General features: G+C 38.3%; 2 protein-coding genes across 3 annotated transcripts in view; both read right to left on the minus strand.

The window, feature by feature from the left end:
- Positions 1-23,899: 23,899 nt before the first annotated feature.
- On the minus strand, positions 23,900-45,056 carry LOC112957925 (ADP-ribosylation factor-like protein 8B). The gene is made up of 7 exons (XM_026051697.1): positions 44,831-45,056; positions 40,610-40,690; positions 30,703-30,776; positions 29,194-29,287; positions 26,841-26,908; positions 25,416-25,486; positions 23,900-24,210 (listed from the first exon to the last, which is right to left on the minus strand). Exons 1-7 carry the CDS (start codon positions 45,017-45,019, stop codon positions 24,161-24,163), a joined length of 627 nt encoding a protein of 208 aa, XP_025907482.1. The 5' UTR covers positions 45,020-45,056; the 3' UTR covers positions 23,900-24,160.
- Positions 45,057-55,977: 10,921 nt separating this feature from the next.
- The window catches only part of SPAM1 (sperm adhesion molecule 1), an 18,345-nt gene continuing 2,233 nt past the window's right edge, over positions 55,978-72,089 (minus strand). The window contains exons 1-4 of one of the 2 annotated variants that reach the window (XM_026051681.1): positions 69,796-69,824; positions 60,660-61,828; positions 58,800-58,889; positions 55,978-56,909 (exon numbers count right to left, since the gene is read on the minus strand). In XM_026051681.1, the coding sequence (XP_025907466.1) occupies positions 56,253-56,909; positions 58,800-58,889; positions 60,660-61,625 (1,713 nt within the window). In that variant the 5' untranslated portion in view covers positions 61,626-61,828; positions 69,796-69,824 and the 3' untranslated portion in view covers positions 55,978-56,252. Of the gene's footprint in view, positions 56,910-58,799; positions 58,890-60,659; positions 61,829-69,795; positions 69,825-72,089 lie in introns of those variants that run through there. The other variant, XM_026051679.1, reaches the window with a different exon arrangement.

A 72,089-nucleotide genomic window follows, 5' to 3' on the forward strand; every position in this document is an offset into this window, starting at 1 on the left:
TTACCAATATAAAGTACAGTAAGACATATATAAAAGTACCTCTCATGTCCAAATGTATTCCTGGTGGCTAGATGAAGGTTAAAATTACCTTTGGCTAATTGCCTCAATTTAATACTGTTAGCAGATGCATTTACAGTTTTAAAATCCTTTTTATGATGTCTAAGTAATTGCATCAATTTGGCAACCATCTACTTAATTTTAAACAACTTTAACAGAATGTCTAGAGTTGAAAACAATCCTTGTCAATGCTACATAAATTGGCTTATTTTATCTGCTTTTTTTTTGGTGAAAGGGGGCAATTTGTACAATTACTCTGCATTGAAAACAGCTTTTGTCACTGCTAAATTGAGTCACTTGAACTGTTATTTACATGTACTATAAAATTTTATTTACTGTCAGAAGACTTTTCTTTCAATTGAATTACACTATGAACCTAAGATTTTGTTTAGAGGGAAATGGTTAATTTATTTGCCTTTTATTATGCACTCCTAGTCAGCATCAAAGAGATTAGAAACACATTTTTGGAATAAAATTAATCTCCATCCACTCTTAGTCAGGTAAAAATCATTGCCACTGCTCATTTCCAGTAGTGAAAGAACATTTTGTGAAAGTGGAAGAGTCAACAATTGAGTTTTTACCATCTTCTACCTCAAAGCCTAGCACTTTGTAGTCATATGCAAAAGACTGTTTTTGACAGGTTTTTGTCATTGACAGAACTGTCAAGGTAGTTGCAGATTTAATAATTAATCCCAGACAAGATGTAAAATATCCACTTCTCTTTAGTGACTACATCCTATCCAGTAAAAAAGACACCCTCAACAGTACTGACAATGGTTGTGTCATCAACATCTTACACGTACACAGATGTAAATGGTTGTCAAAAGACCCAGCTTGACAGTTTGGTAAACTAAAAATATTATTTGGACAGAAAGATCCATGATAGAGGATGCTTTTTTCCTCTGTTCTACCTCTCAAACTGCTTCACCCTCATAGATCAGTGGAGAATTTGGCCTGCAAGACCAATTTGTCCTTTGACCTCTTACAAGGTTCATGGGCAGAAGGGATCAGCCTGTGCAGTCAAGGGTTGCTGTACATCTGTGCCTGTCCAAATTAAGAATGGACATCTGTCTGATGAGAAGTTACTTTCTCTGAAATCAGGGCTACAGTCTCAAAGTGAGAGTTCTTAATTAAGATATGAATTGCAGGACTTACCTGATGTGTTTTAAAACCAACTAGCCCTTCCACAGCAATACAAAATGATCCCACTTGGTTCAATGAACAAGTGTGGATTTGTTTTGGATTTTAACATTCTTGCTCTCATTATCATGTGGACTTTTTTGCTAGCTCTGAAAGATGATTGGAAAAAAAAAAAAGTTGATTGTGTCATGGTTTAGTGGGTGCATATAGTGACCTTTCTAGATCCCATTCAATCTGATTTTCTCTGAAAATTCTTCAGTTTATTCTACCTCCATGCTCTGTAACCTATTCTATCTCTTACATTTTTCAGTCCTATGATTGTTCTACCACCTTTACCTTCAATGCAGTATGAATTCATTAAATATATACTGCTCTGCTGTTTCTGCTGCAGTTGTCAATTTATTGTTTTTCCTAGCCTGGATATTTCTGGCAGATTCACATGCTGTTTCATTGATTTTCTGATCACACACACATTCTTTTCACTCATATTATAGGTGCAGCTTGTGGAGGATATTGTCAAGGTTCTTTGCCCTAATCTTCTAGAGACTGCTGTCTCAGGGTTTTGCTGCAAATTAAATACAGATCTCTGTTTGTTTTCTTTGATGTTGTGGTATGAATGATTCTCTTGTGCTAATGGCAAAACTGTCAGAGGCAGAAGAATCTGCTGTGTTTACTCAACAACAGTGGTAGTAAATTGATATTATTCTGGACAGTTTTACATTTCTTTAATGCCATTAGCTGTTTTGCTACCAGAATCCCCAATGTTGTTCATCTTGCTTCCAAGGATTTCTTTGACCTTCTTTGACTTTTGCAACTGTGGTAGCAGAATAGCCAGATATCATTTGTTCCTTCCAACTTAACTACATCTTTTGCCTATGTGTCTACCCTATCCTTACTGAATAGGCATTCTGAGACAAGTATATTTAATTTTTACAAAATATTAACCTACTCTGAACATTTAGGCATTTTCCAGTGAAACAGAATTAATGAAATAGCTTACCATGCCAAATAGTTTCAGTGGTCAGTGTTACATAACTCAGTGGGAGAATATAAAGAGGGTTTTTTTTTTTAATATATGTGTATTACCGGTATAGACTTTATCTGGTGTAAAAACAGATTAGGGGAAAAAAAAGCATATATTAGTCTGAATCTTTAAAATGTTTTACATGTCTAGATCCTTTCTACTTTGGTGAAAATCTGAAGTGTACTTTGGAAGCCTTCTTAAACATCTTGAGTCTGCTGTTGTACACAGAATATCAGGTAAACCATCTGCGCTACTGAAATGCAGGATATTCACAATAAGTACTGAAGAAGTGTATTCAAGAATATTAAATATATTATTATTTGAATATCAATATCCAATAATATACATGTTGGTAGTGAATATTGATATTCAAGAGTATCAAATATACCCAAGAAGTAGTCGTCTCAGTCAGACCTCCCTGTTTCATATGATAATAAAAGACCATCCTTTTTAAAAGGGAATTGGACTGGAATTCTTCCTAGAGGTAGGCTAAACCAACTATCACAATTTACCAGGCATAGTCATGTAGTCAAAGTAATTTTTCTTTTACTGTTTAGATCCCTTTCAACCAGAAAAGCTAAGAAGTTGAAAAAATTCCCTTATTTTTTCCATAATTTTTTCTTCACCAAATGCAGGGCCTCTGAGGAAAATACTAAAAATATTTCTGCACATGCATGAATATTTCTGGCTTAAATTATAAGTACTTTGGAGACATTATCTAGGAAATAAGTCCTGCTACCTTCGTGACTGGGGCTTATTCAAGTGAGAAAGCTCATATTCCTCCTTCACATGAACATTAGAGCCTCTGAAACTCCAGTAGTCACCCTGATTCTAGCCACCAGCTCCTTTCTATCATGCCCTATGTTCCTAAAAACCCTCTCTTACCCATAGCCCTCTACTCATGCTAATAACCTATGTTTATGTTTGTCTTATCTGGATGCAGGCAGGGCAAAATACTGAAAAAGCCTTGGTAGCACCTGGTAACAATCCTGATCTGTTTAGAGATATCGAACAAACATCCCTTTCCATCCCCCTGATACTTCTGAAACATTTACACCATTGATGCTAGGTATGGTGGACTGATACTAGACAGATGGGCAAGATCCAGACATCATCTGTCATCATCCTGGCTATAGCATAGATTAAAGGTGCTATAAAAATAGTATGTGATCATAAAAGACTGAATCGTGACATATCTAAATCACTGGTAATGTACAGACACCCTTGACCATTAAGTACCTTGAAGAGCTATGCTTCATAGTTAACACTACTAGAATATAACTTCTTTGTTGTGTATGATTACCACAGAACCACAGAATGGTTGAGGATGGAAGGGATATCTAGAGATCATCTACTCCAGTCCTCTGCTCCAGGATTTACATCTAGAGCACATGGCACAGGGTGGCATCCAGGTAAGTTTAGAAGATCTCCAGAGAAGGATATTACATTTAATTTACATGAAACTATTTTTGTGTGTGTGTATGTGTGTGTGTGTGTGTGAGAGAGAGAGAGAGAGAGAGAGAGAGATGCTGTGTTTATTTCACAGAATCACAGAATGATGATTTTTGATGCCTTTGGAAATTACCTAGTCTAACCTCCCTGTGCAAGCAAGGCCATGTAAAGCACATTGCATAGGATCACATCCAGGTAGGTTTTGAATAGCTCCAAAGAAGGTGACTCCATTAACTCTCTGGGCTACCTATCTCAGTATTGTGTCATTCTCACAGTCAAGAAGTTTTTCTTCAAATTCAAGTGGAAATTTAGGCAGAATTTCCTGTACTTCAGTTTGTGGACTTTGCCTTTTAGGCTGTCACTGAGCACCACTGAAAAGCGTCCAGTCCCATCCTTTTGACACCCTCCATTAAGGTACTGATGCACATTGGTAAGATCCCCTCTCAATCTTCAGTTCTTAGGCTGAACAGGCCCAACTCTCTCATCCTCTCCTTATAGGACAGATGTCCCAGTTCCCTGGTCATCTTTGTATACCTGGACTGTCTCCAATAGCTCCATGTCCTTCTCGTACTTGGGAGCCCAGAACCGGACCCAGCACCCAATATGCGACCTCATCAAGGCTGAGTAGAGGGGAAACTTTCCTTCACTTTCCAGGTCACTTTTCTTGACCTGCTGGCAATACTCTGCCTAACACACCCCAGGATGTCATTGGCCTTCTTGGCCACAAAGGCCCATTACTGGCTCATTGTTGACTAGCCCACCAGGACACCCAGCTCTTTCTCTGCACAGCTGCTCTCCAGAGAGTGAACCTCCAGCCTGTACTGGTTCATGAGGTTATTCCTACCTAGGTTCCTTTGATGAACTTCATAAGGATCATCTGTCTATCTCTGCAAGCTGTCCAAGCCCATTTGAAAGGCAGCACAGCCCTCTACGGTATCAGCCACTCCTTCCAGTTTTGTATCATCAGCAAACTTGCTGAGGATGTGCTCTGCACCTTCATCCAGGTCATTGATGAAAAAATTGAAGAGGATCAGAAGCAATACAGATCCATAGGGGAAATCACTTGCTACAGGATTCCAATTAGACTCTGCACCACTGATGACAATCCCTTGAGCTCCGCCATTTTTCAGTCAGCCTCACTTTCCGCTCATCATCTCATACTAAACAGATATCTTGGATCCCCTCACTTCTAGGGCCATATCACATTGGATTCATCCAAGTAGGTCTCCCAAGAGGCCAAAGTTTGCCCTCCTGAAGTCTAGGTTTGCAATCCTATTTGATCTCATGATCTCTGTAACCAAGACTGACCCAACTTCCACATTTCCAACCAATCCTTCTTTATTTGTTAGTACCAGGCCCAGCACCTCACCTCTCCTCATTTTCTCCTCCACCACTTGTGTCCAAAAGTTATCATCAATGCACATAGCCATCCATGACAGCATTCCTGTCATGTGAACTATCCCACCATGTCTCTGTAATTGCAATGAGATCATGGCCTTGCGACCACACACAGATCTCCAATTTCTCTTGTTTATTTCTCATGCTACATGCATGGGTGTACAGGCATTTCAGGGAGGTAACTGTGCCCACAGGTTTCCCAGGAGGGATGAAGAGGACCCTCCGGAAATACATCTTGTACTCTTCCCCAGTTCCAGGCACCTGCTAGAGGCATTCTAAAGATCATATTTAAAGATCTTTAAATCTTTAGTGAAATGGTGTTTTTATTTTTGCAGCAGGTGCATCAACATAGTTTGTGATAATTAAACACGGAGCCCCTGTTGAGCTTATAAGGCATTCAAAAAAGGCAGATATCTGAGAGATGTGAAACTAAAGTCTTTGATTACTGAATGGCTTCTGTGAGAACATTTTCTTTTGTAGCATCTATAGTTGAAAACCACTTTAGTCAAGCAGGTGATTGAAGGATGTCCCAGACATTTGAGAAAGGGACTGCAATGTCCAAGTAAAGAGCAAAGAAGCTACAGGAATAGAAGTCCTCTCTTTGTCCTTGTCATAGCCTCCTTAAATGGTAAATGCTTTTACATCTGCATGAATAGATTTTAATTAAATGTATTCATAAATAGCATACTGAGATGACACATCTTGTTGTAAATACAATCTGTCAGGAAACAGCATCTGGAAAAGATGCTGCTCTGTCAGCTAAAGCAGACAGAGAAAACCTCATCCCAGTCCCATGTGAAGATGAGAAGAGTGCAACCATTGATGACTGAAGGCGACCCATGCAGTTCCTTAACTTTTCAAGATAACCTGAAGGACCAAATCTCCAATTTTAAAGCCAGGATACCTGTAGTAGATGAGATTAAACAAACTGTTTTTCATGTTAAAAACCTCTATCAGCCCATCTATTAACCCATGTTAAATGCATCTATAGCAACCATGAGCTTAGGTAGAAAGCTTATCTTCCTTTCATCATTTTTAAAGATGTCTTTGTGGCAATAAAAAGAATGATGCAGTTATTAGTCAACAGTGAAATAATGTGGACATCTGGTGTAGACTTACTTGCATTTTAATATCTAGGGCACCTGTTAAGAACAGGATCATTCTGAATAATAAATTTCAGCAAACGGAGGGATGGTACACAAGAAGCACTGGCTGTGTGCCAGAACCATCTGACTGACTGCCACGCTCTGCACACATGACCACCTGCAATATATGGTGAGGATATTTTTAAGCATGGCAAAAAGCATCTCTTTTTTAAAATATTCTATCATTTTCCTATCATTCTAACTTGTAGTTATTGGGAGAAGGGGGATTGATTGTTTGTTTTTGTCTGGGTGCTTTAAATCATCTCAAAAAAATAATACCAATCACTGCAGATTATTCACTGATGAGCACAAATATTTCACTGAGATTTTCTCCCAGTTTGCATACCTAACCAACTCAGTTTACTTATTTGCAGGTTGTAGGTGTTTGCCTTGCTACTTGTTATGATCTCAGTGCATATGATCATAGTAACACTCGGAGCCTGAGACCTCTGTTATCTGCTGTCCTGTAATAATAGCTCTCACTATGGCTGCATGGATAGAGGAGAAAGGGAAGAAAAGCCTAAATCTGAGCATAGCAGAGATCTATCGGTGCTCTGTAGAATGCACCATGTCATGAATAGTTGCACAAGCGTTATGGAGATTTAAAAAAAAAACTACTGCAGCATTTTGTAGGTGCACTTAATTAGCAAGAAATGACACCGCCAGCAGGTACATTTTTCAGAAGAGAGTTATTTATTTACTAAGCACATTCAGTGTTTTTTGTAATACTAAAGCTGAGGGAAAGCAGTCTGGACTCAGCATTTTATTCTTCCATTCATTAAGACCAAGGCAGGCACTTTCTGAAGCATGACTACCTTTCTTCCCCACACCGTGAGTTTCACACAGAATCCCAGAACGGTTGAGATTGGGAGGGACCTCTAGAGATCATCTAGTCCAACCCCCCTGCTCCAGCAGGGACACCCAGAGCATGTGGCACAGGGTGGAATCCAGGCGGGTTTTGAAGATCTCCAGAGAAGGAGACTCCACAGCCTCCCTGGGCAGCCTGTTCCAGGGCTCTGTCACCCTCACAGGAAAGAAGTTCCTCCTCACCTGGAGATGGAACTGCCTGTGTTTCAACTTGTACACATTTCCCCTTGTCCTGTCACTGGCCACCACTGAGAAGAGTTTGGCCCCTCTCCTCCATACATTCACCCTTTCAGGTATCTACATATATTGATCAGATTTCCAGTTTATAACAGCTCTTTCACTTCGTGTTAAATTAAAAAGTTCCTATCCTAAACCTTTTTGAACTTTTCTGAAGTAAACAGCTTCTTTGAATATCTTTCCTAACAACAATAAAAAACCAAACATTTTTGAAAACTTGAATACATTAAACATTGAAGTCTTGAAAATATTACGGTATCTTTTTGAAAGTATACATAGAATACAACTTCCTTGGGCCCATAATATTACTTCCTGGATTGTACATTTGTAATAGCAGGTCCTACATGTCTGAATAAGATATGTAACATTTTAATATACTCCATTGAAGATAAGCAACAAACAACTTCAAATTAAAAAAAAATATCTTGAATTAATATTTCAGAAAAGTCTTCTTGTTAATTGAAAATGTACAAGAAAAAGGAGAAGAAAAATATGACTCCTCTTTTTTATTAAAATCTAGTAATCCATTAAAAAAACACATATCATCTCCCATATTACTATGGTTTTTGAGCTTGTCTATATTACACTTTAAATCAATTTTAGCATGGAAAAATTATTAATTCATTATAGAATATTAGTACCTGTGAGGAATGAAAATCTCTTTGTAGGCACTGAAAGCCTAATTTTAAAGAGACTAAAGCATAAATGTAAATGAGTTAGTTAGGCTATTTAGATGAATTAAGTTGTGTACTTATTTAATTCTTTGTGTTGTTAGAACATTGGTGTGTCTCAGATCAGTTTAATCTCAAAAAACTATGCATACATAAGAAGTATTGTTCCTTTTGACTGTTTAGGAAACTGATAAAAAAATAATAAGCACTCTTGAGACATGAACTTAAAAAACTGCCTGCTTGTAAATGGTTACAGGAGGGTAACTAATCCTTTATTACTCTTCTTAGGATGCTGTAGGATTGGTTTTGTTTGTCTGTTTGATTGTTTTTCACCTTTGCCATTCATCTATTTCAGAGGTTACTTTTATTATTTTATTTTATTTTATTTTATTTTATTTTATTTTATTTTATTTTATTTTATTTTATTTTATTTTATTTTATTTTATTTTTTTTAATATATCCTACCACAGCAGAAGATCTCCAGGTTTAGCAGAGGATGCAGTCTGCTTAACCTGTAGATGTACAGCTTCTCTAGAAATGATTCTTTAGTGCAGCAGAGTTTGACTTGGTTTGTTAGAAGCTCTGCTGCAAAGGGAATTCAAAGGAAAGTCAATTTCATCAAGCGAACAGTTACTTTTGTACTGCCACTGCCATTAAACAGAAAAAAAAATGTTGTGACTAACAGGCATGAGCGCAGATGGATAATCAGCCACTGCTAAAACATAAACTAGCAAAATAAAACTTCTTGAATAGACCCTGAGTTTAAAAGGAATTTGCTTGCTTTTCACAGAAAAGTAGGTATATTTTGACTTCAGAAATAACATGTCTGTTTAGAAGTCTGCCAGGTGACAAAAACTTACTAGAGAGATTGATTTCCTTGTTGGGTTGATGACTTCAGGACTGCTTGACTAATGGCTTAGTGACTATTTGATTAATATAATAAGACTGGAGAACCTCATTTATCCTCACTGTTCTTTGAAGATATTAGGTTATGACAGAACTGAGATGTTTAATGCATACCTTTTCATAATGAGATTTGTCCTCTCTTGCATCAATAACTTGGTGCAATTGAGTTCCCATAGGCAGAAGGGAAGATAATTTCTCAGTTTTAGGATTTAAAAATGCTATGTCTGTTGGTACTTCACTGCTCGTTCATTCAGACCAATGATTTTTCTTGCAGTATAATGTCAGTCATGGCCAAGAGATGTCTGTAATTGTTCTGGGAGCTCACAAAGAGAAGGAGGTCTACCTTCCAGATATGACCTATGACCACCTCCATAAGAAGGCCTGAGCAGGTTGGAGACTGTCCTCAATCATTACCAAATAAGGGAATTGATGAAAGGAAGTCTGTACTTCATCACCATTTGAGTCTTTAATGGTGCTTAGTAATGGAAGTTTTGTTTTTTGAAGTTCAGAAACAGATACTTTATCTGGCTCTTCCTTCCTTGCTATCAGATCGAAAGACAGTGGAATTGTCCCAGATTTAGCAAAAATAACGATAGTACAAATGGCATTTGCTGAGTTGGAGCTTAGGTTATTGGAAACAAAGGAAGAATCAACTCTTATCTGCTAAACTTAACTATTTTATAAAATATCCTGCCATGATATTATATAAAAAAAATAGAATTAACTCTAAATAACAATTAAATGGGAGAGACTCATGAAAAAGGAAGCATGAGAATACTTCAATAAAAGTGAGAATTTTGGTAATATTTCTGTCGTTGTTAGACTAGAGGCTTTTATAGCCAGATCACTGGATATACCCAACAGAGCTTTTTTATCTTCCAGTTAATTAGCTGTAGAAAACAGGAAGCATATTTTTTAATAACTATGAAAGAATAACTGAAAATGTATCCCAGATGGAAGCTTCTCAAATTCTCTGATGTCTCTTAGTTATTGGCAACTTGTCCATTTTCAATTTTAGAACAATTTCACATCTTCCGACCCACAGTAAAGAATTGATTTCATTTTGACACAGATTATTAAAGATGTTGCGGGTGAAATTCTGGCATTATTGAAGTCAGTAGGCACTTTTCCATTTATTTATATAGAGTTAGGACCTGACTGTCTATAATGCCTGGAGCTTTACAGTAAAAGTATAAATGTTCATTACTCACACCAGAGATAAATCTGCTACCTTATTCAAAACTATTTTTTGGACAATGTTTTACCTTTTGATATAAAGTTCACTGTAACAAAAGGAAAGTACAGGATTTTAATGGTTCCTCACAACAATGCACCTTTATTTAAGGTGGAACTTATCTTGCAAGTTTTTACTGAACTTCACAAAATTACAATGATAGTTATATCATTAACATGACAAATTAAAATAATTTAAGTTTCGTTAAATAAGAAAAGTATGGGAGATTCTAAACCTTCAGACTATGGCTTATAATAAGTATTGTTAAGGGTAATTTGATCACAGTATTACTGACTCTTCTTGAGAATCTGAGTAAGTAAGTGGATTGTAAGATACTGAAAAAATATTAGAATTTAAAAGTATTAAAATTATTCACCTACATGCATATCATTCTTCCCTTTTTGAGGTTTAATATTCTTCACAGTTCTATGGAAACACCCATATAGGGAATATGCACATTTGGAACATGTACTTACTGCTATCTTAAAAAGTGAAAATGACATAGTTATCATTATCCTAATAAAATATTTTTTATTTTTATCTGAGAGAAACTAAAGGAAATGAAAAAGTCTCAGCTTGTAGGAGAGACTGCCAACACGAGACAGGTGAAAATCACTTGACTAAAGCAACAGAAGAGGACACTTTTAGGACAGGTGAATTCCATCTCCTTTGGTTTTTTAAATAAAAGAAAATGTTTCCTAGCAAAGACTTGTAGAGGAAGACACTGAGGACAGGTTTCCATGTTTAGATAACTTTCATTACCATATAGATAAATTAGCTTTTTTATATATAAAATGATTTTACTTATATCATGCTAATTTCTGTCAGCGTGACTCCGGGTCCCTATTATGCTAGCAAGTACATGTGCAAATAACAGAGTGTTAGTATTATCTTAGATATAGGGCTAAATATGTGTTTGAAATGATTGCCAAGACTCATCAATCAGTACTGGAATTCCTGTTCATTCCAGTTATCATCTTACATATATTTCCAGGCTAGATTGACCATTGTGTGTCTCAGAAGAGGCTACTGCACATGAACAGATAAATCACCCTTGTCACTCCATCTGTGCAGGCAAACAGTTGTTGCTGCACCATATGCTCAAAGGATCTGACTGGACATTACTGTGCGTGTAATATAGTCATCATGTGCACACATAGTAACGGAGACCTCTGCAGAATATTGTGCCCATGACCTCTAAAATCCTTACATAGTTCTGACAGCTATCTACAGAGTTTACAGCTGTCAAAGGGTAGCCAAGGGAAAAAACAGATGAGATGCTAGTAAAAAAAAAAATGAATTCTTGTCCAACTTGTTTCCAATTAAAAGATAACTTGAATATTCCTGTATTAATAATCTGCAAAACAACAGTAGAGAATATACTCAACACCTATTTTCTGTTTATTAAAAATATAATGGAAGCATTCTAAATAAATGATTAACTGCTTTCTTTGAAACAGCATGAGCAAAGACAGTATTGATCCAACCCAAACCCACAGGCTTTTTCCTTCTACTATGCCTGAAGCACCAGCAGAACCCACCTGGCTCCAGCTCTATGTCTGTCTCACAATAAATTACAACCTACACCAAATTTCTGTGTGTTACTATCAATCTGCAAACCAAGCTAGCTCTTCTGAAAGTTCTTCCTTTTCATTTTTTTTGGGGGAGGCATTGTCTAATCATAGCTAATGTTGCAAGAAGGCACAACTTGCATTTTATCAATTATTTTAGCATTTGCTAAAAGCTATTGTTATATTATCTGTAAAAACTAACCTTTCTAACCTAACTAATACTTTCAAGGAATTAAGAGGAACTAACAAAGTTCTTTATTTTCACTAATTTATCCAGTTCAGTTAAAGTAGGAATGTACTTTCCATAGAACACAAAGAGTTCATATTTTTCCATTTCTCATAAATTTTAAACACAGGACTATGGGGTGCTGATTCCATTCTTCTCATCAAAGAGGAAGCGTACCAGAAAACCTGCTGGTCTATCCAATAACTGCTGAGTGACAGTGGATACAGCATATACTCTAATAAATTGTCAAGCAGGATCCAGTAAAATGTGCAGAAGTAGCCCCAAGCCTTATTGGAGACTTATGTTGTTTTAAATAGATTTATCTTTCAGTATCTGAAATTTAGCTCAGGGTATTTCATAAGCACAAAAGCAATGGCAAATCTCACTATTAATCTCAGGGGAGAATGATGAAGGTACATCAGCTGGCGGCAAATAGAACAAGTGAATGATTCTGTATAACCTATTTATCTTTCTGCCACTCAGCCCTTCCAGATTGCAAATATATAGCCACAGTATTTGTCCTTAATGCTGACTACTACTATCAAAAGCAAGATGAAGTTTGCTTTATATTGCTAATGAATCTTAGCAGCTAAGTGTATATCTAAATATCTTCCTGTATTTTTCACCTGCTCAGAGGAGCACAGGGCATGTATTACGTCACTTACTAGTTTTAGAATAGTGTCTTTATGAGGAAAGTTTCTTTAGATTAGGTTTTGCTCTACATTTTTTGAAACATTCAGCTTCTGACAGAGAGCTGAAAATAATTTTAACAAGCAAGAAACTGACAGTATGTTGACTTACAAAGCAAATTTCATTTCATTATGACTGGAAAAATAATCTATTGAATTTCTTTGATCCTCTGTCTGTAAAGATAGCCCCAGTTAGTGCAAATCAATGGTAAAATATATTGTTGGTATATAATCTTGTTACTCCAAAGCTATCTACTTCAGCAATATCTAGACCAGCAGTTTAATAAATACAGAATGACACAAATCTCTCTAATTGCCAATGAAAATAAGTTTCTCTAACTGACAAAAAAAAGCAGTTGTGCTTAGCTACATCAGCCTAATGCTATACACATATTAAGGGAGCATCATATGTTGAAAAGGATGGAATCAAGTACATAATTTCCATGGGTCTGCCAAATAACAGTCCAAAAAATATAAAGACTATCTTATGCCATTGCTGAAACTTTCAACGCCAGATGCATCTGAGTATAAAAAGCACTGGTAATGTGCATGTGTACATGTTTTGGTTTCATATTCTGCAGCCAGACTCTGGAGTTCTCTTCTCTTGAAACAGGCCTGCCGAGGACCCTGGTGTTTCTCCATACAGGTTATTAATGTTTCTGTTTTTAAGACTAAAACCGTGTGGGTTTGGGGAATTCAACAATAAGACCTATATATCTGCAGACAGATAGCATTTTTCTCACCCACACAAGTTTTAACAGAGGTCTTTGCCTAGAGTCAGTACAACAGTCTATGGAAGGTTCTGGAGGTCTTTGTTGTAGACCATGGCAAAGTTTGCTTATACTAATTTTCATATTCCCAGAGCTTTTGTGAATATGGACAAACCAATATAAGCTTACGCACTGCTGGATTTAATGAGCCTTCTTCAACATCCAGTAGGGTGATTGCCAAGATTGGAGTTTATGTGCATTCCTCCCACCCAGCTATAGGTGACAGAGCTTGCCTACACACTGTCAGCCTAAGGAGGACAAATCTTGCCCTCAGACTTTCACACCAATAATTTTCAGTCATCCAGTGCGGCTAATACTAAAACATGTCTATCACTCTTAACCCCCTTGGAGCAGGGTGTTGTGGAGTCAAGCACTTGTTAAGTTTCCCAGCTTCCTACTTCAAGGTTGTAATATGTGCAGGGAAGGAATGCCTTGACATTTGAAAGTGACTTTAAAAACAGCTTTAGCTCATGGCAGGCTAAGGTGAAAGCTAGTAAAAGTATAATTTGTTAACTACAAAATAGATAAAGACAACTGCAAAATATTAAATGTTCCAAATGTTGAGAAATGAAAAGAAATGAGCCTGTATCTGTAATAACTATCCTATACTTGCATAAGCACTTGGCAAGTTAATGAGTTCCAATGTTTTCACCATAAAAACCCTTCACACTCAGCCATGAAATGCTCAGACTTCAGACTAAAACCCATTAGTATATTTTATCTAATATTCAAATCAAATATAATTCAACTATCACATTATACATATAATCACTTATACACATGTATTTTTATGTACATATATATTAATACTGAGTCCACAGGTTTATACTGGGAACAGACAGCACAGTAACTCATCACTTTGGAGCAATAATGCACTTGGGGTGAGCTGTTCCCAAACCATCTCTTGGACGGACAGAGGGGCAATTGTCAATTCTTCTCTCTTTTGCTCCCTTCCATTAATTTTCTCAAACAGACCATGCGCCACATTGTTATCTTCGGAGACTGCCATGGTCCATCTCATTTCCTCAAGTAGGTTGCTTGTTACCTGGCATACTTGGGAAGCAGCTCATACCTCCATTCCCAGAAAGAAGGAAGAAAAAAGTTCTACTCTCCTGATAAGTGCAGAAAGTTTCTTGTGACATATTCATCATCTCACACTATTCAAAAATGCTAATATCTTGCACTCTAAAAAAAAAGTCAGAGACCCTATTCTAAAGAGCTTGAATATTATTTCAGAGGCAACAGAATGAGAATGATGGGGAAGGACACTGAGAGGGAAGATGGAGGTACAGAAAGGTAATCGTATAATTTCTCAGCAGAGCTTTGTGTGCAGTACAGTGGAACAGAAATGACAGTTTTGATGTATGCTTTGCTCAAACAGATGTCTTCATTTTTTTGTAAATGTCACAGTAGAATTGAGCCTTACGGAGGATCTAAACCCATTGTCCTATTTTCATTAAAAACAAGAGGAATTTTTCACTGATCTCCATGGACCTGGGCTGAAGCCTCAACAAACTGGCTGTGACTCACAGTTTCTGTCAGATTTAGATCTACTGGTCAGAGGTTATTAGAGAAAGCAGGAGTGCAAACAGCACACCCATGACTCAGTTACTTCGCAGTTGGGTATATTAACTTAAATCACCATCCATTTCTGTTGAATTTGATATAGAGTTTATGATCTGCAGTGATGGAGATCCAGAGCTGTTGCCCACAGTACCACCTCTGCTGTGAGGAGAAAAGCTCTGGCAGAGAGGTGGAGTGATGAGCTGGGGGAAGGACTCGCTCAGCAGCAACAGCACAACAGCAATCAAGAAAATCTTCAATGAGGATCATGGATCAGAGGCTGGAAAGATGTAAACCCAGGCATCGTAATGTCAGTGGAGGCCTTTGCACACAGCAGTGGCATCAGAGGAAGGGCAGGCAGCAGTAGGTGAGGCAAACAAATGAGAACTATTAGGGAACAGCATAAAAAAAAAAAAAAGGAAGCAAGCAATGAAGGAAAATGAAGGAAAAGGAAACAGTCACTTAAATCTTCCCCTCCTTTGTGTATCATATTCATTTTCATGGTTGCTATGCTTGTGAGGAGATGTTTTTCCCCAAGGGGTAATCTATCAGCTTTCATTAGTCCCTGGATGGGTAAATCTCAACCAGCATAGATGACCTCTGATTCCCCTCCCCAAAAGGTGCCATTCCCTCACTTGAGGCTTTGCACAGCATGTTTCTCTGTTTACATTACCTGATAGACGAGACTGGCTGCACTTTACACAAAAGAAAGCATTTGAGCCCCAGATAGTGTAGATCTGACTCCATCAACTTCACTGTAGTTTCCTTGATCAATGCTCAGAATGAGGCATTGCATTTTACCGCATTAGAAATAATAGCAAAGATTTTACTGACCCCATTAAAATTCTTCTCTTAAAGACCCAAAGTACAACAATTAAATGTAATTAGAACTATTCAACATAAATATTAATACATTTTGTTGCATCAGTGTGAAATTATATCTTGCTGAACCCTAATCTTTCATCTCTTGTTTTAAAGACGTTGATTTATTAGTGTGTTGATTTATTAGTGTAGCATCAGTAAATGCAGAAGGTCTGATGCTTATACTTCTTACATCTAATTTCTGAGTCTAGTTTCTCAAAATACTGCATGGTTATTTTGATAGTTATGAGAGATTTAATTAGAAAGCAGTTTTCCAAAAGTTCAGGCACTGCAGTATTATTTTGATAGCTTTTCCCTTTTTTATAGTAAGTTCGGCAGAGATTGAACTACAGCTTTGAACATTGTTTTGATACGAGCAAGGCAGTGTGACAGATTTGACTTTAATATCAAGGAAAACCAATTAATACATATCAATAAGAAAATCCTTAGAAAAACAAAACTCCTCTGAAGGATAATCTCTCCCCCTTAATGAAATCTTCCTTGGTCCCCAAATCCTTTAGTTTTCCATTTTCAAAGAGACATACAAATCCATTTTTAAAATATATCGTGATGTTCATATAAACATAAAGGCAAAAAGAGACTTCACAGTCATATTAATGTCAATATTTTGACTTCAAACAAATATTCAGGAGCCAGTTTTAAAACAAAAAATACAAACGTATATAGGATTAATAAATATATCTCTTTAGCAGTATCTTTAAAATATAGTGTATTGAATATACTTTCACCACTCCTATAAACCATTTTTTTTTTTCCAGAAAGAATGGTTGATTCGACACATGATTCTATTCAGTCTTTGCTGAATGTTTGCTTTCTTGGAACATCAAGGATACAATTCCATGTGCATATATAAGCAATTCAGATCTGATTTTTTGTGTAATTGATGCAAATGAAGCATGTAATAATGCCTTGTCAAGTGTATGAAAAATGACTTTAGGACTTTCCAGCTATAGGAGAAAGAAGAATGAAGAGGAATTGAGAAGGTAAAGAATAGGTTAAGAACATATTACTTAGTTCATTCTTCCAGTGCACAGAAATGCTTATGCTTTGTTTATATCCAAGCCTGAATAAGTATACTCACCTTAACATTTTGCAGTAAGGTAGTTTTGCTTCTTAGATTATACAACAAATAGACCTAGTATATTAGAGGCTACATGGATGATATCAATGTGCCATGTGCATTTTCTGATTATTGTAGGCAAATGTCAGTCACTTCCAGGTAAGAGCCACATATTTGAATTATCACCATATAAAGTTAAAAGAATCTCCAAGTATGGATATTTTATGCTATATATGTTTAAAATATAAAATATACATTTATGTAATGCATCTACAAAAGTGGCAGCTCAGAGTACAAACCCCTGTCAAACCCCAGGGTTGAAACTCACAATTAATAAAATTTCAGAAATTCAGTACAGGCTAGAACAAACACTGAAAAATATCTGTGTAAAAGGAAGACTATATGGAGTCAAAGAAGTGGGAGCTGACATAATAAAACTGTTAAAAAGTTCACTGCCAGTATAATGTTTTTAATATCTGACTTCCTCACAAGCAAAACTAACAAAATTAGATTCTTGGGTTCTTGGCACCAAAATATATCATGCATTAATATATAAAGCTTTCTATGATTCTGAATTGAAGATGCATCGGGTCATTTCTTCTTTAACCAGAAAGATGTTTTTCTGCATACAGAAGAATCACTTTACCCTACTAAAAACTCTTCATCCCCAAGATTTATGGGCTCCTATGTGAGTAAGAAGATGAAGAAGAGTAGACACACAATATTTTTCCATCACACTTCATCACATATGTCAAGAACGAAATGCAGCCCAACAGCTTCTTGAGAGTCTTTTAAAAACTGAAGTGCTACTGTCTTAAGGAGAAGCAGAAAGTAGCTGAAGGAAGGTATAAGAAGCCATGTCCTGCAGTCCTGACTGCATTGAGGACGACTCAAGCCTCTTTTTCAGACTCAAGGACAGCTCTCCATAGCTCACAAGGGTGGAAATCCTTGCTTAGAGATCCCTTCCTCTCTCAGAAGGTCTTAGTTTGTTATTAAAATTATAATGGGCAATTTGATTTGATTATTGGTAACAAAATTCTTGGTCCTATAGAGCTATACTGCTCAGTATGTCTAAAACAAGTGACATGCTGCAAACTTGCATTTCTTGTCCTTTAACTGGTTGATAATCTTTAAATATCAGCAGTGCTTGTGCCTGCTTTTACATTGAAGGATAGATTAGGGAAATGTATTGACTTGTTTTCCACTTTAGTGAAAACACTTTCCATGCAATCTATAGATAACAATGAAAAAAGAGGCAATGCTGCTTAACAAACCCACTTACTTTAAGTGCACTTCACTGCAAATATCTTATTCATCAGAAAAAAAAAAAAAAAAAAGAATATTGCCTACATAGATATCTCATAGTGCTTCAATTTTGAAACTGGAAGGCAAATGAGCTACCTTCCTTGGGGACCATTTTGTAAAATTATGTGCACCAGGCGCAATCTGGCCCATTCACTGTCAAAAAAACAAAAGCGTTTTCTAAGTGTATGTCTGCAAGCCCTAGGGATAAGTTGTCTCTGGCAGCAAAGATTAGGTGTTCAGACATGACAGAGAAATCACCTCTGTAGGGCTTCAATTCCAGTTCAGCACTGGCTAGACAGCACAGCACAACACATGAAAAGCAAAATTATCCAGAGCAGTAGTTCTCAGACTAGAGTCTTAGATACCCAAAGAAATCTTTGAAGGTCCTGTCCACACTATGGTGTTCTTGGAGAGCCATTGGGAAAATCTTACACACTCAGCCACTCAGGAGAAATACTGTATTTTGTCACAAATAACTGGACACTCAGTTCAACTCAGGGCCAGACCTTTCCTCACTTTACTCCTTTTTCCCCTCCCAGGTGAAGTCCAAAGACCCATAGAGAGCCAGAGTGAGCTGCATGTCATTTGGTCCTTTGCCTTTTCAAGGCAACAGGCCTGGGGTCATTCTTACCAAATCCTGGGCCAAGACTGCCCAACTGACCCCAATCCTCTTAGCTGTGATATGACTACAATTGCATCAGCTTTCTTTCCTTTCCTACCAGCCAGACAGGGCCTGCTCAACAGCCACAGCTGGAAAGGCAGGAGAGCAGTTTTTGACAGAGCCAGTATTCTGGCCACTATCACACAGCTGAAGGAAAGGCTGAGAAATGGAGCTTGGAGTACAGTACATTCTGCAGAGTACACAAACCTTGCCATTGCCTGATGAGGCCTGATGAGGCTTAACCTCGTAATCAATCTACCTTCCCACACCACAATCCCCCTGCTTTCCCTCAGTTCGAAGTTGCTCATATGCTAGATATTGGCAAAAGTGATCATGATCATGAAAAACCCCTATAGAAGTGTCCCATTCCCAATCCAAGATGACATCAGAAACAAAAGTCAGAACAGTTGAAGGATCAAAGGATAATATTATGCCCCCTTTAGAGGAAGACTGTGTGGACTATGTCTATTCTACCTAGAATGTTAAGTTCAGAGAGGATGGGAATAAGAACTATGCAATCTGTGAAAAACAAGAAAACAAACAAATCATGGGAAAAGAATCTCAGATCTTCCCAGACCTATCTTGAACATCGTTATCTCTGAACCTGTCTCTCCCATGATCCCAGTCATGTGAAAGATACTAGTTCTGAATTGCTCTTGAACAAAGGTTAAATCAAGTATAAACAAGTGACTCATGCCTAAGCTGTAGGAAAAGATGGCTGTCTTGATAGGGGGCCACCCTAGAAAGGCAGGAATGCCCTCCTTCAGTAGATCTTAGCACTGAAAGCAATGCTCAATGGCCAGTAAGCCACAAGTAATTTGGAAAGTCTTCTGTTGAACACTTCAGACAGCAGAACACCTATTTTAGTCATCTGTATCTCATCGAGTCTTTGCATCTTTCCTGAGGGAGCTGAGTGTGGCGCCTCATTCCCATTTCAGTAGGTTCTGCAGTGGGAGAAAAACATTAGTTTTCTCTGTCCCTTGTCTCGGTGGCTTTTAGATGATTGCAAATTTTGAGGACCGGGGATATTGTTTTCTGTCACTTTTCTGTGATGGCCCATCTATGCCTCTAGTCTGGTTTGAGGATAGCTTGACTTGGAGTAATGGTCGCAGTTAGTCTTTCACTAGGTATAAAATGCAACATTTCATCATGTCACATGTGATGACAAATGAAACTATCCTTTCCCACAAATAAGGAGGATGAAATCATCTGTCTTCTCATCGTTTGCCTTTAGTTCCCTCTGTTGCTAAACTGCTGCTATTAAACTATGTTGACTTTGGACCAGGTTTACTGACAGATCTAAAGGAAGATGGCACCAATGCCCTAGGTCTCAGACCTCCAAAAAGTTGATGGAGAGATATTATGAATCCTGTCAACTCCTAAAGTCTTCGAAGGAAAAAATATAAATGTCTTTGAAGGCATTTAAGTAGAAAACAGGAAAAGGGCCAGTAGAGAGTGGTCTTGAAAGCATAATCAAGTAATTTAACAGCCCAGAAATCAGCCTCTAGTCCATACTCCACTTCCCATACACCTTTTTAAGCTAGGGTTTGAGCCAGGCTGTGTTTATTACTTAGGGCTTGCATGATCACTGTATGTGCATGGCACAGACTGGAGTGCGTCACAGTAATAGCAGAAGGGCCTTGCTGAAGATGCCAGCCAAGGGCACAAGCTTTTACATATTTCTCATTATTTCAGACATTTTTTTTTCTGTGGGTCTGCTCAAGCGTCTCATGACAGCTTTATATGTACATCCCACCCAGAAGCACAGAGCAAAGGCATTCAGTTTAGTACGCTCAGGATGCTGAAGTACCACTGTTTTACAAAATGGCTTATTCAGGAACATATTATGTATGTGTCACTGCTCTCTGCACTGAATGTGGGAGGTCTTATAGTGCAACTGATAAAAACCTGATTTGTGTTTGTTTTCTTTTTTTGTATCATTGAACTAAAATTATAAGCTTGGAATTGCTTTATAAAATACACAATGCAAACAGAAAAAAAAATATATGGGGAAAAATACATAACTAACAGGAAAAGTGATCAATAAAAAGTGCTGAACATAGAAGAAATCTGTGGCTCCTGGAGGCACCACTTGTGCCTACACCAAAGGTTATCAGTAACTCCCCAATTATCCATACCTCAAGCCCACTCTTTTCCTAACTTGTTGCGCAGGTCTAGGTCTCATCACAGAATCACAGAATCACAGAATCACAGAATCACAGAATCACAGAATGGTTGAGGTTGGAAAAAACCTCTAGAGATCATCTAGTCCCACCCCCTGCTCCAGCAGAGACACCCAGAACACAGGGCACAGGGCGGCATCCAGGTGGGTTTGGAAGACCTCCAGAGAAGGAGATTCCACAACCTCCCCAGGCAGCCTGTTCCAGGGCTCTGTCACCCTCACAGGAAAGAATTTCTTCCTCACATGGAGATGGAACTTCCTGTGTTTCAACTTATATCCATTGCCCCTTGTCCTGTCACTGGCCACCAATGAGAGGAGCTTGGCCCCTTCCTCCCTACATTCACCCTTCATGTATTTATACATATTAATCAGATCCCCTCTCAGCCTTCTCTTCTCCAGAGAAAACAGGCCCAACTCACTCAGTCTCTCCTCGTACAAGAGATGTTCCAGTCCCTTAATCATCTTTGCCCTCCGCTGGACCCTCTCTAGAAGCTCCATGTCCCTCTTATACTGGGGAACCTAGTATTGGGGCACACAGTACTCCAGACTCATCTCAGCACTGAGTCAGGGCATCACTCTCTTGCACCTCTGGGGAACAGGAGAGCCCAGTGTGCCAGGGCCTCACAGCAGAGCCAAGGCTTCCCAGCACCTCATGCTGCTCTGGCGCTCTGGCGGCTTTTCAGGTGTGCTAAGAAGCAGATATGGGTGACCAGGCCGGTCACTCTGCACATGTTCACATCTGCCCTTCCGCTGAAAGACACCCAAGATGGGACCCCTACAAGGCTTAACATCACATATTGCTGACTGAGCAAGGGCAAGCTCCCTGCACCGATGATCTTTGCAGGAGAAACTTTATGACCAAGACACTTCGAGACAATTCTGCCTTGAGCAGCCTAAACTTTTCTAACACTCCTATGTCCATGCACAGTCTCAGAAAAAGTATGTCAGAGCTGACAGCTGCAATTCGTCTTTCTAGAACTGCTACCGAGTGTGACAGCAAACACCCATCTTCAGCTAAGCCCATTTTGAAGGATGGCTCGGAGGCAAGCTGCTGAAAAGCAGGCTGTTTCAAATGGCGACAGTGAGGCCAGTATCTGGGCTGAGTTGCCTGTGGTTCTGATACAAGGTCACAAAGTAGGAAAGATGGAAAGAATCAAGCATATGCTTAATAATGGGACACTTTTAATACTATTCCTATCTCTTACTCATAGATTCAACCAACCTAGAACATAACCTGTTCCCTCCAGAAATTGTCCTTAGTTTGTGTACTCAGTGACCTGTACCACACACACCAAGTTACTTTTTTTGTCCTCTCTTAAGGAAATACTGCCTTGAGAAACAAAAAAAGGGGAGGGTAAAAGCCAGTGCCAGCTTTCTCACCAGGGCTATCTTGCCAAACTGTGGCTCCAAGGAGAGTGAGCTTACTCCATACCCCAGGGCAAAGGGGTAGGAGTGGGTCACGCAAGGAGTGATGCAGAGGACTTGATATGAAGAGTCCATGCCAGAGACATGAGCTTGAGTGTCATGCTAGTAGGTAGAAAGGATGAGGCATTACAGTCAAAAACCAGAGCTGCAGGCAGGACACCTATCATTTCAGTCCTCTAATGTCGGTTTTCAGCATGCAGAATGACACTGGATGGATGATGTCTCAAAATGTGGAGGATCATTTCCTGTAGCACAGATCAGCACACATTTATTTACTTACTGAGCGCTCAGCGTGTAACACAAAGTCACACATTTAACTACTAGAAAAAAATAAGCCCCTCTGATCTTACTGGCTTCTGCATACAGTATTGCAAACACGAACAAAGAAGTGCTATCCCTTATGAGGTTTCTAAGTAGCATTCCTGTGACACGCAAGACAGATTTCATCACAGTGTTTTAAGCAGCTTATTACAGCAACCAGCAACCAAAGCCTCCTCAAGTAGAAGACTTGTCAAAAATACTACCTTTATTGTTTATATACTAAAGTATTGCACAAGTTAGTTATAACTTTTTATAATCATGTCACCATCAGCTCATCTACCACATCTTTAGATTAGAATCCATTATTTTCCCTCTTCTCTGGCTACATAAACAAAGATTTGGCCACTTGTCATCTATTCTGCTTGTCCATCTAGTATTGACGTTACCTTTCCATCTTCCACAGAATCTTCAAAACTCCGAGATCCCATCAGAATGCTTCCAAGTGAAGCACTCATAAGCAGATGATCTCTAAGAAGTTATTAGTTTATAAAAATTCAAGAAGTGAATTTCACCTTTAGCCTCTTTCAAAGGGGCTAATCCTACTTCAGAGCCCAGTTATATGAGGCTGCATACTAGGAAATTCTGTAAAATTCAGGAATGAAAGGAATAGTTCAGAAGCACTGTGAAAGCTACTTCAAGCCCAAAAAGTGCTTAAAAAATTTATGAACTTTTGGAGTAACCGTGTCAGCTGGTCCAGACAGACAAGATGCATCTGATCTCATCCACTCTCTTTGTGCATCTCCATCTCCAGTAAATACAAAAAAAAATCATAGACTCAACTCACAGACTACCAGCATTGGGGAAGATTGCCTAGGAATTGTTAGATTTGCCCACTCCCAAATACATAAATGTATCTATTTATCATTTATATTTGTGACTAAAAACTAGATAACTGCAGATTCATGACTTCTGAAATCATTTCAATGAGTATTCAAAAGTGTTCTGATCAACAACACTGTGTGAAATAAGAAGTTCTGAATTATGCTTTTAATTAATTATTGATGCTTAAATACAGATGTTCACAGGTAAAATGTTTTATATTAATAAGATACCAATCAAAAAGTCATTTTGGTTTCCATTGTGCAGTTTATTCAAATTAGAAAAAAAGTTACCAAGTATTCCACAATTCACATGCAAAAACTCAAACATTACAGCCCAAAAAGTATTGATTTTTTTTTAGTTTTCAATTAAGGCCTTCAGGCAATTCAACTAGGCAAACAAATATCTTGATTAAAAAAAAATAGACCATAATTCACTTGAGTTTATTTCTGTTAACAAATTTGATCTAAGTGAGTCCTGGTAGTACGCAGTTGCATTCCTTATCTTTTCAGTAGTGTATAGCTGATAGGAGTCAAAGTGATAGCAAATATTTCTTCAACAGTGCCTTGATTTGGAGTGCTGAATAAGCCATTGTAATGTTATGTCTGCCAAGACAAAAAAAAAAAAATGAAAAACTGAAAATTTGCAAAGTTTAAGGAGACAACAGAACATTAGTAGGTCAATAGAAATAAAAACAAAACCAGAAATCACTGTTTTTCATTCATAGACTTAAAAATTAATTGCTTAAGACACTGTTTTGTTGTTGTTTTTCTTCGGTTTTAAATTATATGCATTTTTTTTCTTAAAATATGACAACTGACATCATTTAGGTAGAATGCAGGAGCCTGGGGACTCTAAAAAACACGTGATATCTAATTAAAAGTTAACAGCCAAAACTGTTATCTCTTCTGATACAACCTAATGCATTGGGCTAAAAACTAGAGCAGTTTACAAACTGCTTCATGAGCAGATTTTAGGTTTTTGCCTCAAGGTAGCAGCATACATCAGTGATTTAGGAAAGATGTCTGGGCGCAGAAAGAATTTCAGTCCTCAAATCTAAATTTCTGCCATGTATCTGTCCTAAGCTCAAGAGAGCACTCTGGAAACTTCCTACCAGACCAGCTTAGACATGGAGATTTCAGTCAAAAGGACCTAAAGTGGAGTTAATAATCACACACTAATCTTCCTCAGACAGTCCCTTAGGACACAGAAACCTGGCAGCTTTATACCTATATCTCCTAATGAGTCCAGTTCACTTGCAGTTGGCACTGAAAAATGACTGTCTCATATGACTGCATTGACATCAATCAAAAACTTAGATGAAAATTCAGAGCTCCCATCCTTCTCCTAAAAGCCTAGTTACATCACTAGTAACCAGTCCCTCAGTTTGAGAAATGTCACCATACAGTCACATGAATGTTAGGCCTACTTACAAGGTAAAAATATGTATGGAGATGTATTAAATATAACCTAAAATTGGAAGGCTGTCATATCTAGTTAACAGTTCTTGAAAGGAAACACAGTTTTTGTGATGGATTCATTAACTTCGCTTATTAAACAATACTTTTCCAAAGACAACTGTCAAATTAATTCCATAACTTCTTGCAAAATTAAATCACCCTATGAATGGCGTGTCTGTATACATTCTAGTCCTTCTAAATTACATAACTGTATATAAAACAAAAGATTGAATGTAATACTTGCATAAAATCTTTAACATAAAACTGAGATTTTGTCTTACATACAGGAGTTAGATATTGAATTTTCAGAGCACACACTAATGATGGTGTAAAAAGAAACAGCACCTTACCTATGTTATCCTTCTCTTTACAGGAAATAGAATAGCAACAGATTTCTCTGTCTTGAATAGCTGAAAGATTTCTACAAAAAAGAAAATTACATTAGGCAGTGTCCGAGCTTTACAAAAGATGATCACAGAAATTTCTGTTAAATTACATCTTCTCTAATTTTTATTCAGTGAGTTCAATTCTATTCTCTGATACTCAGTTTAAAAAGAATACACTATTACATATAACAAAAACATTTTTTGAATTAAAAAGATGTAAAGGCTATAGAGTGATTTCAAAAAATATCAAATTTCTATATTACAGTGTCACTAAGTAAGAAAGAAAAAAAGCAAGAATCCATGAGCTGAATGTTACCACCGTAACATTTTGTGGTGGTAACTCGGTTATGCGATTGACTTAGCATCCATCTTTTATCCTTTTGTATTAGTATTCAAAATTTTAGGTGTGCTAACTAACTGACTAAAAAGCAACAATATTCAGATGAGTACAGCATTAATCTTTCAGGAAGTTCATTATACCATATTATACCATGTACATAGCTTAAAGGTATCAGATCAGATTCCTACTGAAAGGGCACTTCTACCTACAGGAAGAAACCACATCTTAATTAACTTTTGTTTCTTTCTGTGAATTCATCTGTCGCCTCTAAGTTTCTGAATATTGAACTGTGTTTTTCATTTATCTTCCTACAAGTCATCTCAATGTGCAGAAAGCAGATTTCATTCCTGGTGAAGATGGAGAATAGATGTACTGAAAAGGGAAGTGTCTGAAGATCACACAGAAGATACTTAAATAAAAAACGGAACAAAACGGCCCCTCAAGTACCAGTTTAGCTACTTAGCCACAGAACTGTCTTTTACTATCAGAACTTTTTCACTTCATTCCTTACTGATTAAAATTATGCCATTTGGGGCACATAAATGTATTCTCCAAAAGTACTACTACAGTAGCCATTTTTGCATAAATGCATATTTCCCTTACTAAAAGTCCTCAGGTTAGTTTCAGTAATCTCTAAGAATTTTCTTCGGATACATGCCAAAAATACTTGCATTGCTTAAATTCACAGACAGTAGTTCCAAATGCTTCTGTTCTAATGCCATTTGAGCATTAAACTGCCACTACAGTGTACTCTGAGAAGTGTAAGTGAAGCTATTACTCTCAATACCAGTTGCATCTTCAGTGATGGGAAAACAGGATATCTGAAACAACCTTATACAGCTGAAACAATAATCAAGAGCAGTTCATTTTATTGCAGTCAGTTTTCAGCCTAGGGTGCTATTTCAACTGCCAGCGGAGCTCAGAGCATAATATCTGAGAATGTAAAATGGAATCTGTTATTGCTGGCTATTGACACAGACTACCGATGACTTTCTCTTATTCATTGAATTTCGGAGTGCCTCAGCTTTTTCCCCAAGTTAGCTACTTACAATTTCTCAATTAGTTGTTTTTCATCCAGCGCACCTGGTAGGTCTCTTTTATTTCCAAGGACTAACACCTAAAAGAAAGAATCCTATTCATCAAAAATCCAGGAGTGATAAAAATTAATTTTTGTCTTTAGCCATTTGCTGACTTTCTTTTGGATTGTAAAGCCAAATAATTAAAATACAGTAGTTGACACTTTCAAAAAAAAGCAGTGACTGTGTGAACAGACTACAAATCTTCCCACCCAGTCTATATCAGATGCTGGGTATCCACACTCTGAAAACTGGATCCATCCAGTTACCCGACATGCATTAGTATTTTAGCTTGGATGGCAAGTGCACTTTGGAAATCAATCTCACAGCTATCCTCACTTACTCTGTTTTGGACCACATTATGGAATGGAGTTGATTGATAAAGCGGATTACTTTTGTATGAAAATAAACCTGAAGGGGAACACGCACCAGAGCACTCAGATCACCACTGAACACTCAGTCTGAACAACCAAGTTAAAGCTCATCCAAAACAGGCCCTCCAGAGTATGGAAGTGCTTCATTTTACACCTGCTTCTCTTTGAAGTCCCCCTCTTATCTTGCCCACCCACTTCTCCATGCAGACACAGCTCACTGGAAGGTGCCCAAACCATAAACCACCAGCACCAGCCACAGACTGATTCCGCTGCTCCCCCTTACTGCACCCAGAGAAGAAAGGCTCCCATTACATACCAAGTCTGAGAAATAAGAAAAGTCTGTTGAACAAAGGCTGGGACTAAAACTTCTTAAATGTACTCAAAGCCTCAAGTGTTAATAAAGGTGAGATGAATGAGTCGGATATAATCTAAGTACAACCTACGGAAGGTTTTTCTAATTACCACTGCATTATTGTTTTCCATATGGGTCAAAGTCAAGACTATTTCATATTTCCCATAGATCTGGCACACATTAAAACTCATTGCTTTTCCTCTCAGCTTAATAACAGTACCTTAAAATCCTTAATGACGAAGTCTAAGTACAATAAATTAAAGGAAGTTCAATATCGGCTACTACCAATGAAATAACAATAAATAAAAAAATACATTACTGAGCCCTGGAAATAACCATACTTGTCAAGCCGGGCAATTGGGAAGTCATATTATAAAGTATAAAGGGAAAGGAGCTTAGTTAGGTACTTCTGAAGATATTAGAGACTCATATTCCACAAAGAGACAGAAAGAATTAAAACAGGATGTGAGAGTAAAAATATAGGGGACAGAAAGAAGTAAAACAGGATGTGAGAGTAGAAGCATACAGAACAGAAAGACAGTGTCATCCTCCAGCCACGGCCTGAATGTTGGCTTCTGCAGGATTTGTTCAATAACATACACTTACTATATGAAACTACAATAACAGAAAACCTTACCAAAAAAAAAAAAAAGGGGGAACCCCTGGAAAAAAATCCTCTTCAAGAAAGGATATATTTTTTTAACTTTATTCTCATTTTGACTTGATATTAGCTATCCGTCTGCTCTTCTTTAGTTGACTTCAAGCATTCTGATTGGCCAAAGTTCCAAATATTTGCTTACAAAAATCAGGGTCAAGCAAGAACTATAAATTTTTGAGTATCTTTCCTGACTGCACATGTACCATTTCAGCCCTTCTTTTATCAAACATGTGAACCCTTGTTTGCTGATATCAGCATCAAAGACCAATGATGCTAACCAGACTGATTCATACTAGGTCTAAGCCAGCAGATTATAACTAATCAAACAATATTTGATTAATTTTGAAAACAAGAAATTTTGAAAATGAGATTTCCATGTCCCTAGTTCCTCAACAGAATTTTAGAAAGGACACTGTTCTTTGACAAAATGAAGATCCTACCTTAAAATAGATTTTTCCCCCACATAATTTTAGCCTGAAAAATTAAAAAGTGAAGAAAAAGTTGTGAGACAGAAGATTTGAAGTTCCTTCATGTCCTCTGGAAGTAGAGGAGACTGCTTGATGTGAGTGACTGCCAACCTACAGAATGCAAACCCCACATGCCTTAAGACACTGCTGCAAATGTATCTGGGTTACTGGTTCAAGCTCAGATGACAAGAGGACTGACTGGAAGTAATAACTATCCTATAATGTTACATGTGAAAATGAATTTGTTCCAAATATTCTAACCCTTAAACTGGAAAATGTACAAACACACTGCAACACTGATAAGATGCTGAGTGTTGTAAAAAAAATCACAACCATTTTTGTAAAAAGAGAGTTCAATATTTCAAGGTTTAAGCTAGGATTTTTAGAAGAGGCCTGGAGAAGCAATTCATCAGGATTTAAGGTTCAGAATTTATATTCCTGTATTTACAATTAAAAAAAAAATCAAAATACTTACTGGAATTCCATGCAATTGTGGCTTGTCTATCAAATTGTGTAGCTCATTCTTTGAAGCTTCTACTTTTTCTATGTCTGCTGCATCTACCATGTAACTACAATGAGAAAATAGTTATTATGGTTTTGTCCATTACTTATAGAAAGCTGCATTAAAATATCTGAGATGTGACAAACGTGTTCTCATTTGCAACAGCAGCACTGAAATACCTAAGAATGAAAAATCAAGTATGGGTGGTGGAAAAAGATTTCTTGGCGCATGCAGCTGCTTGCAACAGGTATAAACCTGGGTTTGATGGATGTGTAAGAGGTTCTGTTTATACCACGTTGAGACTTTCTAATGAGTGGTTAATTCTTTGCCAGATCATAGAATCATAGAATCATAGAATCACAGAATGCCGAAGGTTGGAAGGGACCTCATAGGTCATCGAGTCCAACCCCCCTGCTCACGCAGGGTCACCTAGAGCACGTGGCACAGGGCTGCATCCAAGCGGGTTTTAAAGATCTCCAAAGAAGGAGACTCCACAACCTCTTTGGGCAGCCTGTTCCAGTGCTTTGTCACCCTCACAGTGAAGAAATGCTTCCTTAAGTTCCTGTGGAACTTCCGATGCTTCAGTTTGAAGCCATTTCCTCTAGTCCAATCCCTGCCCACCACTGAAAAGAGGCCGCCCCCCTCCTCCTCACTGCCTCCCTTGAGGTATTTATACACGCTGATCAGGTCCCCCCTCAGCCTCCTCTTCTCCAGGCTGAACAGGCCCAGCTCTCTCAGCCTTTGTTCATATGGTAGATGTTCCAGGCCCCTGATCATCCTGGTAGCCCTGCGCTGGACTCTCTCCAGCAGCTCCACATCACTCTTGTACTGGGGAGCCCAGATCTAAGCATACTATTAAAACTTTTCCTAGGAACAATCTTGCCTATTGAAAATTGATATTTTCATTACTACAATGTAACAGTATTAAGGTTAACAGCAAATGGAAGGAAGCCTGGATGCTACTAAACACACCTGTATCTGGTGATGTGAATGAACAAGTTATTTCAAGTGTAGGAAATTATTTTCTGCCAACTCGATAATGTAACAGGTCTCCTTTAGTCTTCATCCAAACTCCAATAAAGTCAAAATAAGTCATTCTAAGAGGTCAATCTCACATCAATAAAGCGTGCAAAAACCTTCTCCTCACTTACTATGCCTACTGATAAGTGTCTTTATGATTGAATAACTAGCTGGTTAAGTCACTGATTATCCCGCTGCTACCATTTATGTATTTTTTTTCTTGAATTCAGTCTTTTGCTTCTACAGACTCCTCAGTTTCTGGAAAGAATGCTGCCACGTTGTATGTCTCCTCTTTTTTTCCTTTTGTTATCGTCAAGTTAAGCTAAACAACTCACCATAAGAGAAAAGGTGCATGACTAAGAAAAGGACAAATGATGAAGGTGGACAGGGATAAACATACATCAATATTAATAATATATATTTTAAAATTCATTTTGCATGTAGATACACAGGAGAACTTACACAACTGCGTTGACTCCTCTGCAATAACGCTCCCACATGCTGCGAAACCTTGGCTGCCCTCCAATGTCCCAAACCTGCAAGAGGTAAAAACAAAAACAATTGTCATTCCTGACACATTTTAAGTTACTTTGAACTATGTAGTATTGACAGAGACACCTACATTACAACAGAAGTCTTATATATAACATGTCAGGTTTATTTACCCTATCTAAATTTAGGCATTTTATAAAGTGACACGTTTTATAAAGTCTTTGAAGACTACTCTCCTCAGCTCCTCCCAGTCAATGGAACGAGAGCCTCATTCACCAGCCATGTCAGCCCTGTGACTTTAACAGCTCCACGTGTCCATTAAGAGAGGTCTAACTTTTTGTACTGACTGCAAAGAAATGACTAGGGAGACCAGACTAACCTAGACACCAAAGTAAAGTCTACGAATATTCAATCTGATAGCCACCAACAGCATCACTGAATGAAAATAGTTATTAAGATGCTTTTTAATGAACCTAGGCGAAGTTGAGATACGAATGTACCAGGCCTTCAGTGGGATAAAAAAAAAAAAAAAACTAAGTAAAAGTCAGAAGTTGTTTAAAGAACAGAATCCAATGAAAGGATGATATCGTCTAGTGGCTCCAACACCTTAACACCTGCTCTCCCATTTGTTCATCAAATATGCTTATGGATTAGTTGATCATAACCAGAGAGGAAACAGTAGTGCAGGGCAGGCCTGAAGTGATTAATCTGTGAATCTTATGGGAAGGGAACTCAAATTCTGCTTGTAATTTTATAAAGCTCCAATCCATGAAAATCCTTATGCATGCTCTTAGTGTTTGGCAATCCCACTGAAGCCTTTTAACAGGGGTGCTGAATACACTGAATCACTGAAGTGCTAATACATTATTTTTCGCTCTGCAGAGGTTACTTATTCTCCCTTTGCCCTCAAAAATTCAATATTCTGCATAAATGTCAATCAACATTACAGTTTGTGAAGCCAGTGTGAACCAAAGCTGTCTCCAACACTGAAATACCAAATAAGGATATAAGCCCTGCAAACAAGGGTAGAGCTCTTGAAGGTATTTCCAAACAGCAATTAAGTTACCAGTTACATACCTATTAAAATAGTGATGAATACCCAAAACAAAAGAAACATATTTGTTATCATGTCAAGGACAAGGAATAATAATTATTTCTTGTTCCAAGCAGATTCTGCTATCAAATATGCTTTATATATCAAAATTAGAATGCAGAATTAATAAATGCACACATTATAATTTGTGCATTATAGCACAAACTGGAATTGGAAGTAACATACAGACGAGCAAAAGTTTATGTCTTCCAAATTCCCTTAAAAGTTGTTTTCATATTTATACTTTCTAAAGTCCAATGCATTAATGCTGCTGTGGCAATGAAGACTTGTACAATAAAGACAGACATAACAGATTCTTTGGATTAAGTCTTTTTCAGCTAATGTGGACTATTTTTTTTTATTCCACATTCAATATATCATATTTATATATCAATTTCTCTATCATTTTCAGCATCTTCGGTTCATAATTTAGAATGAAATATTTCCCAATTTACCATTAAGATTATTCACTGATTGATATCTTACTGTTCCTTCTGACATAAAATTAATACACCACATAAATGCAAACTGCATTTGATCCTCTTTATATTATTAAGAGTTATGCACATTGAAGTTAGGTTAGAGTTATTCAGAGTGAACTTCGGAACACAAACTGGATATCAATTATTATTATTATTTGACATTGGAGGGACTGTTTCAAGCCTTAATAAAATAAACCATTTATTTTTAAAGCTCGAAAGAGATGAGTACACAGTACGATACTATAGCTAGATGACAAACCTCACACCAAGGCTAATTATTCCAGTAACTCAGTAACTCATCAGGACCTTGATATTATCACTAACCATCTGCTGCACATCTGTGCCTAGGCAAAAGGGAACCAACTTATTTTCTTGGGAGATGAGAATAAAAATAAAGAAGGGGAAAGAGGGCAGGGATAACTAGTATTAAGATTAGAATTCTGGAGAACTGTTATTCCTGGTAGACAGAAATATCCACAAGATTTGGCTTGGACTAACCACTCAATAAATGTGATAGAGAAATATTGGTTTTGTGCTTTTTTGATGATATACTGTATCTAAACTATATTAGAGCGCATTGCACAGAATACGTATTATTCTCATTATTCTCAAGAGTCACCTTGAAACAACAGAAAGATAAGTCATTTCCAGTCAGTTTCCCTCATAATGCTCACAGCTATTCTGTAAAGGATGGCATGGAAGACACAAAATAGACCAAGTGTTCTTAATAGCACTTGGAACCCAGTTAACCCAGCATGTTCAGTTTTAGTTATCTGGCATGGGGATCATGACATAAAAGACCTTTCCTCCCTTCCTTATCAAACTGATTATAGAACTAACATTTCTAGTTCTTTTTATCATATTGAATAGATTTGGGAGTAATATTTTCACAATACTCTATAGGTAATATTACCCCAAGCTGACCAGCCAATCTAAAGAACCAGAAAATGCCCACAGAGTGACCACATCATATAGAGAAGAAAGCTCTAGTTTCTTTACTGTCCCCGAGGAGACTAAAGTCTCAAAGAGATTTTTTTAGGCTAAATCTCAAAGGCATCATCTTATTCATATTGCATTCAAATGCTTATTTCTGCTTAGGAAAATCCCTACCATGCATAACCATGCATGAGGTCTACATTGTCATACAGTAATTCAATCTTTTAATTTATAAACTAGATTAATTGCTACAGTTTGGAATAACCGTTTAGCACAGCACTATCTGTTCAATCAAACTCTTCTAAGACAGGAAACTCTGAATACGCCTCCTTTCAGTTCCCATTCGTCATGTGGCTCCAAGGTTCCATCCTAAGACTGCAGCTATCAGCTATTTTTAAGAAGCAAATCTTTTTCTTTTGTACAAAGACATGTATCATGACAGCTTATCAAAATTGCAATTGAGGGAATATGTTCCAAAGTTTTTGCAAGTCTTCAGTTACAAGAGGGCTTATTAATACCCAAAGCTGTAATTCCTTTAGTCAGCATATATTGTGTGAGGGCTTGACACTTCATGAGCAAGGTGTAGAAGGGAAAAGTAGCATTTTCTAGATGTCAGTTTTGAATGTCTTTTTTTCAAACATTATGGGTAAGATTTATCTTGGTGATTGAGAGGCATTTGTATCTAGATGTCAGTGCGTGGGTCCAAGTATCTAAGATCCCAGTATAGTCAGTGAAGTCTGGACAGCCATTCAATTCAGTTGACTAGATGGAGATGTCTTCTTTAGGATGACAGAATTATGCCCAAGGCTCTGTTGACAGTACTGACTAGATCCCCATTGTTAAGGGAGCTTAAACTTCATGCCAACATAGAGCTATTTATACCCTGGCATCTTAATCTGTGAGCTGAATCTGACATTGCACATATTGAACTCAGAAATGTATCTTTCTGATTGGAAGTATAAAATAAAATATCAGTCATAAAACCTTAAATCCTGAACAAGCAAGTAAAGAAACCCTAAACATAGGAAAATATTCTGTCAAAACAGTAATTGTTTTAACAATCTAAAGGTAGCACCAGAAACACCTGACATCACTTTGAACTAAGACAACACATGTTCTGAAAAACAACTAAAGAGCCAGTGCACAGACAGTAAACATGCTCATAGTATTCAAAGCCAACTCAAATGGATGAAGTCAGGCAGTGACTTTAAAGTATGAGATTCATCTCTCACAATAGGTATCTAATCTAAGTAACCAAGGTCTCTCTATGGTCACTGAAGAGCTCTGTGGCCACCTCCAGCAAGGAATGATTAAATTCACCTTGCACAGCAGGTGAATCATCCTTGCAAAGCACCCACTCGGCTTCAAAGAGTGTAATTTAGACAATCAGCTCAGGTTAGATTCCTCTTTTCTACCTTAGGTAGGAGAGACAAGCCTTGAACAGTCATTTATTACAGAGTGGAATCTTCTCTGAGTAATGGTCCTTCCTTGTCTAGTAAATGAGAAACTTGAAAAGTCTCTCCAAATATGAAAAATGTTCGGTCCCTTCAGAATCTTTGTGGCCCTTTGCCAGATTTGCTTCAGTAAGTCCCCATCTTTCTTTAATTGGGGAGCCCAGCAACAGGGACAGTATTCCAGAAATAGTCCGGAGAGGTGATTGTTACCCTCAAATTGCTGGTGATGCTCTTCTAATGAAGCCCAGGACACCCCTGACCTCCTTTAGCTAAGGATCATACTGGTTGTCCATGATCACCTTTACAACCACCGTGTCCTTGTGTCCTTTTCAGCAAAGCTTCTTTCCAGCCAGTCAGCCCCCAGTCTGTACTCATGAAACGAGCAGTTCCACCCCAGCGCCAGGACTTTGCATTTCCATTTCTCCATGAGGTTCCTGTTGGCTCATTTCTCCAGAATGTCCGTGTCATTCGGAATAGCTGCACAACCATGCTCCTATCAACTCCTTCAGCTCACTCATGTGCTCAGCACAGCCTGGCCTAACAGGGCCAGTGGTTATAGCTCCAGGCCTCCAGTGGTTACAGCTGCATCCACAGCTCAAACTCTACAGTTTAAGCCCCCAACAACACTGCTCCCTCCAGGCTGCAGTATCTGAGGGGAGAGTGAAACTGCCTACAAGTGTCAGAGCATAACCGAAAAACAGAGCAAGGTAAAGGAAGCTGATCCATCACCTGTATGCACTCCTCTCTTGTCTTGGTCTATTTCTTTTTTACATTTGAAACTATTCCAGGGCTATCATTCCAAGAATCAAGGACTGACTCACTGGAGCTTCACAATCTTTTAAAATAAGTTATCTATATTTGTCTTCTGAGGCTCTAGAAAATGCTTAAAAATGTGTTAAAAAACTTTTCAGGTATAATTTAGCAGTAATTAAAACTAGGGAACCTCACAGAAGCAAAACTGTAATTAGCATAGAGCTAATCCAAAAATAGAGCAACTAAATCAAAATGAAATCACCATGCAAAAACAAAATGTACAGGAATTAAAACTTCAAAATAATTCCATCATAGAATAAAACAGTAATTTGTGAAGAAAAAAAAAAGTGTTAGCCATCAGTTTGGTTATGAATTCCATCAAAGCAGCTCCAATAGTTCCATAGATCCAAAAGAGATCCATAAATTGGAATATATTAAACATTTTGATGCTGGAAATCATCTTATTACTTAATATCTCAGCCACAGCCTCAAAATCTATAAAGGTTTCTGCTTAGATTTCAAATGATGTATGTCTTCTTTGCTTCCTTTTTCTTTGGAAATATTAGGTGTGGGGATTTATAAAATACGTTGACAAGGCAAAATCTGACAATTCATTGCTAAAGCTGACAGGTTTACTTTTCTGATCATGCTCAACTTTGAATAATGATAATATGAAACAGGCATTTTACTACAAGTCACACAGGCCAGCTTAGATCAGTGTTTATCTCTCAATTTAATTCACAAAAATCCTCTCATACACAGGCATGCCAGTGCCTAGACTATTATACTATAGTATTAGAGGCTAAGTATGACAAGAATGTGCTAGCAAAACGCAAAGCTTGGAGGAAAGATTATGAGTTCCTTAGTTTTTGCATTCTTCTGCATCCGAAGATTCCATTAAAACTGAGGTCATTAAACCAGATGGTGGATGATGCACTAGTCTGATACTTTTTCTTAGTGGCCTTTTCTCTTTTTCTTCCCTCATGGCAAAAGAGATAAAATATTAACGTCACCTATTTGTTGGTGTTGTGACTTTGTCTCCCTAAGGTGATCAGTCTTGGTCTTCAGGAATGTCACGTTTTCCCTTGGTGGCTTTTTGACCCAGCTGGTATCTCAGCCTTGCTCTTACAGCAAGCTTAATTCCTTCTGTTTGGCAGTGTCCTCTGAGACTTCTCAAAAAGGTCAGATGTAAGACATATCTGCTCATCAAATCATTCATGACATATCTGAAGGACTTCATAGGTTTAGTAAAACAGTGTTTTAGCCAGGAATTTTAATAATAGTTGATATTTGGATATCATAAGACTTGCATGTTTGAGAAAGGTAACCTGCTTTGTTGGAATTAAAGTACTACAGAAAATTTCACTCTGAATCCTAGCTCTTTGAAAACTTCCAGCAAGAGGAAACTCCCTGAGCATTCTCCAGTCTTCAACTTATCAACAAATAATGACATCCTTCTTACGGTGAAATAATTTAGAAATCTTTACTTAACTGTTATCTATAAAATTTTAACAGCTGACCTAGATACAGTTACAGTGACTTACCAGGGTTTCATCTTGACAGGAATTTAAGCATGCATTTACATACACAAGAACTGTATTGTCCTAAACTTACCAAAACTGCATACTGTTCTAGCAAATAACTGGTTGGGATAAATTATTTCCTTGGGCAGTTTAGTCTTCAATTATCAATCCAATTAGCTCTTAGAATCTAGTTAACATATTACTGTATCTTAATATTAGCATCTAATTCCTATCAATTGTATTTTAAAACTTTTCATGCACCCTGACTTTTCAGATAAAAATGTTAAAACACGGCATATACCAGATCAGAATCATACAATATCATACAGCATACAACAGAAACTCACATACTTCCTCCCTTCGGCAAATCCTCTCCTTAAAATATCTAGGTAAAAAACTCCAGTATAAACTTACGAGTCATTTTCCTCAGCTACTTGAACTAATCCCTTTCAAAAATTGCAGCTACTTAAGTCTCTCCAGGTTGTCCTGAAATTAGTAGTTTTATGTGTGCGATACTCTGCTTTCCCCCATGGTGGTGGTGCCATCAGCCATACACCTGTTTGGGAAGCACACTACTTGGGTAATCCAGCCGGGAAGAAGCTTCTTTTCCTTATTTTTTGCTTGTTTGTTTGAACAGAGGCTAATGAGGAATAAAACTAATACATAACATAGACAAGGCACAGCTGTTTGCCATAAGGTATACCTTAGTGCTATATGGCATAAATATTGCCTACTGCAAGCAACAGCAATGTTGCTCTATAAGGAAATTTCATCTTCCCAACCTTACCTTTCACATAGTATATGCACTACCACAAGCAAATCCATCCACAGAGAAAAGAACCAACAGAGATGAGAGAGAGCCAGGATGATGCTCTATGCAGTGTAAAGCCAAGTGACAGAAGGAGCAAGACAGCAACCAGAAGTTAAATTTCATAATTGATGAAACTGTACGTGGGTTTTCACCACTTCTAAAGACGGCATTCACTAGAATCAGGGCGGAAAGCACCATGAAATAACAGCATCTATTTACAATAAAAAGCTGCGTAATTGTTACTCAGCAGAGTGTGCATCTTCTGCAGTATTTCTTCTGTCTTTGTGAAGAGCAGTTCAGTTACCATTTACTCTTCTGATTCTCGAGTCCCCTCCAAAAGCTGAGCAGTAATTTGGTTTACCTTCCATTGGATGACTTTAAGGCTGACATGGTGTACACTTCATGATTTTTCTGATCTTTTCTACTGCCCTAAGAGCAGTGGAAAGTGTGAGAAAGTGGGTTTGTGCTATCCCACAGTATATGGACCTGGCTGCAAGAATTAGTTTTGACAGGTTTTTAATTGCAGTTACCATATATTTTCCCAGATAAAGTGCAACTGATGCAGTTCTGCTTACACTGACACTCAAGTTCCTCAGTGTTTCCAGAGAGCTGCCAATTGCATAAAGTGATGCTAGGCTTAACTAGTTATTCCAGCTAGATATCCTCCAGGTATACTCCAAACTTTAAATGGGTTTCATTACCTTTCATACATGGTGCTATTAGTTCCTAAATATCTGCTTCACACTTAGCAGCAAGACATGACACTCACTGCCAACAGTGAATTCCAGGGGAAAAAAAACAAGTGCTGAAAAAAAATGATCTTTGGGAATAAACTGTACAACAGAGAGCCACAGAGCCACTGCACACTCCCACTTGCAGGTGTTAATGGTTCAAGCAGCTCCTGCTCCATCCCTGAATATACAAATGATTAAAAAAGTGTTTACAGGTGATTTTACCCTGCCATTCCCCATGTTTTAAGATGTTCAATATTTTTTTCTTGGCTTTCTACAATGAAGTTATATTTAATGGGAAATTAAAACCAGACCAAAGCATGAGTAGTGTTAGAGTTTTTATTTCAGTCTAATTTGGTGTGAGGGGGTGGGAAGTTAAGAGGAAGGAGGATTTGGGATAAAGAGAGGAAACAATTAAATAAAATGAGTTTTCATTTGGAGTGATTTAAAAGACTGCCTGTAAAAATTAAGTTGTGTCTTTTCTAAAAAAGTCTTTCAAATGTTATGTTTCAAATCTTATCGATTAAAAATCTTTAAGATGTTATTGACTAGGCCTGCTAATACACAAGTTATTGTAGAGGAAAATAACGATTATTCTATAAACTTACAGCACTGAAATAGGTACAGTTGAAATGACCAGCTGAAGGCCCTATTGCTATGCAAAATTCTGAAATAACAAACCAAGATACTCAACCACAGGAATAATAAAAAGTTATGCAATCACAGTATCTACATGGTCATTTTAAGTTTTGGCTGATTTTAGTTCAGCTTTAACATATGTCAAGCAAGAGAAGCCATTTATTCCTTTTTTCACCTCTCTACATGCCACTGTTAAGAGGGACTGAATAAATAAAAAAGGTTTACATTCATATTAGAGGTTATTCCAAAAAAATCCTTCAGGATCCCACCAGTCCAGAGAGAAAAATAATATTTTGAGAACTGAAAAAGGAAGGAAAGAGAAGGAAAAGAAAGACTCAGGAAAAAAAAAAAAAAAAGTGGTAAAAGTAAAACCTGTATTCACTTAATTTTTGATAAAAATTAGGAATCTGATATAATTTAATTGCCTAGCCTGCCTTCATAATCAAGCAAGAGACAGCAACAGTCCTAAAGAAGCAGTAATGCTTATTTTGAACTCCTATGGCATGAATCACAACCAAACTGTCAACATCTATATTTTCCTATAGGCCTAAGAGATGATGCCCCAACAATTAACTTGAATTACATGTTCTGTTTTGGGAGAGCTAGATTTTATGTGAGCTAAACCTCACCTTCTACTGAGATGCCTGAGTGAAGAGAGAAGTCACTTCATATTTCATTTGCAGTTGTGAGAAAGAGAGTAAAAGAGTGAGGCAACTGAGCTCCACTAATACACCAGAATTTATGACCTCTCTAATTGACTCCAAAGGAGTATAGCAAGGCTGTGTGGCACATTTATCATTAAAACAGACTAATACAAGCCAAAATACAAGCTTTAAAAAGTTACAGTTTTTTTATAGTATGAATTCATGAAGTTTGTTCATCAGTTTCTTTACTTGAAAAACAAACCACGAATTCATCTACATCGCCCTCACCACTGCTTCAGTAAACTGGGGAGGGGTCACTTTTCAGTACAATTTATGCATCTGTGAGCACTCTGTCCTGCATTACGTTATCCTTCACTGTGAAAAAATGTACCCCACCTTTCATACACCAAGAGGATAAAATATAAACTGTTGAATGTACACAAAGTACTGAATGAAAAGATGTACGAGAAAACAAAACATGTACCTACCTAGCGCAGGTACACAAGATACAAGATAAAATGTGGACATTTTTCTTTAATAATGGATAATTATTAGTGTGTTTCAGTTACAGTAAATATGTTTCCTTTTGATTCCTTGATCTGATTGACTAGAATTATTATACAAAATGGATCTCTGAATACAGACTATAAAAATAATATTCCCTGTTAAACTTCACAAATAAAAAAGTAGGAATAATCAGTTATTGAGTGAAACAATCTTGCCAGAACTGAATGAATTCCACATTTTCAGTTAAACTAACTTCACTTTTTATAGTTGCTCACCATGTATTAATTCAAACATGCACACTTACCTTTATGGTAACGTTTCCTTTTGTTATTTTTCTCATATTGAAGCCTACTGTAGGAATCATGTCTTCTGTGAACTGCCCTGACTAGAATACAAAAAAAAAAGTATTATAACTGATAGAGAGCAGATTAGCTTCACATTGGCAATCTATTTTATTTTACAATTGAGGAAAAAAAAAAAAAGCAACAAAACCTTCTACAAGAGCATTATCCAACACTTCAATTCGTGCATTGTCATGCCGAGGAAGGCAATTCATTTTGGTTCATTTAAATAACCTTTTATTCTTCTCAGTGACAAAGATCACCTGAGAAATCACAAGACTTTGGATAATTTTTCATCTGATGCTTGAACTGACCAGAAAGCAGCTTTGTCACAATACAATAAAACTGATAATATTACGACTTTTCCTTATAGTTTCTCAACACTGCTACCAGTGGTTTATCTCCAAATATAAACTAATGGTGAAAGGGCACTCAGTCTCGAAAGTACTAAATGCAGTCCCTTTCCATCTGCACAGATTACAGCAGAAAACTCCCACTGCTAAAACTGAGATTAAGATGGAAAGTGTAGTAAAATAGGAAGTAAGCACTGGATGAAAAATAAGATAGATGGAAAGTATTTTTCCAGTAAGATGGAAGAATATAACCCACCCTAAACTCAAAGGAAGTATAAGAGATGTGTTCTATCACTAAAAGAAATATTTCTATGACAGTAACCTATTATGACAACGAGTACCTTACAAAAAGCTACCTACTACAGAATACAGCTTTTAAGGAGAATGATGAAGCTCGGCACTGAACAGATTACTTGTTACTACCTCTTCCTTTTCAAAATGTGTCATTAATAAGTTATTGTATCTCACTAGGAGCAGCACATCAAGATATGTAGGTCACGTTAACGTCTACACTGGGGACGAGGAACTCTCTGTAAGATACACAGTAGACCTGGTTTTCCAGTTATCTTGGAAGGAGGAAAGTGGGATATACCATCCCGCCATCAGGACCTTTCTGCCCATATTCTCATCATTCACCTTTATCATCCCCGCTCTGTGTCCTGGAATGTGGTGAGGGGGTTTTGATGTTTGGTTTCTCAGGGTGTTTTTTCATTCATAAGAAAACCTGGATATACAAACAAGCAAGGAACGCAGACACCCTCCAAAAGGAACCTCCCACCTGACAAGTGGGACCTTTAGGGCCCACCACAGGGGCTGTGTTCTGCACACCGCAGGACCAACCATCAGCTATGCCTGGTGTGCTGTGACTCTTGCAGGTCACAGCACGCTTGCCATAAGCTCCTCCTTCACTGTTTGCGGCAGAATGAGAACACTTTACATTTCTAAGATTGTCAACTAGTCAACTAAGATGGACTAGTTTTAATACAGGACTTCAAAAACTAACTTTTGATGGTTATTCACTCCTCTCTCAAGATTTAGGGTTCGGGAATTAGATCCTTCAGGCAAGAAACAACTTCCATCCATTACTTATTCGATCTTACCTATGGGAATAAATTCTGTACTATCTATCTTCCCCATCTTTTGTTTCTGAAAGTCTCTCTTTTCTCTTTCCTTGCTTCAGTGACTTGTCAACAGCAGCAGGGAAAAACAGTGAAGACAAATGTACCTGTAGTCTCATAGAGATACATGGGCCCAGCAAAGACAGAGAATTTTTAATGGGATAGAGTAAGACAAAGTCAATCAGTAACAATCTGCTGTAGCAAAAACTTTCCTAATCTTCTAAAATACCTGGTGCATATATTTGCAAAGGATAGACACTCACACAGAGAAACCCTGAGGGGGTACTATAATTATTCAAGACTAGGAATGCCTGGAAAACCAGAGAGCTAACCCAGAAAGGCACTATTTAAACAAACTCCCTGAAATTCAGGCGTCAGTTTTTGTTAGCAAGTTTTGCACCACATGCAATATGTCCAATTGGAAGACATACAAAAAAAAAAAAAAAAAAAAAAAAAAAAAAGACCATAACTGCTCTGGTATTGTGGTATTGGAGATAGAATGCAAAGAATTAACATCTCCTTTATTGATCTTTTCTTCAAGAAAAAATATGGTTGAACAGAGCCAGTTACAAACTAGTTTGTTTATAGTTGTTTTATCTTCTTACACAATGAAGAAAAGAGGGTGATGTGTGGCTTCTTTTGACCATATTTCTCCAAAAACTCTCATTACTGTATTTTGTCTCAAGTGTTCTAAGTTCAATAAAGTAAAAGGAAAAAAAATGATTGCTTGCTAAGGAAATTTTACTTGACAGATTTTTGACAGTACTTGTGAATATTCAAGGTGCTGTCAAACAATTTTATTGTTATACATCAATAAAAAAAAAGAAGATGGATTATACATCCTGTAAGAGATAAAAATAACTTATGCTAAGTTTATAACATCATTCTTCAATGCTGGTGAATGCTGCACTGGCAATGAATACTGTTATCACCCATTACTATACCAAAAACAAAGGGGCAGATTCATATATCACTGCACATCCAAAGTAGAAAGCAGTGAAATTACCAGTACTAGTGGGAACCTTGGATAACAGTTTCTTCTGCACTGGTAAGAGAGGACCAAATATGTCTCTGATTTTTCTGAGAAGAGACTGTTCAAAGTATGTTTATGCAGTGTTAGCATATTAGGACCTCTGGATGCTAATGCCATCTGAACTTCTTATCAATTGTTTTTATGACTCGTTGTATGCCTCACCATTTTGTGATGGTTACTTCCATCATTTCCTAGAGATCATCATCCCCAGCCATATATTCAAAACACACAGAGTCCCCAATCTTATTTGCTCTCCCCCTATCAACTGCAAATAAGCTATTATTTACTGCCTTATCCTAAGCCACTTTGTCCCAAATTCCTAGCACTTTTGGAGATTATGACAGCAAGTCATCTGCAGACTCAGAGACAAAAGTTATCGTAGCTACTAAATTACTTTTTGTGACACTCCTCAAGCCCGAGAAAAATGGATGTCTTTCAGAATATTTTTAAGCTATATATCTGTTGACAAGAATCAACTCTGCACTAACAACAGTGTCGTTTCATCCGTGGTGATCTTAGCATGAAAGAGATAGAAACACAAGATGTCATCCCACAGGTTGTGGTAAGTTAGAGGACAAATACTGCCCTGTGTGTAGTCTAGTATCACATACTACTAAGAGAGCACTAAAGTCTCTGAACTGCTGCATCCTTATTTGTTCCCCTTTGCGAGATCAATATAAGATGGAAACTAAATCTATTAGGCTTTTGTTTCTCCTTCCTCAGCAGAGCATGGGCTTGGGAGATGAACGCTTCCACATGATGAGTGCTGAGGCCTTTGTTACCAAGATCACTTGAGGGCCTAACAAACTAAAGTCTGAGTTACCATTATTGTCTCAATTGCTATCATCTCCCAAAATATAGTTATATTGCTGGACATGCACTGTCCCTTCCCCATCCTTTTTCTCCTTTTCTCTATCGCTGCTTCCTCACTCACACTAATTCATATTCCTGTTTTCTCCTTTAATCCATAACTGTGTATGACACATGCAAGCACACAACGAACGCCCTGAACGCGCCCATCGCTGGCTTAGTCGCTTTGATCAGAGGCTTCACCCCACCCAATTTGTGTTCAATTTCTTCATCTGGCAGCTCTTCACGGTCAGGAGTGAACCTTCAGGAACATCTGGAAGCTCCAATCTCATGGTAGGCCAAGCTGCCCTAAAGCTAACGGCAGTAACCACCCCGGGACCGCGCTGAGAAGCTCCATGGTGAATTGCTTGCATCTCGATTGCATCTTCTCAGCAATCCCTGGGAAGCAAACCCTCAGGCCGGATCTACGCATGGAGAATACCACGGACATTGTCAACGTCGGGGATGAAAGAGGCCACGAGGCTGCCATCACAGCAGGAAGGATGAACATCAAGGAATTGGGGCAGACATTAGTATCAACGCCACTCGTGGAGGAAAGCAGCGACAGGGAAGCCATGGCATCGGGGGGATCTGCCATGGCTGTCTGGGGATGCGCGGGGCACGGTGGGGTACCGCGCGCCGGGGCGCATCCCCGCCTCGACGCGGACCCCGGCAGCAGGAGCCATTTTCTCTCCCGCCCTGAGAGCCCCCAGGCGCCGCGCGGCTCCGCGGCCGCCACCCGCGGGGCGCGCGGCGGCCGCGGGAGCCCTGGCGCCCCCGTCCCCCTCCCGGCGCGCCCGCGCCGCCGCCCGCCGGCGCCGCTGCCCGTACCGCGAGCACGGTGAGCAGCGTGGTCTTGCCCGAGTACTGCAGCCCCACCAGCGTGAGCTCCATCTCCTCCTTCCAGAAGAGCGAGCGCAGCCACTCGAGCAGCCGCGCCACGAGCGCCAGCATGCCGGCCAGCGCGCCCGAGCTGCGGCAGGCGCCCAGCCCCCGCGGCACCGCCTCGCTGCTGGGCATGGAGGAGCCGCGGCCGGGGCTGTGGCTGCGGGCGCGCCGGGAACCGCCACCCGCGGCTGTGCGCGATGGCGCCGCCGCCGCCGCCCTTCTCGCGCCGCCACTTGCTGCAGCCAGGGGAGGGGTCTGGCCGCGCGGCGGCGGCCGAGGCGGCGGCCGCGAGTCACGCGAGGGCGGCGCCGCGGCGAGAGCAGCGGAGCGGAGCGGAGGGAGGCGCCATGGCGGGCGGCGGGGCACCCGGGCCGGGAAGGAGGGTCCCGGCTGGGCAGGGGTGTTGGGCTGGGGATGGGTGCAGCGGAGAAGGAGGGTCCTGCGTGGGAGTGGGCGTTGGGCATGGCCCCATGGGGAGAGGGAGGGTCCTGGCTGGGACACATTGGGATGGCCACAGCCCCAAGGAAGGTGGAGGGTCCTGACTGGGATGGATATTGGGCTGGACATACCCTGAGGAGGGAAGGAGAGTCCTGGGTGGGGTGGACACTAAGCTGGACATGCCCTGAGGAGGGTCCCCACCCATGCCCTTGGGATGGATGTTGGGCATCCCGTGGGGAATGGCCCATGGGAAAGTGGTAAGTCCTGGGTGGGGATGAACATTGAGCTGGGCATGGCCTGGGAAATGGAGGAGGGTCTTGGTTGGGGATGGACTTCGGGCTGGATGTGGCCTAAGAGGGGAAGGAGAGTCATGGGTGGGTATTGGGCATGGCCCTAAGGGGAGAAGGAGGGTCCTGGGTGGGTGGGGATGGACATTGGGATGAACATGGCCACAGTGGGGAAGGAGGGTCCCAAGTAGGGATGGACGCTGGGCATGGCACCAAGGGATGAAAGAGTCCCTGGGTGGGGATGGACACCAGGCTGGACATGGCCTGAGGAGGGAAGGAGAGTCTTGAGATGGATGTCGAACACGGCCTCATGGGGAAATGACAGATCTTCGATTGGGATTCATGTGCAGGGGGAGTCTCCAAGGAAGACGGTGGTGCAGGAGCATGGTCTAGCAGGGGGTAGCCTATGTCCTTGCCAAGGATGCTCCTGGGGAGCCATGTGCAGGTTCTGGGGGGGAGCTACTGTGTGCAGCAAACTCAGAGCTGTTTCTCCGTGTGGGGAGGCAACAGAGGCTGCCCTGGGGACATCATTTGGTTTCAGTTAGAGTAGCTTGAGCGGAATGACAGGCAGTGGTCTGCGCTGGGCCACTATGAACATCTCAGTGGCTGGACATAGGGGCATCCTGTGAGGATGTGCCCTATATCTGTGTCTGCCTCAGGGAGCAGCAGGGTGGCTCTGCATTGAGGCAAATTTTGGCAGATGACACATTGGCCACGTTGAGAATGGTGCAAGGTGAAACAACTGGTCCCATGGAGGAATGTGCCATGATGGGGGCAAACTGGGCCCTCATAGTACTATGTAAGGCCATATACCAGTAACATCCAAGGTGTGGATTTGCAGGGCATGAGAGCTGTGGACCGAGCCTTCTCCTGATATCCATTTTGTAGGTCCTTCACCTCTGGTGATAGCAGTTCATAGAATCATAGAATCATAGAATCATAGAATGCCGAAGGTTGGAAGGGACCTCAGAGGTCATCGAGTCCAACCCCCCTGCTCATGCAGGGTCACGTAGAGCACGTGGCACAGGGCTGCATCCAAGCGGGTTTTAAAGATCTCCAAAGAAGGAGACTCCACAACCTTCCACGTTTCCTATGAAAATCATATTGAATTGCCTCGTCTATACAGACTTTTTTTTTTTTTTTTTTTTTTGAGATTCTCTTTTAGCTTGTCTGGTGTGGTTGGCAGTGAAAGGGTGTGTAGCATCACAAGGAATCTTCTTTTGCCTGTACCAGACAAGTGACATTTAGCGTCCTGTCTTGCCATACAAAATTAAAGAAAGGCTTGTTTTCTCGATAGATACAAAGCAAGCACTTCACCTGGATATATCTGCAAGTCTCTGATCTTGTCATTTAAATTATGCATGATGCTCTATTGTAGTGTGAGTAGTAAGTGTAAGTGGGTCTGTTTCCTTATCCCTTGTTTTCCTTGATGAACTTCCATGTAGATATAAACATTTTTTTTTTTTTAAAAAGATACTTTTTCTATTGAAACATAGCAAATTCCTCAGACCTAAGAAATTTATTTTTCGTGCTTCTTTTAGAGACAGAATTCATCATTTTGCAGGATGCAGTTTGAGACAAACCTCATTGGTTATGTCAGTCACATCACAGAAAATGGAAGCTCTTATGACATTGCTCTCAAGAAAAATTGGTTCTGAGCTAGCTATAAAGGTGAAAAATTTATTCTTTTTCATGACCTAGTGGTAGATACAGTCAGGATGACTCACAAAGCAATTCTCAGTTTTTGTTTGTTTGCTTTTATGCTGATTCAATTATTTGCCCTTGTAAATTTAACTGAACATTTCCAGAAGAAAATTGGACATTGGAACTGGGTCCTGCCACCTGATGTTAATATGAAGGAAATATTTTTCATTCCTTCTCTTAAAATTAAGTCTGGAGGATAACAGATGGAATTATTAAATGGTGAGTCCTAAACAAACAAAGGAGGCCTTTTTTTTTTTTTGCAATAGCATATAGTGAGACTGTGAAAGTCTTTGCCTCTGGATGTTATATATGCAAAAATTTTACATAGGCTCAGGAATAATGTAATAATTAATGGAAGAAAAAATCCATTGACATCTATTAGGCACTAAGCATTGCCTTTGCTACAGATAATTGCTTTTACTGATGCTTTTACTCTTCCCTAAATATTTTTAATTGTCCTTTGCTGGAGGCAAGTTATTGAAGGCTAGATGGAGTGATAGATTACTCTTACATCATTTTTACGTCATTGAGAATTACTGTTTTTAATGGTTACATTATTTCTGTTTTTTACAGCTCTGTAGATTCAGCTTTAAAAACTAGAGGCTCTGTGACTCAGCAGCTCATAAAACTGGTCATACCTAAAACTAGTTTTTGTTAAGATTTGATGTATAATTTAGTATTTCTCTGAACTTCAGGGTTTTTACTGGAGAGATGCTAGTTACCCCGGTTATTTATACTTATTATGACAGTCCACTGGGCTCAATCCTTTGTGCTAGATGGAGATAGAGTAGTAGAGCTTTAGCCTTTATGATTCTCAAATCTAAATGAACAACAGAGATGCCAAGGGGAGTGCTTCCAGAATAAAAGTAAAACTGAATTGTACCAGTCAACAAATACATAACTGTAATGGCTTTTCCTAAATAAACAAAACAAAAAAAAAAATCTGTCCTGAGCAGCAGAAATAATGAACTTAGTTTCTTAAGGAGCTAAGGACTGTAAACCATCTCTCTTCAGTTCTATAATAACCCTTGTTTTCCTTCATGTCTTCTGTGCTGTCCTCACTATCCAGAGCTGTACATATGCCTATGACAAACTACCGTCAGCAAATAGAATATATAATGGACAAGTTCTACTTAGAATCCCCACAGTAGAAAACTAATTTGGTTTTCTCTCCCTTATCAAGTTGTCACCTTTCCTAAAGTGTGTAGAAACTTGATTGATTAAAATTGCTACCCATGTTGATTGAAATTCCCCTCAAGTTTAAAAAATACAGGAAATATCCATGGTCAGATGACTGGTGAAACCAGAGACAAAACTGTTTCAAAAGTCTCTTAAGCAAAGAATTGTCAGAAAGTGTTGAAGCAGTTAATTTAAAAATTTTTAAGATTTTTTTTTTTTTTTTTTTTTTTTTTTTTTTTTTTTGAGAATCATAATTTTGGTCACCATTCTTCAACATGAGGCAGTGGTTGTGTCAGCTTCAGCTGTTTCAATGCATGGCACGGCCCTCAGGTTCCTTGAAGACTGGTGCTGTGGTAAAGGGGTGAACCTGAAACAGCTTCTGCGTTTAGGGAAAGGGAACTAGAAATTGCTTGCTTAGCTTCCCTTGGTAGGAGCCAGGTGGCCTTTCAAAATATACAAACTAGGCTAAGCCTGTTAACTGGCTCACAAATTTACCAACTAATTGCCTTTTACACATAAAAACAGGAACTCTTCCTGTAGAGGTGCCTGGAAAAGGTGGTGTAAGAAATACATGATCCTAGTTGCAGACAGAAAGAGCTTCAGGAAATAATCCATAGGCAAAGCACTTGGGAAAAAAAAAAAAGTCTTTTCATCTTTTCCCTTTGCTGCTATGTATCTTTCTTTTCTTTTTTTTTTTTTTAATTGTCTAAAACAAGTTGTGAGTTTTGATTGAATAGGTGAATTGGGGTGAACTGAATTAAGGCAGTTTCTGGCTGCCCTAAAACTGAAATAAAGTCCCTCTTAACCTCTGCATATCACTCAGGTGGAAGTATGTGTAATGAAAGCAAGTCCATTTGTAAGTGTGGTTTCTGAAAATGAGGAGGTTCTGATTCCTGTGGAAGGGTTCAGGGTGGGAGCAAACTCATAAACCAGAGCAATCTCTGGCTTTGCAAGGACTTTTAGATTTTGCAGTAGAGCTTAAGGCTCACAATGATGGAAGTTTAAAGCACCTTTAATATTTTTAAGACATGGTAACAAATTCTAGAAAATAAATAATTTATTTCATATTCATACAAGACCAGCAGAAGAGAGTCAGGTAAATTTCAAGTCATCAGTTATATACTGACTGAAGTCTGCTAGACTGCCTAGGAGGTCAAAATAAAATATATGAAAATTTTCTGGATGGTTTGTCCCATTTCTAAGATTGATTACATCTTATAAAATCTATTATAAAGTCATAATTTTTGTGACAAAGTTCCTGATAATACAAGACGCACAAACTGATAATAATAGTAACAATAAGCAGCTTGGAGGCCTTTTTTCTTTTGGTTAAAAGCCTCAGCTGGGTCACAGGAAGCCACAAATTAATACCATGTGTGACCATAGGCAGACCAATTAATCTTTCTAGGAAACAGTTAACTGCTGATAAAATGTTTCATTTTTCTGTCTTGTCCATTGAGATTCACACCCTTGGGCCCCAGTTTAGTTGTGCCTGGGGACACGTGGCATGCGGCGCACTGAGTCTTCCAAGGTCTCTGTCTCTGAAGCAGTAAAGCAGCTTACTCCATTGCAGAGATTTACTTGTGTTAAAAAAAAAAATATAACAAAGATCTTAAATTTCTGATGATCATAACAGTGGTGATGTAAATATATGTTCAGCAAAATTTGATATGAACCAACATCATGTATCCAGACAATTCCCAGGAACAAGATGGTTGAGTCCCATACCTCTAGTTGTAGGTACTGTGGAAAACATCAGATCAGATTGTTTGTAGCTTAAATTTGGTTTCTAGGTACAGCTGAAGGTCTTCATGAAAAGCAGCCTTCAACTGGATGAGTCCTCTAGGGAGGACAGCATGAGATGATATCTGACTGATATTTTCAGGTTCTGATATACCAGATGCTTAAAAAAAAAACACTGTAAGTGATATGTGTTTTCTACTAGTGAGATATTGCATTAGCAAGAAACTAGTTGTCTTTTGTTGGCCAGAGTCAAACAGCTGCTTGACTACAGAGAAGAGAAAGGCTTTGTTGAAGGAATCAGTGGGGGCATTGTAGTGGATCCACTGGAGTTTCTGTGCCTCCTCCGTGCCCTCTGCTGGCGACAACGTCGCACTCCCTGGCATTTACCTTCTCCTGGGATGGAAGGAGAAAGGATTTGTGCAAGAGCTATTGCAGTGACAGAGCAAGGCAGGTTGAAGTCTGTGTGTGTTTTGGAAGCTCGCTATACGCTGCATGAAAACTTTTTAGTTCTTCTAAATTCAGTGCATAGAAGTTTCAAGTCTGTGTATTACGAATCCAATGCCCTTAATTTCCAGCAGTGAGACACTTAATCCTTTGTTGTGGCATTAACAATGTTATCATTATGGGACTGCAGGGTGTCCTTAGATTCCCTTTAAATGGATGATTGTCAGGTCCCTAACTCCGGAAATCGTCACTGACAGCTTGTCTATCTGCTCGAAGCCTGAGGGATCAGTCTGCTCCAGGAGGTGTTTGCCCACATATGGTGTATTTCATACACAGGAACTTGAAGTTTTGTTGAATAACATTTTCTAAGATGAAAACAAAGGCAAAGAAGCTTGACTGTGTATTGTCTGCCGTCTGTATGTATGCGTCCGAATGCCGTACTCCAAACTTGCATATGAACACAGAAACAAAATGTTTGCTGAATGTATGACTTGGTGATCCGCATGAATTTTCATGTTCTATTTGTATGTGTTTACTGATCAATAAACACACTGTCAGTTATTAGCTAAGATGAGTGTAAGCAAACACTGGAAAATACTGTCTAATCACTACCGGCCAAGGAAAACTATAATCAATATGCAATCAATATGGTTTTAGTATATTAGTGAAAGCAATAATCCGAAGTAGTTCCGCTAAGAGTGCTATTGGTGCATGCACCTTTACCTGCTTGCCTTTTACTCTACCATATGTAAGGAGGTGACAACAGTCGCTGGAAGATTTTGTAGTCCCAAGGACAGGAAAGCAATTTGACTATTTGACAAAGTAGCTGCTAAAGGTCCAGGATGCTTGCACCAACAATATGCTCTAAAAGACTCACATCCCTGGCTGATACGAACAAACATTTAGGACTACTCTGGAATGTTTTATCAAAGGTATTTTATTCAGCTTTGTATTCACCTTTGATTGTATATATGTATATATAAACATATATATATATATATGTATATATATATCCTTCATCCTAAAGGAGGATGCTGGGTTAAATTTGAGTGGAGTCTTTCCAGAAAAAAAAAAAAAGACAAAACAGTTCAGGCTAATCACTTCTCAGGAAACACTCAGATATGCTAAGGGATGAAATCAGACTCAAAAGCTTTTTGTTTCTGTTTCCAGCAAGCTATAAGCTGGTTTTCAGTAGGATAGGAAACAAACAAACCAAAATGCAAAGAAAGAACCACAGCAAAAAATAAATTTCTCTTAGAAAGATGGAGCCTTTTTTAGTAAAGCAGAAAATTGTTTGAAATCATAAAAATGATTTTGTATAGATTTTATTATTTGGAATGAAACTCATGGCTCTTTTTTTTGAAATATCAGATTCTAGTCTTGCAGTCTGTTTTGCTGTGGTAGAATAGATAGTACCAGTGTGAAGGAGCCTGTACAACCAGTCTATGAAATAACTTTGAAATAACTTTTTTTTTTTAATATTTGAAAGAGGGAATTTGGATGTCTTAAAAATGTTGTCAATAATTGAATATATTCTAAACTTATGCAACTGCCTTTGCTGTCTTGTTTGTATTGAAATATGATGGATAAGTGCATGTACAAATCTAATCTGAGCCTGGGAGTTGTCAAATGGGTATGATATGGGTCTGAAATCTTTCACAGTGTTTTGCTGACATATATTCAACAAGACGTTCCTGTGTGATACAGGGATTAAAGGAATTTTTTTCTGGTCTTTTGAGAGGCTAGTCACATCTATGAAGTCCACAAAATGGTCTTATTAGCCTGCTTCTCAAAAATCTCCCTTTACATTTTTATTTTTCATACAGAGAAACAAGAAACTGTGAGGCAGGCACTGGACTGTGATTTCACCTCTGTTCAGTTTCTTTAAGTGCCAGCGCCAACCTTAAAAGAGCCAGTATCTTTAGATGTCCCATAATAAGCAGCACAGTAAACCAGGTCCCTATTCTTCAAATTGGATAGCAGAATATTAAGAAAAAAAATAACAATAAGTTGTACATACTGAAGGTGTTTATTGAAGGTAGCTGAATCTCTCTCTCCTTTTTTTTTTTTTTTTTTTTTTTTTTTTTTTTTTTTTTTTTTTTTTTTTTTTTTTTTTTTTCTTTTTAGGCTGTGTCACTTCATTAAATTCATTTTAACATTCCCCTGTCCCTAACTTCTGCCAGCATGAATTCTGCCTGGAAGGGCAGAACAAAATAATGAACCATAATGACAGGGACATGAACGTTCCTCTGATTTTTAATCTTTTGAAAAATACAAGAACATAAGAAACAAACTATAAGGCTACAGAGACAAATTATGGTTACACAAAACTACAGGGAAAGTAGGGGATTTTCTTTTTTTTTATGTCTGTTTTAGGAGAAAATGGGTTTGGCTTTGAACATAAGGCAATTACCAGCAATGGAAGCTGTACGTCCGCTTTCCTTCTTCCCTCCTTCCTTAATTTGTGGGGACTTGCTGATTCCATGGTGACTGCTTATTAAAATAAAATATTGGAATAGTACTAGTATCTTATACAGCATGTAGCCGGCCTGAAGCTCACTATGACACAAAGTTGGTAGGATTTAAAACAGGAATTGCAGAGACATGTAGATAATATAAAGATAAAGAAACAAAGAGTGGCTGGTAAACCATTGCACATGAATTTATAGAAACTGTTCTGCAGTAGGGCACAAGACAGCTGGTTTTGGATGGAGATTAGGAAGATGTAGTTCTGTGGACTGGTTGTTACAGTTGTCTGCTATCCATTCACTTCCCTTTTTCTTTTCTGGTTCTGGCTGCTCTCTGGGAAGAGAGATGGGATAAGATGGATGGGTCTCATCTAACACACCCGAAAGTGGATGTTGGAGAAAGGTTGTCTTTATTAAGTACCAGGTAGATAGAAAATGTGGAAGAAGAGACTGATGTATGTGCATCCCCTACTGCTTCAGTCTTTCACTTCTGCCTACTACTACTCTGCCTACTTCACTACCTCTACAACTACTAGGAGGAGGTCTTAGGTCTCTATTTACACCTCTGTTATTTTAACCTCCCTTTTGTCCTTGCTTTGTAATTTTAACCCTTTTCCCCTCACAGATGCTCTGCTATTGGTTGACAATTCAAAAAAAAAAAAAAAAACACTAAAAACACTTAGGGCAAGACCTGTAGACTCCTGCAAATTCCCTTACCACAAAGTATTGCAAATCTAGTGTCTTTCAAAGCTGGGTACAAATAAGTCTAAGCTCAAGAAATCTTGCCAATATGTAATTTTACAAAACAGGGAAACAAGGCATTCATTGAACTAAATCTCTATATAAATCTATATTTCATATAAATCTGAATGTTCAGAAAGTATGTGGAAACATTACCGATGACATTACCAGTTTTTAGAAAGCGTTTGATAAATATCACATATCCAGTACAAAAAGGAGGTACCTCAGATGCAGGAATCATGCAAAAGACAAACCACGGCTGGTGTTTAGCCAAGGTCAAACAACTTTTATCAAAGCTGCAGTGGAGAAGCTTTTTTTTTTAACAAAAAAGATCAAAAACGGCAGACTTCTGCCAGACAACCCACTATATATAGTTTTTTATTCATAGTTCTCAAAACACTGATGGAAGAATGAGAATGTTGTCACTTCCTCTTGATAACTTGGTATTCACTGGTCATAAAAATGTTATTCCTCCATATGATGGACAACCTGAAAGTTTGAAGGCAATGGATTGCAGGAATTATGATATGTGTTTTCAGCTAGATTTAGACTCTTTTTTTTTAATAAAGGAATGCTATGTCAAAATGACAGACAGTTCCATTAGTTCCATTCCTGAAGTAAGTTGTGTCTGTGGGAAGATCATAGCTAGTTCTAGGAGGACATTTTTAAACAATACATGCCAGCAGCCATTCTCCACGCATCAGATGTCAGCTCTTGCTGAATGCTTGCAAATAAGCATTTTTACAAAATTATAAAGATTATTTTATTGAATGAATAAATAAAGTTAATTGCTTCTAAATGCTTAAACTAACTATACATAAAACATAGTTGGACTCAATAGAAATTGGGAGCGGTTTACTTTGGAGGTCTTCTCTACTTCAGTATTGCTTCTGGCAACAAGCTCTAAGCAGATAATGTAAAACTATTGTGACTATTCAACTGCTGCACTTGAGATGCAACAAAATCTCTTAGACTTTGGTGATTTATTTCTCTGAGGAGCCTTCTCTTATTGACTATGCCATATTGTTTCTTGTCTTTTATTTATAATGAAAATGTGAGTTACGGTTCTATTCCATGTCCTGCTCTGTGGTGTAGGTGGCATGACCTGGCCCTTGATGCTGTTCATCTTGCTGTTTCCAGAGATGGATACTGCCACCTACACAGTCCTGGCAGTGAACTGCTGTCTATCTGACTTTCCTCACTTATGCTATGCAGCAGTGCTCCCTGCAGAGAGGGAACTCGGTAGAACAACAGCTTTCTGTGGAGGGCTTTTAGCTTCTATGAGGAAAACTGAAAAGAAAGGTGACTCTGAGGTGTCCTGGATCATGAATGGTGGGACTGAAGAAAAGAGTCCAGGGTCTCCAGCATCACTGCATCCACTGTTGAGTTTTCTTAAGAAACAAACAGACTTCCACCAAATACATAGGTTAGGAAACAGGCAGGCAGACATAGAGACTTCCCAGCATCTCCAACCCCACTAGCTCTGTGTCCAGCTGGTGCTGAGAGAGTTGCTCATATCCAGTTGCTATATCTGATCTGGCTAAGCAGAGAATCTAGGATTGGTGGCCAGTGCTGTTAGGGAGTGACAGGTGAGGAGTTGTGAGAATTGACCAGACAAAACAACTGAAAGCCAAGGAGGGGAAAATGGACATAAATAGGAAGGCTTGGGAGAAGGGAATAAAGAAGGAAGGAATAACTGATACAGTTAAAATTTTAAACAATAATGAAATTTTAGTATTTTATGTAAAGGTTTACTTTAAGCTCAGAAACTTTTTAAGACTTAGGAATATGTTCAGTTAAATGAAAAACAAATTATCTTGACAGATACTGTGAAAAGTAGGGAAAAAAAAGAGTAAGATTTTAAAGTAAGATTATGCAAGTCTTAAGAGTAAATTTTATGCTGAAAATTCTCACAAGTCTAAAGTTAAGCCAAGTATTTTTAGGAGCTAATATTCACGTGGGATGACATTCATTCCTACATGAAGCACCAACAAGTTGACAACTGAAACTCACTTAAATCCAAAAGGAGATAGATTTATCTGGCTTAACTTGAAGAATACAAAATTACATTATGAATAAATTTTTTTTAATAAACTATTAAAAATTGTTCATTATTCTGGATTATCTTGTCAGTGTAAGCAATATATACAGACCACTAAATCTTTGGTCCAAATAGTAGCTTAGAATTAAACTGAAGAAATACATTGAAGCTGATGTGTCAAAAGTAACCTGATACAGAGAAGAGCACGTAGTTGCAGCTGTTTCACACATTTCAGAAACAATTCTTATAAACAAATAAAACTTCTAGAATTTCAAACAACGTCAATGAAAAAGAATTTCATTCTCACTTTCATGGGTCATTTATACTAAGGTGCTCAAAATTGGAATTAAACAAAACATATTAAAAAGCCTTATCTTATTTGATGAAGAACTACTGAAACTGCGAGTATAATTTGCTTCTAAATTGTAATTAGTGGTAGCAGTGATGTTATATTCTGTAGTTGTTATATTGGGTATATTATTTCCAATAGCAGATTGGAAATCTTTTATTTCATGTTGTGTAGATAATGTCATCTTAGACGGAGAGGTAAATGAAAAAATAGTTCTGTTAGATGGGATCGTTCCTCTAGCAGCTTCTATATTAGAAAATAAATTTGAGGATATGTGAATGCAAAGATCTTCTGAAATGCAAGCGTGGAGGTAATGCATGTCCTTTATATCAACACGAGGTTCGCAGCTGTACCCTGCATAACAGCGGCATTCAAATTTTTCTGTAAACATTTGCAGATCCTGAAATGTTGGTTGCCCCTGTAGAGTGTATTTTCCATCTTTTGTCATTTGAATGACCATATTCTCCGAGTTCAGATGAAGGTAGTCACTGGAATTCCATTTTTTCCGTGCACAAGCACCCAAGTCTTGGCATAGTACCTGGCTGCAGATTTTCATTGCCATGGTGATGTTGATGAGGTAAGGAGTCAGCGTCCCTCTAAGGTAGTTGTCCAAAGTCTTACAGGTGTTCTGCAAAAAGAACATCATAGCTGAAAAGTTTAGTAAATAAGCTATAAAAATGCTGTCAATTTAATGTGCTGTACTGGTTTTCTCTCAAGGTTTCAATAATAGTTATAACTGGTAGTTTGAATCAGGTTTATCTGAAAAGTTGCCATATCATTCAAACATCACAGCAAATTAATGTGGGGTGGTTGTTGGAGACATTATTGAAAGCACTGCTGTCAGAAAGTAACTGAATTAAGACTTTCACTTTGCAACTTTGCTTGTAGCATTTGGAATCAGATGCATTTGAAGAAATTCTATGAAGGATCAAACTTACTTTTCAAATTGCTTGAATATTTTGAACGGGGCCCTGAATAGGTTTTCTTCTATAAAATCATTTCTGTGAGACTCTTCAGTTTTCCCCTGACCTGACTAGCCCTAAGCTGCAGGACTAGTTTTCACAAGAATTTTGAATGCAAAGCATAAAAATATGTCAAGATCATCTAATCATGCAGTTGGTGTTTATTCTACATATGCTTGACCAGCTTAATAATTAGAGGCTTTAGGAATTTTTGGCCCAACTATCTTACTTGAGCCTCTTTGTATGTGAAGTGTGGCTTTTCACCCATCTTTAGAGTAAGCAAGTGTTTCCCAAAGACCTCTGTGCCTTAACAGAAGGTGTTAGAGCCCTCACCTCACTGACCTCAACTGCAGTTAGAATCTGTAATGTCTGAAGGGGGTTGGGTGCCCTGTAGTATTCACCTGCAGTATTTGCTACAATGAACTTTAGAATGTTAAAAGCAGCCTAAAGCCAAGCAGTTATTATATTAAGTTATCCCACCCAAGTAAATAAATTACTGTGTAGTTGTCTGTTTCTTTTTCTTTTAGATAATATAAAATTTCTGGCTAGAATTTTTTTTTGTGAAATCGTAGCAAAAGTGAGTCTTATAGGAATATTTAACTGCTGAGAGGCGGTGGGATGTGGAAAATTCTATTTACTCAAACAAAACTCAGAATTTGAGCAGGAAAATTTTTGCTCATCTATGTCCTGTTATAGGGCAGTGTATATAGTAGTGTGCAAAAAAGCTTCAGGTGCAACTGATGTGCACTCTGAAAGCCATGTACATATAGAAAAAGGGCAAATTGGATGACTTTGACTATTTGACCCTAAAAGAAACTACAGGAGTTTTATTTGGCCATGCATTCTGTTACAGGAAGCCAAACAGGACTGAGGAGTTTCAATTCTGTGCTCTTAGAAGACTTCAAAGGAGGGTGAAAGTGCTTCACATACAGTAGATTTTTAATATCAAAATTGCCTGAGTGGGAATGAGCTCGTTCAAAAGATTTATTTGAACACCCTTATAACAATGTTTCTCAAACTGTAAATTTGACTTTCCTAAAACAAGTTACTTTTTTATTCCTTTTCTGACTCAGATCTTTTTACACTGGAATTAGTCAGACTACTACTTATGAAACACAGAACAGGTGGGAGCTGCAATTCTCCTAAGATTTTAAATAAGTGCACCACGTGAAAAATAAAAAGGAAGGACCTTGGAATGATTGCCTTGAGCAAGTCCAAGGAATTTTTCTGTAATCTCCCCACTGGAATACAATGAAATATGAGACCTCTTTCCTTAAATTAGCTAAACAAGTACCAGCTTGTGTCAAATTATCATAGTAGCTTATCCAGTTGGTTGTCCACAACCAACATTGGTACATTCAAAGGTTAAACTCTTAGCCTGCATAGTCATGGGCAAGTTGTATAAGCCTGAATGTGTTCGTTTCATTAACTAGAGAAGACACAAGGTCTGTTGACTGCATGGAGTTAATAGAGTAAAACATATGATGTAAGTCATAATGCTTAACACCCTTTTGATTTTACTGCTCATTAGGACCTCATAAAATTAACTGTCATACCTTATTTTGTGTTAAATTCAAGTCACCCCAGATCACAATTCCAGATGCACCCAGAGCAGCAGATTCTCCGATTGTATTTACCAGGTCTTCCTGAGAGTAAACGTGCAAAGAATCACACTAATGTAAGTTATAACATAAGGACAAAAGGCATACTACATATATAAAATTATATAACCAAAATAACCACTTAAGTAATTACTAAATTGAGCCAGTGCTCAGGCATGTGACATTCACCCATTTAACCATTTCCAACCTTTTGTTGTGTTTTGCTTTGCTTCATTGCCTTCTGTCCACGCAGGGTTGGTAGTAACCAGCTTCAGTAATATTGCCCAAGGCAGGGCTTGGGTAGAGCAACTTGCTTTACTTAATTTTATCTACTAGAATGAGCTAGAGCAGAAATATAGCAAGGGAATGAGCTTTCACCAACAGAAGTCCCTTTTCTCAAGAGGATGCCACTGCATAAGGTCACATTAAGGCCACATATTCCCCTATCAAAACCCTAAAGCCTATTTGGGAAGGGAGAGATCAGGAGAAAACAACTAAACATGGGGGACAACCCACGGGTGTGAAGGGTTACAGGACAGAATAGAAGGATAAGAAGGGAATGGGGGTTACAGGATTTAAAGTTAGTAACTAGAAAAAGTGTCAGGGATCCTGAACAGCCCCACTGCTCTCTGAAAGTAACCAAAGAGCTGGAGGTGCATCCGGTGCTCTACCTGGGTCTGAAAGAGGACACCAAGCACAGGAGTGTCCATGCAGTCACGAGCATCACACCTGCAAACTTCCCCCTTCCTCATGGCTGGATGACCAGCATGGCCAGGGCCAGGAGGAGCTCCCACAACTTGGTGGCATCTCTCATAGGACAGATACACATAAAAATGTGAGGAGAAAAGTGTAATCAGAAACGTACTGAGATAACCAGATCTTAATCAGCGCCTAAATCTGAACAACTTATGAAATGTTAAAATATCACTCAGTTCCTGCGATATAACCACGCAGAATTCTTTTCATTAGCTTTAAAATTCATCCATCTTATCAAAAGACTTGTGACCTGCTTTAGCTTTATGTCTATGTGACATTTTTATGTTCTGATTTTTATAAATGAAATTGATTTTTCATCAGTACTTCAAATCTTAAGTAAGCAATGAGGTTCTTTGATTTCTGGAGAACAATTAAGCTATATTATCAAAATAATGAGAAGAATTGTGAGTGAAAGAAGGGTAATTTACTGTATAAGAATACCTTCAATAGAAATTATTTGGAAATAGGGAAATGAAGATATACACATTATAATTTCAATAGAGAAAAAAAAAAAAAAAAAAGAAATAGAGCAAAGAAGTGACTATTGTAATGTCCTCTCTTACTTCAGCTGGGGAACCAAATCTTAATGTTTTCATCTACAGGGTCCCCTGACAGTCCTCTAAGAAGCCAAGAAGAGAAACATTTCATATAACTCAAAGCAGAAACAAGGAGAAAAAAGAGTTTAAGAAAAAAAAAACAAAGACTCATGTGTTTGTTGTGACATAAAATAGCAGACATTAGGCCAGCCAAATTTTATTAATTCTCTTTGGAAGAGATTATTCCTAATTCTTTTCTCTGAGTTAATGTACCAAAGCATGCTTTACGGCTTTGTAATATTTTGCAAGATGTAGGGACTACTCAGACAGTAGAACACTATTTAGTAAATATTATGAGGAAAATTTGGAAATAGACCTCTCAGTACTAGGTTTGACCAAGTATAGCTGATAGGTTAATTTAAGCTTTTTCTTAAATTCTATATACTTTTTTTTTTCTAATACAAGTTACCATACATTCTAACATCACCTAAATTTAAAATATTTAAAGTCAAGTTCCACTCACCTGAGAGAGATATTCTTCATAGACATCTGTGAATACTGGACGTGTATATACAAAAACTGGAAGAGGATGAGTAGAATTAGAGACATATGAAATTCTAATGGCTTCTTGAACTCTATTGCGAACAAAGGCTCGTGCATTTCTGGAAGATCTTAAAGCTGTTTCTAGATAGATAGATGGATAAAGTGCAGTGCTTTTCTCCCACAACCAGTTAAGCTCGTTATTTCTTGCTTTTTCAATATCTAAACAAGTTCCTGTATAATTATGTGGATTTTGTTTGTAATCATAGTTATAACAGTCTGGATAAAGGTAATATCCCCACAGACGATTTGGCTTCATTGCTATGCCCAGCTTTAAAGATTCCAACATAATTGATTTTGCTGCAGTTTCAAATTCCAGTTTAGCTATAGTCCTGGCTTCAGCTTCTGATAGGCTTAGGTCTCTCTGCTGAACCAGTTCAATGGATTCCTGTCTATAGATGTCTTTAGAACCCCAGTTTCTTATCCACACAGGTCTCCAGTTTTCCCAGTCAATGACAGCCAGTCCAATCTGTTCATCTGAAGGAATATAAAACTGAATGTCTTCTTTGGCTTTTTTTAAATGATTCTCCAGCACAGACAGTTGAGGAAGTCCTCCGTTGACTGCCTCTCCAGTGATTTCATTTTTGTAAGGATAGTAACCAAGCCTGTCTGGATAAAACAGAGTGATGTTTTGTCCGACGGATGTCTTCAATGTGCTTCCAGTGAGAGAAAAAAAATCCATATCTAGCTGCACTCCTGTCCTTTCGACACAAAGTTCTGTAGGAGCATTCCAGACAGAAATGAAAGGTGAATTAGAAATAAATGGACGAGCTCGTACATTCAGAGATGAGCAGCAGGAAACTAGAAGACTGAACACCATACAGGATGCCGTAGCAGTTGTACAGGTAGCACAAATACCAAAACTTTGGATTTGTCTCAGAGTTTCCATTTTACCATATGTAGTGACATCAGGCACTTCTGGTTAGACAAACTAAATGCTATCAAGATGCTCAGAGGGATGTCAGTCTCTCAAAATCTTTAGCATACAATATATTTCTTAAAATGAATTAAGCAGTGTTTTTAAAAAGAGATATCCTTCATGCCACATTTTCTACCATTTCAGACAGCAGATAACTTCTCAACTTCTAAGACCTAATGCAGAAAAGAAAACAGATAAATGTGGGTAAAGTGATATGTAATTAATATTTCTTTTGTAATCATGAAATGAAAGCAATTTGTGACTTTGAATACACTGGCATCTTTGAGTAAAATTCCCCTTTGAAGAAAAACACAATAATCAATCATAGAAGTAAACTATATCAGAATAAATATAAAAATGTGTCCAGTGGTGGTGTCCAATGATCCACTGAGCAGAATCAGTATGTTCAGCATGATCACTGATTATGTCAATGACTGATGTCACACAATGTCCTCCTAGTCAATAGTAATCTATGTATAGTATTTCTCACCTATCTGAAAGTAAAATTTGAGGGCTGACTTTGTCAATATTACAGAGCTTCTATGGTAAGATCCATGATAACACAAAGTGGAACTCAGATGGTGGGCAATATTCAAGAAAACCGTCTATATGAACTTGTTCAACTCAATGAGGTATCTGAAATATTGTAAGCATTCTATCTGACAGTCACTTTTTTTAATTAGGATCAAACGCTGCATACCATCTTAGTATATGGACTTCTACATGCTGCCTAAGGCCGTTTGAGATTTACAGATTAAGTGACCCGAAATCTACATCTGCTGAGGAACACAATTCAATAGACAAGTTCAAGTGATTGTGCACAGATAATGAGCAGCTGCAGTTACTTTTAATAACAATAAAAATATAATGCTAATGGTGCTGGCTGTAGTTTAGCCAACCATTTTTAACTTCGTAGCTCAAAAACTAAAGCATTTCTCTGTATATTAGCACATCTGAATCCACATTCCTTCTGATCAAACTCCTGATCTGTCCCCTCTTATAGAGGGGATTTGGCTATCGAATACCTAAGGAATATAAGAGTAGATTTGAAGGAGAATATGGGAGATGACGAGAGTATCCCTGGGATGACAGTATGCTTGGGAATCTAAAACCTCTGAGGAGAGAGGGGGAAAAATAAAAGGAAATAAGATTTTGCTTTGCAGTCACCGAATTCAGTTAGTAGTGGAAATCACAAACTTCTAGTTCCTGCAGCCTGTATTATATCTTCCTCTCACTAGGAAGGTTCCCTGTACATGCACTAAATTTTTTATCATATCTAGATCTACTGAAAGCTCCCAAGTTTGCTTGGACTTTTGGGGAAAAAAAAAAAAAAAAAGAAGAAGAAGAAGAAATGCATGTGTACAGAACTGTCATTCAAGAAAAGGCAGAGTAACATGGCTTTTATCATTCCTGTGAGATGGTGCAATGTAAACCTTTTGAGGACTGAAACAATGGAAGAATCTTTGTCAACAAATGAATTAAATCCCTCCTCTGGCCATAGACATTCCATTCTCTAAAGGTGATTCCAGCTTTCTCTCTCTTTCTCTCTTAAATCTGAGAACCAGGAGGAAAACTGGGACAATAGGTAAGTTGTACTGGAAGAGGAGCCACCAAGGAGTAGAAAGAGATTCCTGGGGAGGAATTTGCATTACCAAGGCAATTGTGAGCTTCCCAGATGAGTAAGTCAATTTTGCAGGTTGTATTTTCCCTCATCCTTATCTATCACTTTTGATGCTAACAGGCTCTAGGTATATTCTTGCTTTGAACATGTTCATTCTTTTCCTTCCTGGGCATGCTGCCAGCTCTTGGGCAGCTTGCCAGTGGAGAAGCACAGGGCTCTTAGCCGTTCCTTGTGCCACTCCAGTGGCATGAGATTGTGCTATCCAGCACAGTTCTCCCACGGGCCATTGTCAACCTGGCTCCATGGCACATTGTGCTCCAAACAAAACCCTCAGTACATTTCTGTTTATTTACCTGAACTACATGGAGACATTTTAGAGAAAGTGGATAATGGCATAGACATAAAGTTGAACATTTGCTTATTAAGATGAAAAGCTCACATTTTCTACCTTCACCCTCTCAAATGTGCATCCATATTTCAGAATATTTCAGAATATTTCAGAATATTTAAGGTTGGAAGGGACCTCTACAGATCATCTAGTCCAACCTTCCTGCTCAAGCAGGCACACCTAGAGCACGTGGCACAGGGTGGCATCCAGGCGGGTTTTGAAGACCTCCAGAGAAGGAGACTCCACAACCTCCCTGGGCAGCCTGTTCCACTGCTCTGTCACCCTAACAGTAAAGAAGTTCCTCCTCACCTGGAGACGGAACTTCCTGTGTTCCAGCTTGTGTCCATTACCCCTCGTCCTATCGCTGGCCACCAGTGAGAACAGCCTGTCCCCTTCCTCCCTGCATTCTCCCTTCCTGAACTTATACATATTAATCATATCCCCTCTGAGCCGCCTCTTCTCCAGAGAAAACAGGCCCAGCTCGCTCAGCCTCTCTTCATACGAGAGATGTTCCATTCCCTAGATGTTCCATTCCCTATATTACTGAATCAATGACTAGTGCTGATGAATTATCAATTAAACTTAAATTGCACATAAGTAGAATTAGTTCAACTATCCCTATATCATTTCTAAGCAGTTATAATACATCATATTAGCATATCGTATCATTATATCATATAATTAATACAGTTTACTGCCAAATAGAAGTTATGACCACAGGGAGTGTGGTCTGTAACAGGGAGTGTGGAGTAACCCTGTCAGAGCATGTACAGCTGGGTTTCCTTTGACTTACATAGAGAAGGCTTTTGCAGACCTGGAGCAGTGGCAAGAAATAGATACAAATCGCAGAATAATAGAATCATTGAATAATGTAGATTGGAAGGGACTGCTGCAGGTCACCTAGTCCAACTTTCCAGTCAAAGCATGTTAAATTAGATTGATTTGCTTCAGGACCTGTCCAGTCATGTTTTGAGTATTTCTGAGATCTGAAATATCACAGTTTCTATGGACAACCTGTTCCAGTTTTTGGCTCCTCTTATGGTGAAAACATATTTCCTTAACATCTCATTGCAATTTCCCATGTTGCAATCTCATATGTTGTCTCTCATTCCATCACTGCGCCTCTGAGAAGAGTCTGGCAACCATGCCACTAGGCATTAAAAGAATAAGAGATTCCTTAAATCTTCTCCTAAGGCTTAACAAACCCAGTTGTTTCAACCTCTTCCTCTATCTCCTATGTTCCAGCTCCCTGACTATCACTATGTCCCTTCACTGGAGTTCTTCCATCATGGCAGTGCCTTTCTTGTAGCACACTCAAAACTGGACACAGTATCCCAAATACACTATGAAAGTGGCAGAGGAGACATCACATCCCAACTAGCTGCCTGTGTTCAGCTTTCATCTCCACAAGGGCACACCGTTTCTACTAGGATCAACAACTCCATTCCTTTGAAGCTGTAAAAATTTTAAGTGCAGAGTTGCCTGCTCACTGTCAGAACAGAAACAATTTTTTTTAGCCTTTATAATCTTTCTCACTGTATCCTTCCCGTTATAGAAAGGCCAAGTCAATAATGTCCCTTGCCACTGACCTAGACCAGAGCTGGTGCTGCTGACCATTTAAAAGCATTTACCTTGCCTGTGTAGCTGAGAAGAGAACAATAGACTATTCAGTTTTCTCACCTTGAAGAGATCAGTACATATAGATAAAATGAGATGCTCAAGGATACAACCACTAGGATCAAAAAAAATCCAACTGAAAAACTGTCAAATAAACAATAATAGCAACAGTTCTTGGAGGAGGGTCTGGTAGCAGAGAGAGAAGGCTTTTTAAGTGGAAGTGCAAGCAGAAAAAAAAAAAAAAAAAAAAAAAAAAAAAAAAAAAAAAAAAAAAAAAAAGCAAGCTTCCAGGCATTATTACTCTCGGGAGAAAACAGGTTCTTGGTATCAAAGCAGTAGCTTATGTCACATATGAACATCCATACACACCATTCACCAAATTCCACAGCTGCTGAGCTGATAACTCAGGAACTGCTTCCAAAGAAGAGCAGTTTCATAAGTTCAACTTAGATCATGACCTAAAAAGGAAGTATGATCTTATTTGCTTCAACTGATCCAAGAGATTACTACCCCATTTGCATAACACCTCCTTGGTGACACTTGTAGTAAAATGTGCTTCATGCACTTCCTCCAACTACCTGGAAATGAAACCAAGAAAAACACTTCTATTCTACAGGCTAAACAATCTCAGTTCTCTCAGCTTCTCCTTATATGACAGATGCTCTAATCCTTTAATTATTGTGGTAGTTTGACAAACTTGCTCTAGTACGTGCATGTCCTTGCACTGGGAAGCCCAGAAATGTGGACAGTATTCCAAGTGTGGTCTCACCAGTTGGGAAGGGAATAATTACCTGCCTCAGCCTGATGGCTGATCTGCTCTTCTAATGCAGCCCAGGAGGCTGTTGGACTCAGTTTCTACAAGTGTGTATTGCTTGTTAATGCACCAGGACCCCTTGTGTCCTTTCCTACAAAGCTGCTCTCCAGCCAGTCAGTCCCCAAGTCTGTACTGATGAAAGGGGTTGGTCCTCCAAAGTTCCAAGATTTTGCATTTCCCTTTTTAAACTTCATGAGGTTCCTGTTGGCACATTTCTCCAGATTGTTAATGTCTTTCTCAATGGCAGCACAACCATCTCATCTAACAACCATCTCTTCCAAGTTTGCCTTGTCTGCAAACTTGTGGAGAACACCCTCTGTCTCATGATCCAGGTCACACTGAGGTCGTTAATGAAGATGTTAGCTGTGTGCTGTGTGTCTCTGGGAGACAACATAAGTTAGAGGCCTCCAGCTGGAGTTTGTGCCACTGAACATAACCCTTTAAACCTGGTCATTCTGCTAACTTTCAGTCCACCTCACTGTCCATATCTGACCTCCATCAGTTTGCCTGTAAGGGTGCCTATAAAGATGTATGAGACATCATCAAAAGCTGTGCTGAAGTCAAGATTAACAACACTCACTCTTCTGCCCTTGTCTCTCAGGCCAGTAATCTCATTGTAGAAGGCTGTCAGGTTAGTCAGGCCTGAGTTCCTCTTTGTAAATCCACGCTGACAACTCTAAATCTCTTCTCCTCCTTAAAGTGCTTGGAAATGATTTCCAGGAGGATTTGCTCCATCAGCCTTCTATTGATTGGGGTGAGCCTGATCTGACCAGCCTGTAGGTTCTCTTTTTTTGGCCTTCTTGAGGATAGTAGTGACATTTTCTTTCCTCTAGTCATCAGGAGTCTCCTTTAAATACTCTGAATTTTCAAAGATAATTGATATCATCATAATGACATTGACCAGCTCTCTCAGCATTGATGTATATCCCATCAGGTTCCATGGACTTGTGTCTGCCCAATTTGTTTAAACATACATTTCTCATCAAGGGTAACTTTTCCTTGCTCTGGATTTTCCAAATGGTCTCAAGACCTTGAGATTCTTGAAGACTGGTCTTACCATTAGAGAGAAAGACGATGAAGGTCTTTTCTGTGCCTTTATACTAGGTAACCTTCCCCATTCAGTCAACAGACACACCTTTTCCCTGTTCATCCTTTTGGTGCTGAGATACCTCTATATCCTTATTGCCCTTCACATGTTTCAGCAGGTTCAGCTGAAGGGAATGACATCTAAACTAAGCTAGATTAAACTAATCAAACATGAAGAGCTGAGATAAACTGGCATTTGCCAAGACTGTGATCCTCTATCTAACAGGTTTTGTCAAGCTATAACATAGTTGGGAAGGGAGAGGGTAAGGGAGGAAGGAAAGAGAGAGAGAGAAAGAGAGAGAGAGAGAAAGAGAGAGAGAGAGAAAGAGAGAGAGAGAGAAAGAGAGAGAGAGAGAAAGAGAGAGAGAGAGAGAGAGAGAGAGAGAGAGAGAGAGAGAAAGAGAGAGAGAGAGAAAGAGAGAGAGAGAGAAAGAGAGAGAGAGAAAGAGAGAGAGAGAAAGAGAGAGAGAGAAAGAGAGAGAGAGAAAGAGAGAAGAATTTTATTAGAAGTAGCCCAGCTTTTACAGTGCCTCTGGCTTTGGCTATGAAGGATTTCTTGCCCCCATCGAAGTCAGAGTGCTACAGGACACAATGCTAGGGTAAGCTCTTTAGTTTGACAGAAGTTTTTCTCTTCCAAATTTTGCTATAATGTACTCTTCTGGGCCTAAGTTAATGGATTATTTTACGTGATAGCTTCCAGTTAAAAGGATTGCCTCTGGCCTAACTTAACGATGACAGCTCTAATATATGTTGCTCTTTTCGGTCTCCACGCCTGTCAGTCTAAGTGAGCTGAGTAATAAAGTTGCCCTTGTCTTCATCAAAAAGTCAATATCTTTACAATATATTAACGCTAATTGCTCTAGGGCTGTCTGACTAGAAGTACATAGTGATGGATCTAAATGCCCTCATTCTAGGGAATAGTTACTGTTTTAGATTTTCTTGAATTTGACATTCATAACGATTACCTTTGGAAGAAAAAGAGAGTTTTGAGTTTTCTTGATTTAATTTAGTCCTTTTTCACAGAATAGATTGAAATGTAAAACTAAATGTGATCAAAAATGGAACTGTACAATATCACATCTGTGGGAAATGCAGAATCACAGAATATTTGGAGTTGGAAGGGGCTTCTGCTCAAGCAGGGTCAGCTAGAGCATGTTGCCCAAGACCATGTTCAAATAGCTTTTGAATATTTCTAAGAATGGAGACTCCACAGCTTCTGTTAACAACCTGTTCCAGTGTTCAACCACCCTCACAGTAAAGAATTATGGGTTTTGTGCTTTTAAATTGAATTTCCTGTTTCAGTTTGTGCCTTTTACATGTTGTCTCATTACTGGGCACCACTGATAGCTGTAGAATAATAAACGGGGCAATGCCAAATGACCTTGAAAATATGTTTTACTGGCCAAAGGCAGTGAAAAAATGGAAAAGATGAGAACTGAATATATGCTTGAACCGCATGCAAATATTTAGTGCTACTGCCTGATGATGTGGCCTATCAAACACATGTATTGGGTTGTTTGGCATACAACCAAGACTCATCACAAAGTGTTAGAAGAATTCTCTTTTTTTTTTTTTTTAATGGAAAATAGGTATGAGAGTAGTATTAATATATTAATTTTAGACTTGATAATTCAACATGGCTAGTTAAGTCTGGTCCACAAATATTAAACTTAAACTTATGCCAATAAGCACAACCAGTATCTGACACCCTTATGCTAATGTAGTAAACCAGATTTCACAAATTGCAAGGAAAAGTCCATATATTCTCACATATATATTTTTTTTGCATAGAACAGTGACATAGCAGAGATGCACTTCCTGAATCCCAAGGAAGAAAATGATTGTTAGCTATGATAGAGTGACTAACTGAGAGCATATGGGAACAGTTCGCATCTTAAGATCATCAATATACATTTCTATGATTTTTTACTATAGATTGAGGTGTTGCAAAGAATGTGCATATTAATATTAATTATTTATTAACTAATGATAAATTCACAATGGAATATACTGATAAGAAATCATTTGGTCTTGTCATTATATTGAAAAAAGGAAGGATGCGGAAGTTTGCACACGAAAGGTTTTTGTTAATGGAATCAGTGAATTAAATCACTTTAAAGCTATGGTTAAATGAGGTCATATAGGCAGATGGGACCAGATTCATATAAAATGTGTATTTGTATTTGTTGCTGTGAAAATAATTGCCTCTGTTGTAGACACAATATGGTATTACATATTGCAAATGTTTAAATATTATGTCCTACTTTTATGAAACTACTATTAAATAAAACATGAAATTTTGAAATATGTATAAGTCTTCTCTAGATTGAAATAGCCCCATTTTCTTCACTATGGAAGAGGCCTTCTGAAAGAAGAGAGTAGTATCACTGCCTTTTTTTAATGCAGCTTTCACAACTTTTCTCGTTCATTAGAACTCTCATCCTAAGTGAGATACTTGAGTTTATGCCCCTCTCAGCCTGTACAAGATTTTAATCCTCATGCTCATCCACAGTCTTTTAAAGACATATATCCTAGCCAAGAGGCTACTCATTAAAAACTGATGTCAGAGTCAAAAACAGCCACAGAAGGAAGAGAAGAAGAATCTCACACTTACACTGCATTCCCTCTGTTCCCCAGTTGATTCCTCACTTTGGCATTTCTAAAACAGAGATCAATGATCTTGATTTAGTACACATAGGTATTGTCAGACTAATATTAATGCTTGTGAGGAATAGGAAGATCCTCAAAAAAACAGTGCAAATTTGGAAATTTGTACCATCTATCTTGCACAGTCCAGATCTGGTTCAGGTTAGAAGTACCTCAGCCAAAAGAGAAGAGATAAAGGCTTCCCCCTTCCTCCAACCAAGTTCACAGCACAGATACATAAACCAGCAAAACTGGCTAGTGTAGCCAGCACTGCTGATTTAAGAAGTGATTGTCAAACTACACCTGAGTGCTCCAGCTGTCCTTGGCACCAGGAATTGCCAAACCAGATCTTCCATGATTGTTTAATCCTTTTCCTGAGTACCTTTTTTTCAGAATAGAGGACAATGGTTGCGTAAGAACTCAAAGTCTAAAAATAAACTCCAAAAACGCAAACACAAATTTCTGTACTGACATTCCCAACTGAATTACTTAAAGAATTTTATATTGCCTATGTATGCCTTTATATACTTATACATGATATGCTTGTATTTTAATGAACAGTAGCTAATCCTCCAGATTGGAGAGAGCCTCCCTTTCACAAGAAGAATGGATATACAAAAGATATGGTCAAATTACTGTTTGATTGCTTAAATGTGATACTACTATATGTTTTTACTAGTATTTCCAGATAATTTTTATATTCTTATCATCACTACTCCAGTGTTCCATGACTAATTTAAAAATCTTAGAAAAAAATCTCTCTTCCTATTGATTCTCTATGTTTTTCCTCTTGCAAATTCTAATTCTCATTTCTGTAAAAATTCCTAATATCCTAGCAGTCTGTTTATTGATGTTTTAATTGGTGTTTGAGTGAGTTAGCCAAATAAACTGTCTGAACACATTTTCAAGAGTATTTGGAAAAAATCCTTCGCTGCACTGAGTATAATTAGGTTTGGCAGTACTCAAATTCTGTAACAACAATTTCCATGGCAGTTTTTTAAAAGGAAACAAGGATAAGATAAGAATTCTTTGCATAACGCTTTGCAGAGAAATTCAACTCACTAGGGCTGTTCTGCAAAATGTTTATTGTCTGCTGAATCTCTAATGCTTTAAGGCAAAATATATCCAAATTTATTCTCTATAAGAAAGACTCAAAATCATTAAATATATTTATTACTAGTCAATATCATATGAAAAAAATTTAAACATGTATCCACTGAACCATCTAGCTAAGTGAAGCACAGATAAATCTGCAAGTCTGTTTGAATCACATTCCTGTACTTCACAAATCTGGGACTTTGGGCAGATGACAGACATTTTCAAATTCCAAGTAGCAATTTCCTTTGTTTTGTCAGATATCTTTCACTGTGTTATACTGAGACCTCTTGAATAATTCTAATTACTGGCCTTTAGAAGTAAAAAATAAACACACATATTTTCTTTGTTTCAGCCTGTATATTCAACCTTTTCTTCTCCCTGACTACCTGGCAAGGTTGTAGGCACAGCTTTCATTCATTATCCTGTTCCGTGGAGACATCAACCAAGCAAATCAAATAATCATTGAACACTTTCATCAATGTACTGCTTTTCAGTTCCATCTAAAGATGCCCAATGTATTTTTCTTTGCAGCAATATGTTGCACTCCAGGTTCATTTTAAACTCTTCTTGACAGCAATTTTTACATGAGAGCTAAAGTTCAGATCACAGTGGACTTTAAGTCACAGCACAAAAACAGGTTCCTCAAACAATTTACTAGATCTTGTAGGTGAGGTTTTCCAAACAAGACAACGTACCCTCAAGTATACAGGCATTTTCACATGGAGTCTGAATTATGGAGGATCATAATGCTCCATTGATAAACATGCTTTTCCCTTTTCCACCAGAATATTATTTGGAAGTCCAGAATTTCACATCTGTGTTAAAAATGTTTTCCCTCAGCAAATCATTACCCTATTGTAGTGATTAATATTGAAAAAGGATCTGTATGCTACAAAAAAGCTATGCCTTTGAAAGAGGTGTGGCAGCTCTAAAAAGTTCCTATGGGACAGGCAAAACATGCTTTTGCCCAGTCCTTTTAGGTAACGCAGTATTAAAATTAACACAGTTCAGAATGTAAAATGGTTTCAGTCAAAAAAAAAAAAAAAAAAAAAAAAAAGTCCTCTGTTTGGAAAAATGAGGATCTTCCAGGAGAGAATCACAGAATATTTAAGGTTGAAAGGGACCTCTAGAGATCATCTAGTCCAACCTTCCTGCTCAAGCAGG

This window comes from Nothoprocta perdicaria, unplaced genomic scaffold (genome assembly GCF_003342845.1).
Source record: "Nothoprocta perdicaria isolate Ctin4 unplaced genomic scaffold, notPer1 scaffold_79, whole genome shotgun sequence".
In the NCBI taxonomy this organism is placed as follows: Eukaryota; Metazoa; Chordata; class Aves; order Tinamiformes; family Tinamidae; genus Nothoprocta; species Nothoprocta perdicaria.

Excerpts from the sequence above, each read along its gene's own strand:
- LOC112957925 (XM_026051697.1), bottom strand. The coding sequence starts at position 45,019 with ATGCCCAGCAGCGAGGCGGTGCCGCGGGGGCTGGGCGCCTGCCGCAGC. Across the intron at positions 29,288-30,702 it reads AGAGGAGTCAACGCAGTTGT|TTACATGGTAGATGCAGCAG; the intron begins GTAAGTTCTCCT and ends TTCTCATTGTAG. Across the intron at positions 24,211-25,415 it reads TAAAGAGAAGGATAACATAG|ACATAACATTACAATGGCTT; the intron begins GTAAGGTGCTGT and ends TTGTCTTGGCAG.